The sequence below is a fragment of the Sciurus carolinensis genome, chromosome 5, assembly GCF_902686445.1.
Source record: "Sciurus carolinensis chromosome 5, mSciCar1.2, whole genome shotgun sequence".
NCBI lineage: Eukaryota > Metazoa > Chordata > Mammalia > Rodentia > Sciuridae > Sciurus > Sciurus carolinensis.
In genome coordinates, this window is record NC_062217.1 from 53,598,133 (window position 1) to 53,670,221 (window position 72,089).

A 72,089-nucleotide genomic window follows, 5' to 3' on the forward strand; every position below is an offset into this window, starting at 1 on the left:
AAGCCCAGGGTGTGGTCCCCAGAACCATCACCCCCGCTGCAACTGCCTTTGCCTGTTGAAGGACAGGTTCCTCAGAGCACTTGATCACTACTGTCCAGCTCAGTGTGTCTGAGTCATTGAATCAAGAGCAGACACTTCATCCCAGCTGCCACCAACACTGGGAAGATGAGAACTATCTTCTCATGTAAGGAATTAAAATATAGAGAAAATTATTAAAAGATGCCAAGTCACAGAATTTGACAAATACCCACTGGATATCACACTTAACTAAACGCTATGCTAGCAAGCCTTAGCTCTGCCTGGGTTTATAACATGAGACACTTCAAAAGCGGTTGTGTAAGGAAAAAATCAAGTCATCTCAATAAGCTTCTCGATTTCTTTCTTCAAGACTCTCTTTTCTATGATCTTTCTCATTGAGATCACTCTACTTAGTGTTTTATGTTTACTTATCCAATTACTACCTCACTAATTCAATATGTAATAACTGATTGCCTTCTAAATGCCAGACACTCTGCCAGGCTATGGTGACAAAAGGTGATTAAGACACAGAAATTTGTAACAGAGACACTTATTATTAAATAAAAAGTGTACTGATGTATCTGTGTGCAGACTCGGGATCATCCAAGAGATGGATGAGGAAGGATATACCCCAAGGAAAGAATGAACTCACCGTCAGAAGGGTCCATATCACTTTCCTAAGAAAATTTTGAACCTGTATATCTCCATCTCTACCCATTTATACATTTTAGTCTACTTTCTGTCCTGATGGACACCTGCATCTTAACACCTTTGAAGATATTTAGAACCAAATATTTCATTCTCACTCTTGCATTAATTCACTTGCTGATTACTTGTTTGTTTGTTTGGTTGGTTGGTTGGTTGGTTTTAGTGGGGATTGAACCCAGGGGCACTTAACCACTGGGCTACAACCCTAGTCCTTTCTTGTATTTTATTTTGAGGCATAGTCTCACTGAGTTGCTTAGGGTCTTGCTAAATTGCTGAGCATGGCTTTGAACTCTCAATTCTCCTACCTCAGCCTCCTGAGCTGCTGGGATTACAGGCATGTGCCACTGCACCTAATGTCTGTTTAGCCACACAGGCCCTAAAATTCTGAGTCCCTGTGAGGTTGTCCTTCTGCACTACTCCTGACATCTGCTTTTGCAGCAAATGCTGTTGATTCATTTTTTAAAACAAGTGACAGAAGCATGTAATAGTTAGCAGCATAAACCAGGTACAAAAAAGAAAATACAAAAGGGTCATTTAACAGGGTAGCTATAGGAAGATTATTTCTGTTTCAATTTCTTCTTCTCTAAAATGGGGTAGATGGTTCCTATACTATGGTGTTGTAGTGAAGATTCAATGAGATGATTTCCTGGAATGTATCAGCATTGAACACCTGTCATCTATAGCTGCTCATAATTTCTGTGTGATTCATTTGTACTTTTCCATTCCTATTATCTTGACCCTGACTCCACATTTAAATCATTTACACCTTTATAATCATTTTACTGAATGAGCTGAATAGTGTTAAGTTTACAAGGTCATTTGATTCTTTATTCCTACTGTCTCTTCACAGTAACTCTGTAGATCAAGTCTATCCTTATCCCTCAATGAAATCTCAGTCAAGTTAAATAGCTTTTCAGTTACTTTGATTCACAAGAACATTTAATTCTGGTAATAATAACTCCAGTTCAGACTAATGATCTACATTCCAAGTTCTTACTATGGAAATTCTCTCACACCCAGCTTCTTAGCACTTGGAGCCTGTGAACATACTGGAGTTGGTTGTAGTTGGGCAAGGTATGATGGACCTCATTGTTCTTTAGCAGGCCTGCTATTGCTGATGCCTCCAGGCCTGGGCCCAGAAGAAAGGAGACTTAGAGACTGGTACTGGGGTGGGTTAATACTTGGTCTCTCTGGCTTAGATGAGAACATTCAAAGCTGATGCCTTCTCTCCAGGTGAGCCTCTGTGGGTGTTCCAGTTTTTCTGTAGTAGATATAAATGCATCCCCTGAAAAGTCATCATCCATAACTATCTCCTTCACTTCCTGGAACTCATTCTGCTGTGTCACTTCCTCCTTTCTCTTCTGACCTTGGGTACTCTCAGGCCAGCACTGTCCTGGGGTGATCCATTGGCTCAGGGAAACTTCAACATCCTCTCCCCACATCTCTCTTTGGACATGGAGAGGGAGCTCACTTCAGACACTTCCAAATCAACCAATCAATCTCCCTCTCCCTATTTTTCTCCTTTTCCCTTTCTCAAAACTGCCCTTTTAAGTTGACAATGACAGCCTCTCACCTTTAATTACAAATAATTTTGTTTCACCCTTAAAGGAGGAATTCACCAAGGCAGGATTCTCTGTCCATTGTGTTCATAAAGCCAAAAAAGGAACCAAACACTGAGCCCTGACATCACAAGTTTATTCAAGGGCCAAAGTATAAAGAATAGAGATGCAGGAACTCTGCTCATAAATCCACTTCTCAACTCCAGGGTGTTCGGAAGTTAGGATATGGGATAGAAATAATGAGGGCAAGAGAGAAGCTAATAAAGGGAGGAATATTCAGTCTTTTCTTGGAATACTCGGAGATCTTCTAGGAACATTTTCATTCCTTCTGAGGTTTCTTCCTGTCATTGTCATGGTGATATTCAACTGTCACAGTGCTGAAGACTGTGTCATTTAACAGGCAGATGACATTATAATGGGATTTAGGGTATGTTCATGGACCTCCCTACTTCCCTGCTGGTGCCTTCAGCCTTGAGGGGGAGTAGGGAGAGAAAAACAGGCAAGTCCAGGTCAAGTTGCTTCCTCATAGTATTCCCAAAAGCTCAGTCCTTGTCCCCAATGTCAATCCATAAAGTGAACATAGTTTTAAGAAATAGGAAAAATAAGTTTTATTTATTTTCTAGTAAAGGAGAAACACAGGGGACCCCTGTCCCAGAGGCTGTGATTCTGCCCATTAGGGAGAACAGGGAGCTTTTAAAGATGTGATTCAAAGACTTCTTTCCTTATGTTCTCTGTTCAGAGTTGTAATTCACTTGTTAACTAATCATTTCTGAGATCTTCTGGTACCATTCCCAAGTCTGGATTACTTCATTCCTGTGGTGGGTGTGGGCTATCCTATGGGATAGGATAACTCTGCCTAGGATGGGGAAGAAAGGTAATCCTGTTTTCCCTGAGTAAGGAGCAGGAGAGATTAGGGAAAAGGACAGAAAGGAAAAGAAACATGTCCTTTAATAAGTCACAGTGGCAGGGGAGCAAAGGCTATATGCAAAGCATAAAATGGACTACTGCTACAATTGTTCCATAAAAAGATTTCTCAAATGATCAGCCTGTCTACATGCAGCAGCTAAGTAGAAATCTGACCCAAAGTTTGAGGCAGCAAAGGAGACAAACACAACATGAAAGCAGAGATGGCAAGCCTTTCCATCCCATTCTAGTCACCCACTGAACATCTGCAGGCTCAAGTGAAGAGCCAGCAATCTTCGCAGCCTTTAAGTCCCTGAGGAATAACCTAGGAAGCTATTATCATCATAATCCACCCATCAGAGGTGTAACGTACAGCAAAGCTAGTGGAAGGCTGATAATGTATTGCCCACTTGTATGACCCCCCCCCCCAATTAGTGATTTTCTTAAGTCAACTATGAGCAAATGATGCTGGAGTACTTATTTAGGTTTTTATCAGTAACACTCTCACCTTAAGATTTCTCAAATATATCTGAGCACATTCTTCCATATGCTTCAAACTATCTCCTCAAAACTCATCACACTGAACTTAAAGCAAAGGTGGGGAAACATGAGGGAAAAGAAAAAACCCATAATTCCAACACTGCAATCTAAAAGAGGCCTACTTGTTAACTTCATTGTCCCCTGTCCTGTGCCCCTTACCCTACTTGGCAAATTCCTGAAAAAAATGATGATTCCCACAAGATAGTTTGGAATAGTTCCTTATAATTGCTACAAAAAGTCTAGGTGGGGGTGATGGTTTCTCAGCTGCCAAACCTGCAGCTGCCAACCCGTCCTTGCCCAGAAATAGCAGCAGAGCATCAACCTGGGCAGGCTAGATCATAGGCAACAAACGTGGGGCAGGCCAGGGTAGACCTGGTGCTGTGCATGGGCCTGAAGCACAAAAAGTGAGTGCCAGGGGCAAACCAGAGGATGTCCATGTGTCATCTCACAGTGGCCCAGCCTGGTACAGAGCGGACACCCCTCCATGCAACACTGCAACTCTGGACTCCCAAACTTGCACCATCTGCTGACCACAACCTCCTAGAAAGCTGGAATTGCAGATGAGCAGTTAGAAAATGGAAGTAGGGCAGACCTGAATGGAGTTTAGACTCAAGAGTTGACCAATAGCATTAGTACTTTTAAAAATCCTAATTAGCATAAATTTGGACCAATAGCTAGTCCCCCAAGTGTTATATAAACCCCTAGATTAGCACACTCAGGTGGCAACCCCTGTCAGGTGTCTTCTTGCTCTGTGGGAATTCTGTTTCTATTCACACTTGAATAAATCCTACTCTTAAACTCATTCATCCTTATCTGTGGATCTCATTTTTGGAATTCAGGAGGCAAGATCCAGAAAGAAGAAATTGGCAATGAGCTGCTGGGGTCTGCTACCTGCCATGAAGAGCTGCAACATGTTTCTCAGCTAGAGAGGCCTACAGCTTGTGCAGACCCCACCTGCCAACAGAGGTGGAAAAACTCTGGATTCAAGGGTACTTGGCACACATTCCTCTCAGTCTTAGGGCATTATTTCCACAGTGACTCAGAAAGAGTTCCCTTTGATTATCCCATTGCACCTGTATTAGTACATTCTCCATGAAACTCATCTCTCCATCTGCAGTCTTTCCCCGCTCACCTGGAAGATCACCCTCAAGTACTGCCATATAAAGTTACCCATCCCCTTACCAACATTACCCAATGAGGAATTCTCTTACTTCTATTTGGGATAAGAATTTTTCTCCTTGGCTCATTTTTAATACTTAAAAATAGAATCTTTTCCCAAGTGGCTCTTGAATCATTACCAATACTTTTAATAACAAAGAGACAACAATCTATTAACAATTAATTAGAATAAATGAAAGGGGACTCTCCCTGCATAAATGAAAGCAAACTGTTCATGTTTAGAGAAGACTTACTGAAGTACTTTAAATGGTAAGAAAGGCAATCAACAAAAGGTGGAAATATTTTCATCAAAGTGTGACCAGAAATGATTAAGAGATTCTCTACAGATTAGATGCACAAATAAAGAGCAGCATTCATCCCTGAATAAATTAAGATAAGAGGGTACATTACTTTGTTCATAAAAAGAAATAATCTATTGTAGGATGCCTGTACTGTAATAAATAATTTTGGAGTCACTACTTTCTTATAATAAAAAAATTATTCTTTCCAATGCCAAAATGTTTTTCCAGACACCAACTTATTGTTATATCATACTCTGTGGAAAATGCCATATGAAGGATATATTTTGAATAATAGTCTGTGCAGAGAATATTTTATGAATAATTGAGAACTTAATTGAGAACTGTTTTAGCAATTAATAAGTTTCAAATTATATAAGACTATTAGAACTTCTCAAGCTTTTCAAATTCAGGCTTTGGCTGAATAGGGAAAAGGGGAAAATTTTATAGGGAAAAAAAGTGTCATATGTGATTAGTTCCAATAAACCCTGAAAATGCAAAAGGCTGAAGTTAGCTAGAAACAGATGTATTGTGATTCTTATTTTTGATGAGTCATAATGTTCAAGAGGAGGGGTGTCTGAATATAGAATGAGGTTGTTCTAATTTCTTGATATTATCCTAGAGGCCTTTTAATATATTACTTATATCTTTTTTCCACTTGAAGAAAGAAATGATCTGACCTCTAAGAGGCACATTTTCAATAAATTCCATAAAACAGCAGGAGAGAATGCAGATTGAAAATGCAGTTCCAGCATCTTGCACTTTAAAAAGCTTTTAAAGCTTGTCTCATGCATTTATCTTTTAACAAAGATGAATGCACAAGACACCTTGTATTCTACCCTGCTTGGTAAGCCAGTGATAATGTTAAATCAATAGCACAATGATCAAAAATGAGGATGGAATTGATATTCTGATCAATTGAATTGCTTTAGATATTAAAAAGTAATTATTCCAGAACAAGTCTCTATTGGCAAAAATAAGAATATGTCTGACTTGTCTAATAACTTTCACTTTAAATATTGACAAATTCAGTTCACAAATAAAATAACAAATTTTGGGGAATCGTATTGAGCACAAAGTTATAAAATGTGTCTGGTACAGATAAAAATACAATTATATTCTTTCACACATAACTCTCTAAGGGGAGATTTCCCCCCAAAATAGAAGTGAGTCTAAATTTATTATCACATTTGGTAATGAAAAGCAGGCTTGTGAGCTTTTTTTTTAAAAAAAAAAAAAAAAAGAAAAAAGAATGTAGGCAGAGGTCCTACCCTCAGCACCAGACATAAATTAGAGCTGCTAGGCAGCCATCACATTGCATCGATTTATGGCTGCAGGTGAGTGGCACCGTAGGCAGAATTAGAATTAGTCCCTGACCTTAAGGAACTTACATTCTGGTTAGAAAGCCAAACTTGAACTCATAGGAAACAATGGGGACAGACTTACAGAGCAAAATAATGCAATGAAAGCTAACTTTCATTGGCAGCTTACGATGAGCCAGATACTGTTCTAAGCACTTGGTTGCAGTGAATTCTGTTGGTGGGATGCCCAGGTTTGCTTTAGTGGCTTGTTGCCCTTCAACACCTAGTTGTCGTATGAATTTTCTATAACGTGCCCTAAGTGTACCAATTCTCAAAAAAGATCGCTTCTTTTGTATTTTAGTCAGCTTTGCGTTGCTGTGACCAAAAGACCCAACAAGAACAATTTAGAGGAGGAAAAGTTTATTTGGGGCTCACAGTTTTAGAGGTCTCAGTCCAGAGATGGACAAATTCATTGCTCTGAGCTTAAGGTGAGGCAGAACATCATGGTGGAAGATTGTGGAGGAGGAAAGCAGCTCAGCATGGCACCAGGAAACACAATTTTTCTTACCATGGACAAATTATAAACCCCAACTGCACACCCCCTAGTGACCCATTTTCTCCAGCCACACCCTACTTGCCTACAATTGCTACCCAGTTAATCCATCAAGAAGATTAATGTGCTGATTAGGTTAAGGCTATAATAACTAGATCATTTCACCTCTGAACTTTCTTTCATTGTCTCATACATGAGCTTTTGGAGGAGACTTCATATCTAAACCTTAATATCTAGAAAGGAAGTCGACTAGCCTGAGAGTTTATGTACCAACACCCCTATGGAGCCAACTGCAACCAGTGGCTGAGTGAGGTATACAAGAGATCACCCCTTGCCTAAAATAGGACTAATTCTGGTTAGTTTGTGGTTTAAACTCCCAGTGGGATTGGGCTCATGCTGGTCTCCTGCTGACATCCTCCCTTTGATTAGATTTCTCCTTCTGCCCCTTTCTTCTTTCTCTCACCTTTCTCTGAGATCCTTCTCCAATAAATCACTTACACAATAATTTCTGCCTCCAGGTGTTTCCAGGGTTCCAGAGCTAAGATACATATATAAACTCATTAAATATTTGCAGGAACTTCATAGGGAGATTGTTACTTTTATATCTATTTTATAAATGAGAAAACTAAGGCAGAGTGGTAAAATGTATGGGAAAAGTCACTTGGCTCGTAATGGTGATCTGTTCTTTGATTTAAGGCACTGCTAGCTGTAGAGATGCTCTTAACCTCTGGGTTCTGTCTCTGTTTGCCAAGGGAAGGCTTCTCTGTGGGCGGCAGGGAGAATATTGGGTTTAAAATTAGGAGATTGAATTTAATGTGAGTGCTTTAACTTTCTAGACTTGTGATTTTGAGTTAGTCACTTAATTTTATAGTACATATTTGTAAAATAGGAATAATCATATGAAGTTATTGGAGGATAAAATGAGATCAAATGTGTGAAATACCTGGCCTAGAGAAGGCCTTCAAGAACGTTAGTAAAATTTTCAATCTGAGAATACCAACATTCCCCTAAAAATGTGTAGCACTTTACAACTTATAAAACGTTTTATTTAATCATCTCTTTGAGTCCTCACAATAGCCCTGTGATAAAAATATTATTGGATATATTTTATCGATTATGAAAAAATTGAGGCTTAAGGAAACTCTCAAAGAAGCAGGACTCAAAGATATCTGAGGACCATTCAGCATTTTTATCTCTGTACCACAGCTACATAAAATAATAAAATATAATTTGAGGATACTTTGGTGATTACTAGCAAATCTTATTTTATTCCTCTCCTGCCTTCTGAAGAAGATACCAACCTCTTAAAGTGGTGAGTGTCATTAGTTCTGCAGGAATTCACATAAGAGAAAATATTGTGTGAGGGGTGGTCATGGAGGCACATTCAAGAGACTCTTCATGAAGGATGGGTATTTGAGCTCAATTCTATTTCTTTGGTGCTTTTATAAATTTATTTTTAAATGACAAATGTAAAGGTATATACACTTATTGTATATTATGTGATCTTCTGGTGTAAGTATATATTTTGAATGTTACATCATCTATAACATATCTATCACCTCATATGCTTATCATTTTTTAAAGTGAGAACATTTAAATCTACTCAGCAATTTTCAAGTATATAATGCATTATTACTAACTACAGTCACCATGCTACACAACAGAAATACAGAACTCATTCCTCCTACCTAACTGAACCTTTAAACCCTTTTACCAATATCCCCCTATTCCCTGTCCCCACCCTACCACTATTCTATTTTATTGCATAATTTTTGAATTTCCAGCACTGTGTAAAAATTCGGAAAGACAAAGATAGGCAGTGAGGAGACAATTTAAGTAAAAGCAAAGAGTCAGAAATAAAAGAGCATGTTGATGAAATAGAAATCTGGAGGAGAATAATGGAACATAAGGCTGGAAAGTTCACTTGGGACACATCTTGTATGTTTGAGTTAGGAAAACTTTGCTTAGACAGCAAACTTGAAGCTTGAACACACCATGTTTTCTATAAGATGTCAAAAAAAAACTTTCAATCAGATATTAACAAAGGAAATAGAATATCAAGGAAACCCAGGAGAAGAAAAATTGGTTATTTGAATGAGACTTTTAAAAAAATTCTAAAATTATAACACATAATATGATAAACTCTTATCTGACAGTTCCCAAGCAAATTTAAGTGTGTGGCTTGCTCTGTTAAAGTGTTATCACATTGTTATTATTTTATTTACCTGGTTTTTATGTCAAAGTTAACCTACAAAATGGCCAGTTCTCATAACCTTTTTCCTGCCCATTCCTCACTACAGAACAGGCTTCCTGAACCCTATAGTCACTATTGGCATTCTGAGTTGGAGAATTCTTTGTAATAGGCAGGGCAGGACTTCCTGTGTATCATAGCATGTTTAGCAGTGTCCCTGGCATCTACTTGCTAGCATCTCCACTGCCAAATTTGTGACAAATAAAAATATGTCCAGACATTGCCAAATGTTCCCTGGGTGATAAAATTGCTCCTGGCTTAGACTGACTGAAAATAAAAAGACAATCACTTTTCCAATATCTGCCCCAGCGTGGAGGCAAACAGGTGATCAAGGAATAACCAATGAAATGCAAGAAAAATATGATGGAACTACTCTGGGAAGTAGTCTCTCCTGCCTAAAGAAAGCCCCCTTTTCTCTGATTTGCTGAGGAGACATGTTTAGAGCTGGGGCTACCATCTTTGAAATAGAAAGCCCAAAGCATGCTTGTCATGCTGATCCTGAACCTTAATGCTGTGCAGTGTTTGCTCAAAGCCTGTGTTCAACTATGGAAGAACCTTTTGCCATGAGGGGGAGGGAGGAAAAAAAAACTTTCTGTTACTCTGCACATTTCAGCTTTTGCTCTCTTACATGCAGTCGAAGAAATTCTTTATGACTTCTTATTGTGTTTCAAACTCTGTTTTCACAGCTGCCAAGTGGGAGCAATGCTGCAACTTTCAGCAGTTTTGGAGAGGATAATGAAGACAGTGTGCATAAAGCAGGTATGTCTGCACATAGTAGATGCTCACTAAAGGGTAGCTATTATTGTCATTAGCATGGCTTCAATTGTTGAATAGGTGATACCCTATTAGTTTCTCCTAATTCTTTATGAATAATATTCCTAAATAGAGATCCATGAAATCCCCTAGACTGAATAAGGTTGTGACAAATAAGGTTGTGTCTTGAAATGACATTGGAGTGAGGGGGGTATTAACACATGCCAGGTAAGCTCTCTACACCTTAAATTCTTACAATTATTAATCAGGGTCTAAAGATAGCCACTAAAGGACTTTCAAACATCCTGTACCTGCATTCAAAAATTTAAATTGTATACCTGGATTAATTTAAGATCCAATCCATGTCTTCTAACAGTTTTTTGAAGGACCTGAAGCAAGTTGACTCAAATATGGGTTGGTGATCAGTCCTTAAAGCTTCTTGTTTGGAAGGGAGACTGTTGGTTGTTCATTCAGGCAGACTGCTTTGGAGAAAAGAAATAATGCTTTAAGAAATTAAGAGGGAAAAAATAATTTGTCTATTATGACCTCAAAACCTGGGTGGCCTGATGGAAAGAAGGCAGCCTCTGTAAAAGCAGGCCTGAACTTTTGAAATAATACCAGAAACGCCTCTTTAAGAATGTCCTCTTAAGTCCTGAGGGGAAAAGTCAAAGGAAAGCTTATTTAATGAATTTTGATTTATGATTACAATGGAAAAATTGGATGGTGAATAGAAGAATCCATTCACCCCAAAGAGCATATCTGATTCTCCCCAGAAGACAAGATATACAATTACAGTGAGAATACTTGATTCCCCCAAATAAGAAGAAATCTAATTTGAGTTGAATTTGCCAGGAAAGCATCATGCTTTCTTACCTAAATTATATATTTTTTCTGGTCTGACTCAAATCTATATTCATAATCAAAAGATTATGAGTAAGTCATTTTAACATAAAATCTTCCTTTTAAGAATTAATCATTCTTTTTAACAAATCTGGCTTGGGGAAATATACTTTTTTCAGAAGAAACAATGGAAGGAAATGATCATTATTAGAGAGTGGGAAAGAAACATAGGGATAGGACAGGACAATGAAAAAATGCTAATGATCCATCTTGGGAAATAAATTTAACCTTATGGAGTGTGAATTAGCTATTCTAGAGTAGCAACTTGTACCATGATAGGGTTAAGTTAGCTTACATGGATAAGCAGGCTAATCAAGAAAATATTTTTATCCATTAATGCTGAAATAAGTGAACTTGATTTATACCTAAGGTTAAATGCATTTACTAAATTTTTTTAAAAATATATAGGTGGAATATCAGAAATTCTCAAGTTATTCTTTGGGGTTTAATCCAGTTATCTGGACTGTACCTTTGCCGCACATTGCATTGTCTTAAACAATAGAAAAGCCTGTTTCCTGCACCATTTCCCTGAATGTGACTTGTAAAAATCCCCATAATATCACAGAAGGTCACTGTCAAGTATCAGAGATTCTAACTTTTTTTTTTAGATTTACCAGGAGAGATACCGAAGGAATATTAACCAGCTCAGCCCTTCTACAATTATCCTTATTAAATAAAATCTGTATCAGCTGAATCTTTAGCACAAAAGAAATTAGAACTGCTGTGGCAAATCTGCAGTGTAAATCCATGGCAGTAACTGATTTTCGCAAGAGAATATTAATCAAGAAAAGTTTTAACTTTATCAACTCCACTAATGAAAAGACATTTTCTGTTACATATCACACAAAGTCTGATGAGGTGAAGGAGTGCAAGCCTTAAGCCTCTAGATTTTAGCTGATGTATTATTTCTCCAAATTCACAGTGCTTTGAAGTACCTCAGATCTTAAATCAAGGAACTTAAACTACAAAGAGGATAGTCGCAGTGAAATTAACTTTTTCCTATCCTTGTACATGGTATTATTTTTCTTGTCTTTAGCACCTTAACATGAAAGATGTATAACACCAGGAGAAGCAGTCGTTTTATATAAAGACCAGAATGGCTAATTCAGTGAGCAAATAAATGGTGGCATAAATCTTCCTGTTCCTTGAGCCCATCATCAGGCAGTCTAATCGAGCTAGTCTGTTCCCAAACTAGAATCTCATTGCAGTTCAACTATTTTCTTTAATGTTGATGCTCCAAAGATGGCAGAACAACTATATTGCTAAAAATCATTTTAAAAACTGATAGAATTTCGAGACCACATAAACTCTCCTCTTTCTCTACTACTATCCCTGACTCTTAATCTCAGCAAACATCAGGTCCTTCATCTGAAAAACAGAAATCCTTAAACTTCCCACCTGGAAGGCTTAGTGTGTTTCTTAAACAGGACAGGGTGCATAAATCACTCAGCCTAACAGTGTGTGACATAGTGCAAGTGCAAAATACACATTCATTTTTATTACTGTTATTACACAGAATTTTGGGGGAAGAAAACATTATTACTTTCCAAATTTCACACCATGATTACATGGTTTTGAAAAATAAACTAATAAATGAGAAGAAGAAAAATGTTATATCTACATGTTCTACTGAAATGTGTTTTGTCTATGCTAAGATTCACTGAACATTAAATTTATGAAGTATTAAGAAGGGCAGGGGATATAGCTCAGTGATAAGTTGCTTGCCTTCATGTGTGAAGTCTGGTTCATTCTCCAGGAATGAATGAATGAATGAATAAGAGAAAAAGGAAAGAAAAAAAAAAAAAAAAAGCCAGGTACAATGGCATGTGCCTACAGCCCCAGTCACTTAGGAAGCTGAGGCAGAAGAATCACTTGAATTCAGGAGTTTGGGACCAGTCTGAGCAACACAGAGAGACCCATTTTTAAAAGAAAAAAGAGAAGAAGAAAAGGCTTAAGACACCTCTGCTTGTTCCTAATGCCCAGGATGGCAGCACAAGTTCAATGTGAAGGGTTTCTTTTCTATGCCAAGGCAAATTTTTCCTCATTGACTCCTTATCTTCTTAATCACCCACAGCTGCTGGCTAGGGAAAGATTTGGTAGGTGGTTGACACACGGAAGTTCTGCTTCTTCAGTTCTATGGGAAGTCCCCAGCACTTACTGAAATTGACATAGCAATGAATGCAACACCATAAATGGACGAAGTCAGGGCAGTCAGTGAGGGGAAAGAAAAATAAGAGGGAAAAAGGACAAAAAGTACACATGGATGCCCAGAATACAAGTCATCAGCCTATATTTAATAAACACATATGACATAGCAACTATTTCCCAGGCACGATGATATCTAGTATGGGGGACAAGTTATCAAATACAATCAAAATGCAAGCCTTATCCTTGCAAAGCTCAAAATTGACTGACATGTTAAAAAAAAAAAGTGCATGTATGTGAATCTAAGAGCACTGTGTTAAAATACAATTCATAGGTTCTAACAGAGTTCCTGTCATATATTCTAAGATATATGAAGCAAGTCACATTCCTGGAAGAGTGGAAAGGATATGAGTAAAAGGTCAAAAGCTAGATGTTTCTTTTGTTAAGTAGAGAAGGAAGGAAAGAACATCCCAGTGGGAGGAGTTAAGAGTTTCTATGGTGCGTCTGGACATGGTGTATTAGGGCATTTGGTGTTAAGTCAAAATCAAGTTAGAAAACCAAGTAGGAGTCTAGCTCTTTGAAATCTGCAAGTCGTGTCAACATAGCAGGCCTGAATCCTGTGACAGTACAGACCTAGGAGAAATGTTTTGCTCAGACATGACAAGATTGCATACTTGGTTTGGAAAGGTTACTCAGGCAATTGTGAGAAAGAATAAAAGGGAGCAACATTTGAGGGAGGGGATGACCTAGAACCAGAACATAAGGGTCCAAGAGAGAATGTGTATGCCTGGGCTGGGAAGGGCACATACCAGAGGGCTCCATGATGAAAGAAAAGTAGGGCTCGATGGAGGTCCAAACTAATAGATGGAGAAACAGCAGCTTGAACCCAATGACATGTGAATAAGGCACATATAAAGTCATTCACTGAGCCATTTCAAAAGCAGAATATTCTTTTCTTTTTTAAAGTACTTTAAAAGTGAGTACTATATGCTCTTTTTATTTCTGATTCATTTTTTTCAACAAGGGTTACTTTTCTGCTCTTAGAGTAATCTGACATGGTCATTTATTTGTAAATATTGCCCATCTTTATATGTGCCCACTGTACAGAAGGTTTTACAAATATTAATGGCTATGCCGGAGTGCCCAGACATGTGTTCAAACATTATTCTGGGTATGTGTGATAGTGTTTTTAATATGATTGACATGCCAGTTGGTAGACAGAGTAAAGCAGGTTGTCCTGCCTGATATGAGTGACCCTCATTCAGTCACCTGAAGACATGAATAGAATCAAAAGGGTGAATAAGAAGGAATAACTATTGCCTGAGGGGTTGACATGGGACATCTGTCTTGTGGCCTCAGACTGGAACCACACCCTGGGGTTTTCTGGTTTCCAGCTTGCTGACTGCTGATCTTGGAACTTGTCAGCCTCCCTAATCACACAAGCCAATTCCTTATAGTAAATTTCTTGGTTTGGTGTCTTTGGAAAAGTGTGAATATTATAGTTAATTTATTCAGTCTTTGTGAAAATCTTTTAAGAAAAGATTTATCATCCTTATTTTAAGATGAATAAAGTGAAATATAGGGAATTGAGGAACACGTTCAAGGACTCACAAGAGTGGATTTGAAATTCAAACAACTTACCAGGAGAACCAGTTTCTGCTACTAACTACTACACAATACTGTGTCCAAGGCCCTCAGGAATATGCAGTTAATAACAGGATGCAAGAGAAACAATGTTAGCTATGAAAGATGTAACTATGCAAATAATTATTTAAACTTATGACAAGAGCCACCATATAGGACCATATTAGAGTATGGGGCCCTGCTTGTTCTGAGGTGCTGGGAATGCCCCTTGAAGAAATGCAGGTTTAGCAAGAACTAAGGGGTTCACAGGACACTGCAGTTGGATGGTTGAAGACCCTGGAAGGAAAGGCCTTTGCAACTGATGTTAAATGGGAAGGGACAAGGGTGTAAGCACAGTCCGGATAAGGAGCCCAAAGGCAGAGATGCTTGATATGGAGTTTTGATTTACTGCCAATTTCAGTGTGAGGTTATTGAGGGAAATTATGGAGGGCAGGAATTGTAATAGGACTATTTGCATTTTAAAAAGCCCTCAGTTCCAGAGAGACCTGGGTCAAAGCAGGGTAAGTGGAAAGAGAAGAGGTGGTACTAGGAGGCCACAGCTGCAGCTTGAGTGAGAGATCACAGGGACTTCCACCAGCATCCTCCACATACACTGGCAATATCTGCCCAGAGTTTTGGGTGGTTTTGCTTTGTTTGGCTTTCAATTTCAGCACAGTCCAATGAGTTTTTAAAATAAAATTAAAAAGTAAAACATTTGACACATAATGATATGCTAAATGTTTCTCTGCGTTAAATTTCCATAAAAATGCCTAAATGCTTACTTTATATTTTGCTGTTTATCACCTAAGGACAATGAAAACAACAGTGAGAACAAGCTGTGGGTGATATTAGCCCATGGACCACTCTGAGTAGTAGACTAGAAAAGTTGCAGTAGAAAAGGGGAAAGGTGGATAATGAGACATATTTATATAGCAGAAGACTCCTACTGAGACAAAGGGAACTAGGTTTTTGTCATGAGCTACTGAATGGAGTTCTTTACTGAAAGAACAAACATAGTAAGGAAGGCCTGTTTGAGCCAGAAGGAGACGTATAGGGTAAAGAGAAGATATTTAGGTCAGAGGTACCAATTTTGCAATGATTCCGAAGATTTTCAGTGGGTGGTAGAATATATGAGTTTGGAACTTAAAACATTAATATTAAGAAAAAAAAAATGGTAGAAACAACAACTATCCATAGTAATAAACATTTATAAATAGCATACTAATAAAATAATTTGTGTAGTATGTGACAGGCATTATGAAATGTAGGCATTTAATTGTCACCACACCCTATGGTATGAGTACTACTATTTTTCTCATTGCATAGATAAGAAAACTGAGTCACAGACGAGATGAATAACTTATTCAAGTCACACAGCCGAAAAATAGATGTCTTTGGATATAAAAAGAGGCAATCTGAACCCTAGACACAATTTCAGCTCTAGAAAAAGTAGCTAATTAAAAGATATATAAGTTCAGGATATAAGATTGTGTTTTACAAAACTTGTAGCTCATGGACAGATGGCATAAGCTGAAACAATTTGTTGTTGTTGTTGTTGAGTTCTGGGGTTTCCAGACTTTAGAATGAAGGCTAGTTAGAAAAGAACAGAAAACCAGAGAAACAATATTCACCACTCTTTCTTTTCATGAAATAGATGGTTACAACCTTCAAACGTGTAATTTTAAAGAAAGTAAATCAGAAATAATTCTTTTTTAATTCTTAAACATCATTTTTCCTTTATGTTCTTTCTTATGAACATGCAACTAACAATACTAATGCAATAGATTTAGATTAGCCTGATCATTGTCATTCTTCTACATAATACAAGGTAGTTCTTGTTTAACGAGTAATATTTTAGTCAGCTTTTTCACCTCTGTGACCAAAAGAGTTAGAGGAAGAAATGGACAAGAAGAGTTAGAGGAGGAAAAGTGTAGTGGAGGCTCACAGTTTCAGAAGTTGAGCCTATAGATGGCCAACTCCATTACTCTGGGTCTGATGTGGAACAGAGCATCTTGGTGGAAAGGGGTATAGGAGTTGAAGTAGCTCAGGACATGGCACCAGGAACCAGAGAAAGAGAACGAGAGAGAGCAACAGCTCCTGTTGAAGCCAGAATTAAGGACAGGTAGTTAGTGTAGAAATAGGGGATCAGGTCAATCGAGGAAATGAAGCTATGAAGCCATCTGCCTCTGGAAGTTGGAGACTGCCCCTGGAAGAATGGAATGTCAAGGAGCTCCAGAGCTCATTGATAACCAAATTTACCTGCCTTTATCAAAGACTGCAAGCAAGGAGCTGCTAATTAATGCCCCCTGGGCCCTTACCTGCCTGAATCACCTTGGCCCTCACCCTGCCCTTGGCTTTTCACTTAATGCAAAACCAGGCCTAGTCACATAGGCAGGAAGGAGAGATAAGGGGGAAGAGAACTGGAGAACAAAAGAGACTTTAACCTATAAAAGACGTAGGGTGCGCTCACTTCTTGGGACTTTAGAACATCAGCCATGGTCCCCTTCTTCCTGCCAGAAGCCTGTATTATTACTTTTAAATAAAACCTGCTTAATATGTTTGCCTTGGCGTGCTTCTCTAGTGTTCAATCTTCAACATTAGAAGGAGCAGAACTCGTGACCGGTAAACAGCGGTATCACTGTCACCACAGACAAAATGTAAACTCCAAAGGCATACCCTCAATGGCCCACCTCCTCCTGTCACATCTTACCTGCCTAGAATTACCACCCAGTTAACCCTTACCAGGGAATTAATGCACTAATTAGGTTAAGACTGTCATAATCTAATCATTGCAACTCTAAACTCTCTTGCATTATCTCACACACATGAACTTTTGGGGGACCCCTAAACCATAACAAGCAGAAATGGGAATTTACAGCAATTATCAAAGAATACTGGAAACAGTAACATGTCAAAATGCAGGCTGTCAAAGTCAATGTTTTAGGCAGTAAACAGATGGGATCAGCCTAGGGGAAGGGCAAAGTACAAAGCTTCAAGTAGGTTAGTGATACAAATGAAAGTGTGAAAAAGGGGAACCTTGATTCTTGGGCCACACTATTTTGAATATAAATCTAGAAAATCAACCTGAAATTCATTCAAAGGAACAGGTCAGATGGGTTCACCACAACCTGAAGTTAGGAATTCAAGATATGATAGATCCATCCAGTTGAAACAGCATCTGAGAGATCCAAGTAGCAGGCAGTCCTACTAAGACAAAAGCAAAGTGTAAGGTAAATGTCAGGAAGTAATTTTGTGGGGAGGTGGAACTGAGTGGAACCCAGGGTATAAAGTATTTTACATGAGCTCTTTACCACCAAGTTACATCCCCAGCTCCATGAAGGTGATGACTTTAAATCACTGAAGGGAAACAGGAATCACCAACATGGACTTTGTATTCAAAGAGTCTGTGTTAAATATTAGTGGGGCCAGTATTAAACTTACCTAACTTTGGGCAACTTACCCAAGCTCTTTAAACCTGACTTTTCTCTTAATAGACTTAGTAATAAGGCAATATACACAAAGCATTTAGCACAATATCTCAGATGTGCCCAGTAATTGAGCAGCATTCTCAATTACTGCCCTGTTGAGCAGGGCAAGATGGCTACAGTTAGATTACCTGGCCAAGACTTCAAGTGAGCCATGTTTTTAGAATGTAGCCAAGGTCATGAACAGCCTGATTCCGTCTATGTACTCAAGATCATGAGCATTTGCTTTGAGCATGCACCCACTTATGTAACCTGTTGGAATGTGCCTTTCTTGTCTGTCCTGCATATAAAAAAGGCCTATCGAAGGACTTGGGGATAAAAAGGGCTGATGTTAGGGGCTGGTAAGCAGCAATTATCACCTCCAAATAAAGCATGTCTGCTATCCTAACTGTGCCTTACATCTTCTTTCACCTGTCAGGATCCCAAGTTTGTTTCCTGGGTCTGAGCCTCTCCACTGACAGAAAAATGAACATGATCACAAAGATGATATTCAGTCAGGATGGGGCAGACACACGCTTGTGAAAAATACCTACAACACTGCTAATAGATATATATATAGATATAAAATACATCCATTTTTCCTTCAGTCTGTTTGACCAGAGATTTTTAAAAAATCTTTTTAATAAAAATGAAAGTAAACTTTGACTATATGAGACTACCTTTTCAGATCAATATAGCTATGGGGATAATCCCCAGCCAAGTCTGACCAAGGCAGAGTGTGTCAAAATTTCCCACCCTGTTATTGGGTAGAGTGCAGCATAATGAACATTGAACTATGTCAGGTCTTACATCTCATGCATACTGAGTGGTTCCTGAGTTTGCAAGCCCCTGTCCTCTCACTGAAGCTGAATCCTGTCCTCAAATCCTTCTTTTTAGGTCAGTAAATACACCTGGCCTTCTATCTTATTTTCTGTTTAGCATTCCAGCATCTAGTGTTAACTCAGGCTCCTAGAAGTTATTTGCTGAGAATTGCTTCACAGCTGACACTGCAAGTCAGTGTTGCACTAGAGCTCTGGAGAGAGGGATATGGAGAAAATTCTATCAGAGTACTGAAGGCAGAGTCCTGGGATCCAGCAGGCCTGGTTCAGCAAGCTGTGCAAGTATTGCAAGTGGACCCCTAAAACAGATGAAAATGATGGAATGCTTATTTCTCACAAAAATAAATTTATGGACATTTTAGTCTATTTGTGGAAAGAGTCTGACATTTGTAAACTAATTTAGGATATGGGAGAGACAAATTAATTCCAAATCCTTCCTGGACTATAAATGAAGCTTAAGATTTACTAGTCTGCTAATTTTCACATAAAGATAATATAAAGGCAGCAAAATCTGGAAATTTTTGTCTACACATTTGAAGTATTAAAACTAGAAAAGGACAACACCAAGTGTGCTTCAATTCACTGCATACACACTCAAACACTTTCAATCATATACATATTACTGAAACACACTCACATACCCTGTCTCTCTCACATGTACACATACACACACACACATTTTCTATATAGTGAAACAATTCAGATCAATTGCGAGGTCCTTAGGTACCATCCCCAGTCTCCCTTTCAACAATCAATCCCATAGAGAAATCAAATTTCATACAGTAAATTATACCAGAATAAACATTTCTGCCAAGTTACTAGAATTGTGGTTAAAAAAAAATATGTGGTAGACATAGTACATTGCTGCTAAGTAAGGAAGTCAGCAAAAATTCTCACATAGCATCAGAACAAAGAGAGTCATAAAACTTCTGTAAAAGAAAAAAGTAAATGAATTCACAACTTGTTTAATATCATATTTAAAGAATCATAGCTACAGAGCATATCAGGTAGCTTAGGAATCTGACAGAACTAACTGGTGTATTATTTCATTTTTGCTGCAACATCAAAAAACCTGAGGTGGTGGGTTAATTTATAATAACAGAAATTTATTATTTTTAGTTGTGGAGTCTAGAAAGTCTAAGTTTGAGGCCTCAAAGGATCTGGTTTCTGGTGAGGGCCTTTTTGCTTCACCATCACATGACAAGTGGTAAAAGAGAAAAAGACACTAGGGTGCTCTCTTCAATCTGTCTTATAAGAGCTCTTAATCTGGTTCATAAAGCAAAAACTTAAACCACTCCTTCAAGGCTCCATCTTGATGCTATCTTCTTGATAATTAAGTTTCAACATAGAAATTTGAGAGGAACATATGTGTTCAAACCATAAAATATGTTATGATATTTATTAACATTATCCGTGCTTTTCACCCTGTGACCAAAGTACCCAACAAGTGCAATTTAGAGGGGAAAAATTTTACTTTGGGCATGTGGTTTCAGTGGTTCAGTCCATGGTCAGCCAACTCCATACTCTGGGCCTGAGGTGAGACAGAACATCATGGTAATCGGGTGTGGCAGAGTAAAACTGCTCAGCTCATGGCAGCCAGGAAGGAGAGAGAGAGAGAGAGAGAGAGAGAGAGAGAGAGAGAGAGAGAGAGAGAGAGAGAAGCCAGAGACACAATATAATATCCCAAAGGATGCCCCTAGTGACCTACTTCCCTAAGTGACCACTGCCACCTGCCTACAATTACCATCCATTAGTCTATTCGAATTATTCCATCAAAAAGATTAATGAACTGATGAACTTATAGCTCTTATAATCTAATCATTTCACTTCTGAACATTCCTGTGTTGCCTAACACATGAAAACTTTTCAAGATATACCTCAGATCCAAACCACAACAGGTTGACAACTTACTTAATTTCTCTATAAGCCTTTATTTCCTCAGCTTTATAATAGGCACGTAATAACAAGACCCTTCATATGGTGTTTCTGAAGAGTAAGTGAAAAGTTGATTAAAGGTCCTCAACACGGCTTTTTTTTTTTTTAAAAGAGCATTTCTTCCCTCAAATAAAGCATATCATCATGAAAGGTGAGTGCTCCCCATAGCTGCACAATTCAGAGGTCCTTTTCATGGGTTTGGTATAGAAAAGAGTCAAATATCAGATGGGTGATTGGAGGAGGGGTTTTTAAGATTCCTTACAATTCTGTAAGACTATGTGCAAAACATCAGGTAGTGGGCATTAGAAGGATCTTTTAACAGATGCCAAATATCACATCACTAGGATGAAGTGTTTTACATTTTCAATCATAATAGTAAAAAATGATTGTTAGGATTAGTTGGTTTTAGTGCTCTAGAGACATTACCCAGGACTTTTCCTCTTGCTTCATATACACACAGGGTCAACTTCATCTCAAAGTGGATTTTCTCTACAGCCCTAAAAGGGCTATCAGCAACAACTTAGGAACTATGGTTTCTGTTCTTTCCCCTAATTGTCCTATCCTTCAGGCTTCCAGGAGGTTAACAATCACCAGAGAATTTCTAGGCACAGACCAGCTTATATCAGTTAATAGGAGCAGCACTGGTAGAAACACAATATAATGAGAAGTAGGGGTCAAGACCAAAACCAAATGCATGATTTAGAAAAAGAATTTATAAATCAGAAAAGGCAGCCCAGGAGACAGGGCTCACCATAAGAAACAATTTCAAAAGCAAGAGATCGGGCAAAAGATAATCCTATGATTTGGTGATATGTAGAATAATTAGAACAAAGGAGGGAGAGAATTTCTTCAAGTTTGGGATTCAACATTGGGATATTACCCAAATGTTTAAATATTTTTTTTTCAATCCCAATGCACTTTATATAGAAGTGAAAAACTTAAAAGCTGTAAAGAAATAATGCAAATTAGTTACAGGCACATATTAGGTTCTTCATATTTTTCAGTACATATTATATAATTATAATAGGAAAACTTTTCTGAATAGTCACTTTTTCCAATAGTGCTAAATATCTTGCATACTTTTTCATAATTTGATATTTTTGATTGAATGAATACATTAATATTTAATGAGATAATACCTATACAAAGGAAATGCCACAAAATCACACCACTTTTAAGGATTTTTAAGAGGATTGGCCTCATGAAGTTATTAAAGATAAACTGTAATATGAACTTGGCTCTGGTGCAGCCAAACAGAAGTCACGGGAAATATGACTCATTATGACAGAAACATAACTTTGAACCCAAATGCAATTAGTGGTAATTTGGAGTATAAAACATAGTATTCCAAAATGTTTCATAATGCTCCCCCCATGAAAACTGCGACATCAGTTTTCTATGTTTAAAAGAACAAGAACATCCAATCAAAAGAAAAAAAATTTATTTAAATACATGAGTGCTTTCCTCCTTGGGAAAGTCATCAAGACTTTGCAGGGAACCTCAATAGTTATCAATGGCTGTGTTCCTGTTTTCTTGATTTGGATTACAATCTACTATAAAATTATATTATATTAATTAATTAATTTGTGATCTTAATTATTGTTATGCCAAGTTTGGCAAAAAGGAAAACATTAGATGAAGCCTATATGCTTCTTAGATGGAGCCCAAATAAATGAGCTTTGAAATGCATATTTTCCACTGCCACTCTCCCTGCTCTGGGGTTCTCTTGCCATTTCTTGCCAAATTATATTTGCTCTCTGTCAATGTCCACTGGCACTTTGACAAAGTGCTGAATCTGCAGAAACCAGGGCATGCTGTGCAACAGCTCTCATAGCAGATTTCTGACAGATTTTCTTCCCCTGCAGTAATAAGGTTTTTGCTACATTTTGTGCAAAGGGCATAAATTAGCTAGTATTTCTAAAGCATTTTGAAGATGAAAAGTGCCAGGCACATACTAAGTTTTACTATTAATTTCTGTTGCTGTAAGTTTTTAAATAAACACAAAAACACATTAAGCCCCACTCAGAGAAACATTAACAAACATGTTGCTAAGATTGTCAGGTTTCCTGACGAAGACAAAACCTTGCATTTGCCTTCATATTTGACAACATTTGATAAAACTGACAAATCAATGTTCTGGGGAAAAAAACAGGCATTTATTACAGTCATAATTTATTTGAATCACAGATAAAATGCTAGCAGAGATTGTGCATATGTTGACAATATTATGGATAGTCAGCTGAGAATTACACAGCACAATCCCAATTCTCAATTTCCAGTTCTTTCTCTAGAAAGGGCACCTACCTTTCTATATATTTCTGTCTGTTTCATAGATGAGAGACTTCACTTAACCAAAGTTTCCAACTGATGAGGACTTTAGATCCAATTCGAAATAAATTTCTTAATTTTATTGGGTTAAAATGACCAATTTCCTCTTGACCATATCTCAAAGGACAAATCAAAATCTTCAGGGTTGAACCAAGAACATTGATATTTTTACCAAAAACTCAACTGTTTCTGCTATTGACTTCAGTTTTGCATATAATTAATCAATTTCTACACTTCCAAGAGTTTCTTCTTTCTGAACCCATATTTCTTTTACTCTTAAATAAGAAGTTAGGTTGGTTAACTTGTTCCCTAAGGTTTTGGTTAAATTGGTTCAAATTGTGTGAAATCTAAAATTTTTGGAATTTATTTTTCTTCTTCTCATCTCTGATTTTCTAACTTTTGTATAAAATATCTATTCTTTGTGTCTTTGGCCATTTCTCTATTTGTATACTTGTGTGCCACAAAAATTTTGGTGATAGCAATATAGGAACTTACATGTACAGTTTTTAGCACAAGCATACTCTCTGTGATTACTACAAGAACCCTCTATCTTGCTCTGATAGTGTCCCAACTTCTTGCTTTAAACAATTTTAAATTCAGACAAAAGGCTTAACTTTGGTCTTTGAGGATATTCTGCCTGTTCGATTGAATTTTGTATTTTTATTTTGTCTACTTTTACTGTTTCATCTCATTTTCCTTTAAAGTATTACCTGTTAATGTATCTTTGTTTTATTTATTTTCATTTACCTTTTTATTCTTTCCTTTTCAAACATGAAACAAGAGGTACAGGCATCAGATGGACAGTCAGCATATGCCAGGTCAGTATAACCTACCCCAGTCCCAGCCTAGATTCCTGTTGGGACAAGTGTCACCTCATTTCCAGAATGATTCAGAGGTATCATGATAGAGGTAAAAGATCATGAGATCTAGGATGAGAAAGTCAATACTTAATTCTTGTTTAGTCATATTAACTGTGACCTCAACAAGAAATTGACTGCCAATGTTGTCAAATGAAGGCGATGGTATCAGCTCTACCCACTTCAGAAGATGATGTCAGGAACAGATAATATTATGGATCTGAAGTGTCTTGAAGACTTCAAGTAACTGTTAACTCATATGAGAAAGTGAGTGCATTAAAAAGCAATGACTGCAACATAAAAATTCTGAAAATTGACTGGTTCTTCCATCTTTCTCTGGATAACGAAAGGCTAAAGAAGGACAACACCTCAGTGCAGAAGAAGCAGAACTGTGAGGACTGAGCTGAGGCTAACGAGTGGAAAGATGGAGCTGCTGAATTGGGCGTGGACAGACTAACATTAGTCATTCCACAGGACCTTCCAGTTAAGTAAGCACATAGCGTTCTTTGTTTAAATGCTTGTTTTAGTTGTATAATTTATCACAACACAAGAAATCATATCAGTAAAATATCGCTGTTAGTTACGGTACTAAGTAAAGCACCATGCTAGGGTCTAGAATTTTAAAAAGATGGATCCAAATAATTTGACTTGAGAAGATTGTCTTTGCTGAAAGTATATTCAAAATTTCAAATATGTTCACACACTTCAACTTGGAAAAGAAGAACAAGGACCTCCCTGGGGAGGATTATACTTTGGAATGTAGCAGAAGTGGGTCCCTCAACAAAATATCCTTTATGAGAGAAATGCGGGTCTCAGGTAAAGCTAGCCCATTGTTGACCATTGCTAAACATCTACCCTATTTTTTACTTGCCTTTTGTGGAAAATTTTCACCATACTGAGAAAATATTTGAGAACAATGCAAGCCTTTGTCAGCAGTATTGATCTACATTTAGCCTTTGATTCTATAGACAGGAATCACTATAGGCTGAGCTATGTGATCTCAGCACAGATCTCAGGCTATGAAGTTTCGTTCAAAGTCTGAAGCATAATACCACTGTGAGAATCAGAGCAGGTAGCCAGTGGACTCTCAACACTAAATTCCAATCAAGATCCAAGAAAGAGACTTGTGTCCTAGCTCTACCTCTTTTTAATTTATTTCAAAATAATTTGATACATTTCAAATGATCTGATAGAATACCCTCCTGCCACAGAAAAAAAGGAAGACAAGCACCTACTTCTCCGTTGATAACATAGAATTCTCATTAGGTTCCAGAAGCTGCCTTAATAAGCTACTAAGCCTGCTGGCTAAACACTGTCAGTTTAATATCTGCTATGCCAAAACCAAAATTATTTTAGACAGATATTCTGAAATGCAGATAGATGATATGAATGAAGCCTATTCAACAAGATTATTAATTTAGCTATCTGGGTTAGTGGTAGAGTAGTACAACTTGCAGTTAGCAACCCAAGAAACCACAGATATCCATTTGTTGTACACATTTTTTACTTTATAAAAAATTTTCCAGTGCCAGAGTCTGTATTCAGTATGCTTACTGATTAAGATTCATTCCTGTAAGAAGCTTATATTTTAAGGTGGAATTCCAGGATTATGTAAATTCTAAAAGAGTCATACTTTGATATAAGAAGAAAGTCAAGTTGTCGAACACTTACTTTGATCAAATAATGAGTAATAACACATTATGTGCTGAGTTTATTGGAATACAAAAGTTTAATGAGTATCCTTAACTAGCATGGATTTTACCCTTTACTTTAACAATCCTTATGTATTTCTCATTTAAAGGACCTTCAAGTCTTTTTGATGTTGTTTTAATTATTTTAAAGAATGGATAACATTTTAATTTCTGCTTAACAGTTTAACTTGCATGAGATCATCCCTTGCACAACTTGTACTCTATTCAATAAAAATTAAAGAAGAAAACTTGTTATATTACCAGGGAAGAGGGGGAAAGTACCTCTCAGTCCATGAATAGAGAGGACTCGGCATCAGGCTTTGCTCTGAATCCTTGCAAAGGCGGCACTTGTCAGACTCGCATGATATTCCTTTGGAAGGTAGAGGAATGTTACAGCAGAACCTGAGGAAGCTCATCCATCACTGAACAGAATGGACTCCTGGCTCATGCTCACTGCAGAAACTAAACTCTAGCAATGTATCTTCAAAGGTGTTCTTCGTCTGCACAAGGTTTTTAATCAAGAATCAGATGAAGAATCAGAATTTGTATCTAGCATATTCTGGGGATGCAATCCGAGAATCTGGCTAAATTTCTGGACAGAAAATATATGGTGTTTAAAGTTTTCATTTAAATTTCACATACCGCTGTTTTGCTCAACCATAGATATAAAGTTCAACCTGGAGGAGTCTGTAATTGATTGCAGTTTGGGTAAAAATGTAAACAGTTTAGGTAAATAAGAAAGCACTATGAGCTGAATGTTAACTCTGTTATTCCAAAAATTATAACAAGGCTGTGGGGTGATCCTTCTATAGCTTTAGCTCAAGAGTTAAGCCCAACAGTATGCTGGAGTGGTGTTGGGTCACCAAAACTATACCCATGGAAATGTTGAGGGAATGTGAAATATTTAGCAAGGAGACAGAGAAGGATGCTTGACTGAAATCTGCAAATATGTGAAAATGGGGAGTAAACTTACTCTAAAAATTTTCAGAGGACAAAACTAGGATCAATGACTAAAAGCTAGAGAAAGCAGATTACATCTCTTTTCAAGGACCACATTTTAAATTATATGGAATGGATTTCAATAAAAGAAGTGAGAACTGGGGAAACAGTAAAATATTTAATCATCATTTATCAGGGATGTTATAGAAAATTCCTTAATTGTGAAAGGAATAGAATGGCATGATGCCTAAGTTCTTTCTTATCACTAAGGGTCTATGACTTCGTATTTTGTCTTGTTTTTGATATTATAATGGGCCTTATATGAGTTCTGCTACTCCCTTTATTATCTTAAACACAAATGAGCATGCGACTCTTTTTTCTCAGCTCTTACATTCCTGTTCTGTTACTACTTGGTATTTGAATTTATTCCCCAGGGAGGGAGAGGCTGAACATACTACCAACACAAGACATTAAGAACATTTTAGCAGCTGATATAATCCCTGTGTTACCAAAGGCTACACAATTAAAAAAGAGAGAGAAAACAAAGTTGGAGTTAGATGTTTTATGTAATTTGAATAATAGTTTTCTTGAGACTGAGAGAATATCCTTTTCCTGAATTGACAGAAAAGTCTAGGGTATGTTAGCTTTTTATTCTAATAATCTAATAATCTCTTTGATATTTGCCCTAGCCAAAATCTGTGTTGACAATGTCCATATCCAATAAATTTAAATGAAACAACCCATGTCCTTGGTTTTTTTTTTAACTAATAACCTTGTCATCCTAAAGAAGAATATTTGTTTCTCAATGTTTTGTGAGATTTTATTACTTTCAAACTCTGCATTCCACATTCTATCATACTCTTTCCACTTTGTGCTCCATTCAATAGGCCCCTACTTCTCTTTCAATATCTTACTCCGTTTCCCTATCTCCTGTGGAGTTTTACCAGCTGCCCTAGGTAGAAACACTTACTCCAGCTTCTAACCAATAGCTTCCTTATTTACACATTACTTTCCCCATCTAGAATAAGAACACATTTTTGAGTAAAATTTCATTTTGTTCATCAATTGCTCTCTTCACAACTAAACACTAATACACGTGAAACACTACAGCCATTAAACAAAAATAGGAGAGATGACTGATGAAATGCATACAATGAATGAGCAGATGTGCATATTAAGTAAGAAAAACTGCTTATAATGATTTTGAACTCAATAGCAAAAATGTCATTACATAGGATAAAAATATATCTAAAGGAAATATGATGTTATAGTTTGGGTCTGGAAGGTCCCCCATAACACATAGGTGTTAATGATTTGGTCCTCAGCTTGGTGCTACTGGGAAGTAGAGGAACCTTTAGTAGATGGGGCCCATTTGAAGGAAATTAGGTCTCCAGGTGTGTGTACTTGAAGGAACCCCAACCTCTTCCTCCCTCACTGTGAAAACAAATGCTTAGTTCAGTGCCCTGGTATTATCTTCTGTCATTCATAGTAATAGACAATTAGAGGTAAATATTATCACTTAACCTTACTGATTCTTACCAGCCAATAAAATCTCGGGATAATATTCAGCTGTGAGGATTGTATCGATAGAATTTTACTCGTTTTATGTGTCAATTTTCCATTCTTTTCTGAAAAGGAAATGACAAACAAAATTGAATTTTTAAATACTTCAGCACAAAAAATACTTAGTGCACTTGTTAACTATTTTATATTTTGTGAGAGGTTTTCTTTCTTCTATATTTAGTTATCACTTCTATTAAAATTGTTTTCCATAACTCCTGCTTTCAAATTACTACCTTTATAAATTGGGTAAACAATATACTTAGAATTGTATATATAATAAAAATTATTCAAGTTTTGAATTATACTCTTCATTTTATCAGAGTTAGAGCTTTATTTGGATTTTACTTAATGATAGTAGCATCACTTATTTTTTAGTTCTTGCTACTTCTCTTTTGTTTCATATTTTTCAAATTCTGATCTCCAAATTACTAAGGCATGAATGTTTTCAAATATCTATTGCTGTCAAGTACAAAAATGAGAGAGTATTGTTATTGTAATTCTTGAACAGACTTTTGATTTTTTTACAAGTATGGTATGACTAGAAAGTTTAAATCCTTATATGTAAATTTGGAAAAAAATTTTATTTATTCTGAATAAATATTAATATGTCTGAGAATCTATAGCTTCAATGGAAAAACAAAGGTATCCATACCAGCCAATAAAATCATTGTGACATAATTGATTAAAATATTACTGCAACCACATCCATGTTTATAGCAGCTCAATTCACAATAGCTAGATTGTGGGACCAGCCTAGATGCCCTTCAACAGATGAATGGATAAAGAAACTGTGGTGTACATATACACAATGGAATATTATTCAGTCATAAAGAAGAATAATATTATGGCATTTGCAGATAAATGGATGGAATTAGAGAATATCATGCTAAATGAGATAAGGCAATTCCAAAAAACCAAGTCCAAATGTTTTTCCTGATAAGTGGATGAAGACATATAATGGGATTGTGGGGTGGAGGGTGAGAGAAGAATGGAGGAACTTTAGATTATGTAAAGGGAAATGAGAGGGAAGAGGGGCGGGGGTATGAAAGATGTTGGAATGAAACAGACATCATTACCCTATGTGCATATATATTACACGAATGGTATGAATCAACATCGTGCACAACCATAGAAATGAAAAGTTGTACCCCATTCATGTACAATGAATCAAAATGCAGTCTGTAAAGCTAAAAAAAAAAATTTACTGCAAGCATGGGCAATATTATGTGATGGGGATATTATCCATGGAGCTAAGCTGTGAGTATGTATTTTGCTGTTGTTCTCAATAAGAACATCACCTACGTTACATTACTTAGCAATATAATGCTATTATTTGAAATGTAAATAGTAAGTGCTGTATGAAGAGACTTGTTGAATTGGACACCATCAGATTCAAGAGCATTTTAATCAGTGAAATTTATGCAGCAGCAGCAGCATAGCGCCCTTATGATCCCGATGGATTCTGTGTCATTCAGGCTGTGGTAGTGTTGTATGCTTGCTGATTACTAAAGTGGGTGGTATGCCACTCATTACATGCTACTTTCTCAGTAGCTAAAGAACACTCTAAATGTTACAGCAGAGATGAAATACTGTCTCTTGAGCAAACCACATGACTCTCACTTTCCTAACACTTACAACACATGTCACAAATGGATTTCAACTATATCTCACACGAGATACACTTTATAATTTTGTTTATACATTCAAGCCATAAGGTGTTATAAAACAAGTTAAAGGAACTGTTCTTACTACGATTACAGAGATAGTTTCTAGGTAAAAGAAAATTTACATGAGCCAAACAAAGAACTTGTCTCTATTCCATTCTGTTTCTAAGTTTGGTATCTAAGAATGAAGGCTTACTTGAAACCATCTATATTTTAATATTTTGATATATGTTTTTATTCCTATGTGTTTTGCACTATGTTTAAGGATCCCGTACTTAGACATGAGACCCTATATGTCAGCGATTCTTTTATAATTTCTTGGACAATAAAGTTCAAGGTAGCAAAATTGATAACACAATCAACAATAAGAGGTATATTCTTAACTGAGTAAATTTAGATAGGCACATCCTTTCTTTGCCTTTTTTAACTACAGAATTCTCACAAAATTTCATAGATTGTGCAAAGATTGGACCAGGAATGCTCTCTTCTCTGTCACAAGGTTTTGATCTCTGCCCAAGGCTATGCCTGAGAATAATATAACAAAGATGTGTGAAAGAGCATTCCACTCTAATGCCACTTAATATCAGTTTAAAGAATAATATATTAATATCCCTAATTATTACATGTAACTTTAAACACAAAATGATTGTTTGTTCCACACTTATTGATGGAGAAATAAGTGAAAGGAAACACAATCAAAGTTAATCCTGGGCCTATAACCATCTTGAAACAATACTTGGACTAACTTTAAGGTCTTTTGAAAGCTTTAACAATGATCAAATGACACTCCACAACCAAATTGGCAGTACTTTTTGTGGATCATCTTGTTAGTGTGCTCTTGAAGGGCATCGTGACCTATGTTGCTTCAAGTGTCCAAAAAGCATCAATTTTCTACCTTGATTTTCACTGATTATTGACAATTTTCTCTGCTAGGGACTGTTTAGATGATGAGATATGATTCAATGTGATTGGCCAAGGTAGAAAAGTGAGAACATTCCAGTCCATCAGCATGCACCTCATTAGAATTGCTTTCTCTTGTAATTCATGAAAAGGTATCTTGAAATATACAAAATAATTTTTTACACAATAGAAAACATTTTCTTATTTATTCTCACCCACACTGAGTCTTGTAGCATATGATTTTATGATAAAAATCTATAAGTTTCTTCTAAAAGACCTCTTTCTCTGACTCCACTGCTAAGTTCCTCTCTAATGCTTTGTTTTATTTTTTCCGACTTAGAGGTGTTGGTTTTATTTCATCAGCCAAAATAGTATAACTATTCAATATTTAAATCTCTTTTGGTTATAAATTACTTATCTACTGCAAAACGAGCAGCCATAAAAATCTTGGAAAGAAAATTCCAAAGGCATAGCCTTTGAATTTATTTTAGGATATAATTACTTATTAATCAAAAAACTAAAAAGCTATATTTATAATTTGAGGTAACAACCAGGAAATACTATCATTTTGATAACAGCGAGGAGTATTTATTTCATTATAAATTTTCTAGCTTTGGCAGGAAGCTTTGGTCTTAATATAGTATTGAGATTTGGAAAATGGCCAAGGATGTATCTTAAAACCATAGAAAATATAACATCTAAAAACAGATAATAAAGCTTAATGTAGACTAATGCTTGACTGTATATCCAAATGAGTAAACTGCATCTGAAATAAAATGCCATTATTCATGAAATGGTTGCATAAATAGGCTCAGAGTAGAGATAGATAGATGGTACTATATAAATTCTTTAAAACCACTGAATTTTCTGTTGATGAAAATTATTCTGACTACAAAAGGAAAGAATTGAAAAATGGCATGCTATGGATTGTCACCAGGGTCACCGATTTTTCTTGAGAAAAATTGCAAATCAATTGTCAATACTCATTCTGTTGCATATGGATTTCCAATTCTCCCAGCACCATTTGTTGAAGAGGCTATCTTTTCTCCATTGCATATTTTTGGCCCCTTTGTCTAGTATGAGAAAATTGTATTTATTTGGCTTTGTGTTCATGTCCTCTATTCTGTACCATTGATCCACTTTTCTATTTTGGTACCAATACCGTGCCGTTTTTGTTACTATTGCTTTGTAGTAGAGTTGAAGATCTGATATTGCGATACCCCCTGCTTCACTCTTTCTGCCAAGGATTGCTTTAGTTATTCTGGATTTTTTATTCTTCCAGATGAATTTCATAATTGCTTGCTCTATTTCTGTAAGGTACATCATTGGGATTTTAATTGGAATTGCATTGAATCTGTATAGCACTTTTGGTAGTATAGCCATTCTGACAATATTAATTCTTCCTATCCAAGAACATGGGAGATCTTTCCATCTTCTAAGGTTTTCTTGAATTTCTTTCTTTAGTGTTCTGTAGTTCTCATTGTAGAGGTCTTTCACCTCTTTTGTGAGATTGATTCCCAAGTATTTTTTTTTTTCGATGCTATTGTGAATGGGGTAGTTTTCCTAATTTCTCTTTCTGAAGATTCATCACTTATGTATAAAAATGCCTTAGATTTATGTGCATTGATTTTATATCCCACTACTTTACTGAATTCACTTATGAGATCTAAAAGTTTTCTGGTGGAATTTCTTGGTTCCTCTAAGTATATAATCATATCATCAGCAAATAGGGATAGTTTGAGTTCTTCTTTTCCTATTCATATCCCTTTAATTTCTTTGGTCTAATTGCTCTGGCTAGAGTTTCAAGGAAAATATTGAAAAGAAGTGGTGAAAGAGGGCATCCCTGCCTTGTTCCAGTTTTTAGGGGGAATGCTTTCAGCTTTTCACCATTTAGAATGATATTAGCCATGGGCTTAGCATAGATGGTCTTTACAATGTTAAGGAATGTTCCCACTATCCCTGTTTTTACTAGTGTTTTGAGCATGAAGGGGTGCTGTATTTTATCAAATGCTTTTTCTGCATCTATTGAAATAATCATGTGATGCTTGACTTTAAGTCTATTGATATGGTGAATGACATTTATTGATTTCCTAATGTTGAACCAACCTTGCATCCCTGGGATGAAATCCACTTGATCATGGTGCACTATCTTTTTAATATGTTTTTGTATGTGGCGATTATAAAGAATACAAACAACAACAGGTGTTGGCGAGGATGTTGGGAGAAAGGTACACTCATACATTGCTGGTGGGGCTGCAAATTAGTGCAGCCACTCTGGAAAGCCGTGTGGAGACTCCTTAGAAAACTTGGAATGGAACCACCATTTGACCCAGCTGTCCCACTCCTTGGCCTATACCCAAAGGACTTAAAATCAGTATATTACAGAGATACAGTCACATCAATGTTCATAGCTGCTCAGTTCACAATAGCCAGATTGTGGAACAACCTAGATGTCCTTCAATTGATGAATGGATAAAGAAACTGTGGTATATATATACAATGGAATATTACTCAGCCATAAAGAATGATAAAATTATGGCATTTGCAGGCAAATGGATGAAATTGGAGAATATCATGCTAAGTGAGATAAGCCAATCTCAAAAAAACAAAGGACGAATGATATCGCTAATAAGTGGATGATGACACATAATGGGGGGTGGGAGGGGTTAGTGTTAGGGTTAGAGTTAGGGTTAGGGACTGGGGTAAGAATGGAGGAAGGAAGGACTGTATAGAATGAAAAGAGGGGTTGGAAGGGTGGGGGGGAAGGAAAAAATAACAGAATGAATCAAACAACATTACCCTATGTAAATTTATGATTACACAAATGGTATGCCTTTACGCCATGTACAAACAGAGAAACAACATATATCCCATTTGTTTATGATAAAAAAAAAATTGTCAATACTCACCAAAAATATCTACATACCTTGCTTAGTTTTACCTATTCACATGATACCAAAAATGATCCAAGGAATTTTAAGTATTTGTAAAGAAATGAAATATTGTCAATAGAGGTCTTCAGAAGAAATAAACAAGAAAACATTGTTTAAATAATGTTTCGATTTCCTGATTGTTTCCAAAACATTCATGGGAAACTTTCTGCTCTCCAATGTAAAGTCAGTCCATTATATTAAATACTGAAAAAAGAATTAGAATATCTATATTTTATCATAGTTATCTACAATATTTATTTTAGATGACTTCAATTCCCGTCAAGTTACACACAAAATGGTGTTGATGATATTTGTGAAATTTGTTTTAATGTCCTAATTTATGAGATCATGATGCAAATTTGAAGTCATGTAAGTAGATAAAGTTGATATTTTTGTTTGACTATATCAATTTTGGAAGCAATATTTCAGAGGTGGTAAATTTAATTTTAGGATATCTCAAGCAATAAAAAAATAAACATTAGCAGCTTTCTGGCATTAAAACATGAATGGAAAGCAGTTTGAAAGTTATTAGAAAATAGTGACAAATAACAGTGACATTCGAGTTGATTGAAGGGATCTTGTATATGTCACTGGGACTGATGTTAGGTCCAGTTAGGCTCTTTAACAGCTTCATCAATGATTAGGAGGAAAGAAGAGATAGCATGTTAATTAAATCCCCAGAGTCATTAGGTCCAAGTATCAATCTATAAAAAGTGTCAGCCCAGATTATTTAGCTCAAATATGGTTCAGAAATAAACTTTAATACAGAAGACTAATAAGGAATTTGATTTTCAACCCAAGTGTCATGGAATAATGTTTTAAAAAGTATATATCAAAGACACTATTTTCTAAAGTATCAAGAAAATTGGACAAAGGTGACTTTTTACTTAAATGTCCTCAATATTCTTACATATTTTTATTTGCCCATGCAGATGAAAAGCACAAATTTTATAAGACAAACAAAGCAATGACAAACAAATAATCAAATATTGCCTTAAACCATGAAAAATCATTTGCCCTGGACCATGTGCCTTTTTTTACAGCTAAGCATTTTGAACCCTTATTATAGAGTAAGTTGTGCTTCAGTCTTCATAGAATTCTGATTATAGCTCACTGACTCAAAAAAACTCTGTCCAAGTCTCTAGCACAAGATCCACAGTCCAGACACATCCCTGCTACTCTGAGATTAGCCTTACATTTCACTTGCATAACTGAGCCTCCACTATCTTCTTGAAAGCCCTATCCACTTCCCCAAGTATGATTCTGTTTAGTTGTTCCATTATTCTGTGTTCTGGCTCCTTGCTTATTGGAATACCCTATTCTCTAATCTTCCTAATAGCAACAGTTTGCTGCCACAAATGATGAGTAATATATCCATAGCTGTAATTAATTAACAAAATCACAAAGAAATAAAATGCTTCCCTAATTTTAATACAAAGATTGCAATGTGAAGTTTATTTCACAATTATCATTAATAGTACATATGAATTTAAAATAGAATATTCCACATTAAAGAAAAACAATTCTAAATGAATGTAGCATATTTATTTGCTATTAGACCAATCTCATTTACTAATTTCATTAAGGGAATAAATTTGTTGCTTTTTGCTGTTTAATCAGAACTGATCCTCACATACTCTAATTTTTTATGTTTGAGACAATTTTCCATTACATTCAGGTTGGGGTTTTGTTTTGTTGTTGAGTAGTAATTGGAATTTTCTACTCATTAGAATGATGTGTATTGGTGCTATTTTAAAGTGATGATCTAATTGGTGAATTGATCCCAATTCAATTCACCATTGTTAACTTTAACTTGTCTCTTGCTTCGTAAGCCATTCATTGTATCTCTTTTTATCTCTTTCTTTACTTAGCACTGTTACAAAGTAAGGCAGAGGAAATATCACATTGCTGGCTAGTTTATGTCCACTTAGTAACTCTTGGGTACCTGCCATGTTATTCTAATACTTCAATCATGTGCATCTATCTGAAGGTACCATCTCTTGTGTGGGGCCTGAAGTATATAAGAAATCTTCAGCTCTCTATTAAGCTCTCCTTTGCCTATTGCTCAAATGTTTTATGAGGCCATTTCTTTTCTTTTCAAGACATATATCTTCATTCTTGAACTTTTGTTCTCATATCTCACTGTCTAAGGAAACCCTGCTCTCTGACTTCCAGAGTCCTGAATTTTGTATGCAGTGATGTGCTTGCAAATATTTAACAAGCAGCTCTCCTAGGGGAGCAAAAGCCATGACTTATGCCATTTACCAGTTTTAATGACAGAAATGTTACCACAGTTAAATTCATGATACCAAAGTGACTTCACTAATGTGGAATCAGGATGTGCATGTTATTTACTGCTGCATAACAAATTAGTCTAGAACTTAACTGCTTAAAAAAAAGGCTTGCTTTTTTGTTGTTGTTGTTTGTTTGTTTGTTTGTTTTTTGTGGTGCTGGGGATCGAACCTGGGGCCTTGTGCTTGCAAGGCAAGCACTCTACCGACTGAGCTATCTCCCCGGCCCAAAAAAAGATTTGTTGATTGTCATAGTTTCTGGTGGTCAGGCATCTGAGCTGGGGTCTCTCAAAAACTGGAGACAAGACGTCAGCTGGGGTTTTGGTCTCAAATGAAGGCTCAACTGAGCAAATGTATACCTTTGAATTCACTCCTGTGGTTGTTGGAAGAATTCTGCCTTCTTAAAGTCATTATTTTTATCTGATCATTCCTGACCTGATGAGTCCTCTTCTCTGGAACCATGGAGTCAGATTGATCAGGACTGGCTTATCCAACTGGTTCTCAGTATTAAGACTTAATCTGAATAAGATGATGAGACCAAACAGCAGTACAGAATTCCAACCTTCAGAACAAAACTTTTCATCAGAAGACAAACATGATATGTTTATGTTTTCAGAATATGAAAACATAAAGATATCTTGGATCCCCCCTTTTAAATTGTTCATTTCTTTAATGGTGATGATGCTCCCAATGCAATGCACCATTATTAACTTTTACTTGTCCCTTGCTTCATAAGATATTCATTGTATCTCTTTCTTTTTAAACATTGCTTGACCTCTTTTAACTCTGCTCTCTGGGTTTCTGTGATTCAACACTTTTACAGAGCATCCTACATCTTTCTGTCATTCTTTCTCAATTTCCTTCAGGGCTTCATCTCCCTCAGCTGCCTTTGAGAGAAGTGAATTTTCTAAGGATTTTTTTTTTTTTTTTTTTTTTTTGCCCTCAACTCATGTCACTCTGCATGTACTTTATAGGTCTGGCACTCCCCACAAGCTTACAGATCTTGCAGTATCAATCAGCACAGATTTCTTTTCTGAAGTCAGGCCTGTTCATGAATGTTGATAGCATCTGTAGTCATATTCACCAAAAGATGGAAACAACACAGATATTTATCAAGCAGGTCTCAAAAACATTATAATAAGAGGAAGTGACAAAAGACAAAAAGCTAGACAGTATGGTTCTATTGATGTGACCTTCTGGAAAAACAAAAGTTTAGGGACAACAAAATAGTTTTCCAGGTGCTGCAGGTAAGTATAGAGGATTGATGAGAAAATGACATCAAGAAACATGGGAGGTGACTGATGTATTCTGTATTTTGATTCCAGTAATGGTTTTATGACTACAGATATTTGTAAAGGCTCATAGCACTGAACCTTTGGAAATAATTCATTTTATTGAATGTAAATTGTACCTTAATAAGCCTGATGGTAAAAAAATCTACATATTGAATATTGAATTCATTATATGCCTTTCCCCAATATTCTAAATGTCAATTCATGACAATTACCCAGTCACAAAAGGAGATATAAAGTCATTTTTTATTCTTTCTTCTTCCTAACATTCTATACCTAATCCATCGCCAACCTCTGCCAATAAACCTCTGAATTATGTCTTCTAATTCCTCCTCTCCTTATAGCAATTGACCAAGTAGAACCTTCATCTTTTCATGCTTAAATAAGACAAAGATTTATTGATGGCAACTCTGAAATACCTAGACTTCCCAGTTATTCTTTTATCTCTAAGATTCACCTTACACTGCTTAAATTTGAAATAATTCATCAACTTCCCATTTCCTGACCAAAAAAACTTTTTTTTTAATCTGTATTCATTAGTATTATCCTAAATGCACAGAAGGCAGAAATGATGATTATTAATCAATTAACAACAAACGACAAATGTGTACTTCTCTTGTATTCCTACTCTTAAAACTGGAGAAAAATGTTGAAATTTCCATGTCATCCCATACCTAGGATATCAATATTGTAGGTGAAGAACAAAAATTTTTAGAACACAAATAAATTGAAACATTTATAGGAATATATATTATATATAAATATATATATATTTGCCTCTTCTAAGAAAGTTTCCTTAGACATATAATGGAAAGTGTTTGTGTTCTAACCCTTTGGATTAGAGTATATAGCCCAGTGATCGCTCCACAGTTTTGTCTCACTTCCTCTTAAAATATACATACATGCCTCTGGAAAGGTAAATATCTCTGAATAACCTTTCACTATCCACTCTAGGATAATTCAAATTCCAAATTTGCCTTAGAGCCCAGGATCCAAGTTTGGAAGATTTACTCAGACCTATCTGTGTAGGAACATAAAAATCATTGTGGTTTAGATAAGCGGTGCCCCCCAAAAGCTCATGTGTGAGAAAATAAAAGGATATTCAGTGGAGAATTGATTAGATTGTGAGAGTTATAAACTAACCAATGGATCAATCTGGGTGGGTGGTGGTTATCTGAGTGGTAGCTATAGGAAAGTAGGGTGTGCCTAGAGGAAGTTGGTAACTGGTGGTGGTACTTCAGGGTTTATATTTTGTCTCTCCTGAGCAGAGTTCTCTCTGCTTCCTGGCAGTTATGTTCTGAGCTGTTTTCCTCCACTATGCCCTTCTGCCATGATTGTTGTGCCTTACTTCAGGCTTAGAGCAATGGAGTTGACTGATCATAGACTCCACCTCTGAAACTGTGAGCCAAAATATAAACTTTTCCTTCTCTGTGTTGTTTTAGTGTTTTGATCACAGCAATTAAAAAAGTCAACTAAAACAGAAATATCTTCTGTACAACTTTTGTTACTCTGGAACACTCATTGAGGGATTAGCAAATTCCTCTGAATCCACACTCTCTTCTCCAAATAATTCCTTCACTTCCTTGCCTTAACTCACTCTAATCTGGATATTCTTGGAGGTCACTGATTTCTCAGTCCCAGATATAAGAATACTTAGACATTCCAGTTCAACTTGTGGAGGGAGGCTGCATCACAGCTATCTAAAATGCTTTCTTCAAGTGGGTGTCCCTAGCCCACCTTGCCCCACCTCATAGCCAGATTAACTTAATCTCTAGGGATAAAGGTAGAGAGTGGATGAGTACTTTGAAAAACTCTCTCAGTACTTCTGTATTGCTCTTGACCCACACAGATGAAACCATAATGGATATTCATATGTAGGAATAAGGTCAAAAATTTTTAAAAATCATTTTACATCAAAAGTTGAATGTGTTAATTACTTTTATCAGGACAGCTACATTTTTCTTCCAAAATTCATTTACCTTAAGTGACAGCCCCTCTGCTTTTCATCATCTTCCAAGATTAATTTATTAATTATATAAATATGTATAAGAGTGTCTGCAATGTGAAGGCCATTATGTTATGTTATGGTGATAGAAGTAATGAGAAAAAGTCCACAGTCTATATTCTCAGCAAATTAAAAGCCTAGTCAGGGAGTCATATATTAATCAAATAATCACAGTGATGATACATAATTATCAATTGAGATAGGTGTACTGAGGGAAATAATCATGGTTCTGTGAGGGAAAATATCACATATAACAGATTTATACTGGAATCAAGGAAAGCTTCTTAAAAAGCACCTGAGCTGTGACATTAAGGAAGAATGAATGAACACAGAGAGAGGAAGGAGTCAGGACATATTCATGACAGAGAAAAGCGTGCACATCAACCCCCATGGTGGAAATAAGCAGGAAGATTCAGGTCCTCAAAGTCAATGTAAAGAAAAGCAGAGACCAAGGGGGAAGCCAGATACTTCATGAGAAAGCAGCTAGACAAACTGGACCTTACTGGCCATTTTGTGTATTTTTGCCTTTACTTTTTTCTAAAGTCAGTGATATCTTACTGAGAAGGCAGGCCATAGGAAACCTGTTAGTGGGCAGTTGTGTATTCTAGGCAAAAAATAAGGGTAACTTGAAGTATCATGGTGATGATGAAGATAAAGGGAAGTGGATCAATTCATGAAACATTTAAAAAAGAGAAAAGATACCTGATAAATTTGATATACTTTGTAGTCAACTACTATGTTAAGAATTGAGCACTTGGGTCTTAAGCATAGGGAAGAGTAGTGAACTGGAGATAGGTGGGAATCATTACATTACATGTGGTTACTAAGGTCATTGAGAGGATAAAATTACCTAAGGAAAGAATACAGAGTAAGTATAAGAGAAATCCTAGAAAAGTTTTACGGAACTCCAGTATTCAATATAACCAGGTAGAGCTGTGTAAGCCTGATAAGAAGAAAGAGGAGAAAGCACAGAGGCAGGAAGAAATCCAGGAGCACATGATGTTGAAAAGGTCAAGGGAGGAGAGAATTTTAAGAAAGATATGGTCAACATGGTTAGCGATGCTGGAAGGTCCAATGAGAATATAAGTGAAAACCCACTAAGCATAGAAACATGGAGGTCTTTACTAATGTAGTCATAAAGAGCTCTTTGGTGGATTCAAGAGATAGAAGTTAATAAGAAGTAACTCAGGAGTGGAAAGTAAACAAAGTCAGACAACAAGCCTAGATGATTCTTCCAGAAAACTTAGTAGTAAAGAGATAAAGAAAATGGGCAGGAGCTTAAAGAGTTACATAGTGAGGAAAGTACTTTAGTTTTTATTATTTGTTTTGGGGAGACATATATACACACACACACACATGTAGAAGGTTTATACATATAGGGCACAGAGATGGGGAGGAGGGTTGGGAAGGGAAAGGAAGGACATCATTGATGTGAAAGGTTCCTAAGAGAACATTAAGATGAGACAAGAGCACAGCTGGAGGTACTGGTCTGAGGCATTCAGGGAGTTTCTCTATGTTAAAAGAAGTAAAATTAAGAGGTTGGGAATACATGTAGGCATGTTGTTATGTTTACTACAAGGGCATTTATAGGTGACTTCAAAATTTTTCATAAAGTGGGAAAAGATATCTGCAAGGTATGATGAGAGTAGAGAAAGATACTGAAGTATCTTTTGTTGAGATTAGAATTTAAAGACATTTTGATGGTTAATGAATTTCTGGGTAGGATTAAGAACCAAACTGAGATTGTAGACAAGAATTTATGGTGATAAGTACCTTCCTTCAGGTACTCCTTCCTCCTGGATCCAGAAACGTAGGTCAGCATGTAAAAGATGATGGAGTTTGTCCTAATTGTCAATACCAATGTAGACTAGTGATTAGCAGAGTTGGGAAGGGTGGGGAGCAGTGAAATTGGGGATAACGGTGACCAAAGCACAATTAGAATAAGTTCTAGAGTTCCACAGCACAGTGGGGCAACAGTAGCAGTTGCAGATTTTATGAGAAATTAGAAGAGAGGAGCTCATAGGGTACACACAAGAGTAATGGAAATACTAATTACTCAGATTTGATCAGAATATCTTATATATAGGCCCTGAAATATCACACTGTTCCTCAAAAATGTGAACCATTATTATGTATTAAAAAAAATAAATGTTTAAGGAGATAGAAATGGCAATTATTTTTATGTGATCATTACATATTAACATACATGGGTCAATGATCATGCTGAATCCCATAAACATGTAATATTAAAATAATACTACTAAAGGAAAATTTTTTAAAAAGAAGAGGTGATTGTAAATATGGAGATTCAGTCAATGATTTTAGAAGTGGGGTCATTTTGGATGATGACAAGTTCCAGGCTGTGACTGGGAACATGTGCCTGAGGTAAATTAAATGTTCATGGCCTTGGAGACAGGGAGGTCAGGAAAAGAGCCCTGTGATGTTGGATAGATTCTCTACGTGAATGAAGAAATTATTTAATGGTAGAACTTGAGATAAGGCGAAGACCATGGGGAAAAAAGTTCATCAAAGTGTCTCCCTAAGAGAGAGTAGTTGAGACTCTTGAATCACGGAGCCATTGCAAGGAAGAAGTCTAGGTGGTATGAACATAGGAAGGGCAGTGCTTTCTAGAAAATGTTAGAGAAGTAAACGTATTGACACAACCATAAGGAAAGACACTAATCTTATGGCTGACTCTTGGCTTTAAATTTTGAAAGTATAAATAACCACCACGTAAACAGTTCCAGAGGAGAGAGTGTCATAGCTCTGTTTTCTGTTAAGAAAAGGAGGCAGATAAATGCCTGGAGAAGATGATGCAGGAATAGGAAAAAAACAACAACAGAACAGCATTTCCAGGAGTTAGAATGGAAAAATCTAAAAGGAACTTAATATCTGACGCATTTGGAGATGCTAGTGAGAAGAATAGCTTACAATTATGGAGACTTAAAAATGAAAATTTTCACAAAAACAATGATGATTTCAGTTTTAAAAAATAAATATGTTGAGATAGGTATAGATCCTGAATCTAAAGGCCAGAGTGACTAAATCTATTAACTCCAAGTGATTTCAGTAGCAGTGGTTGCTGATGGTACAGCCAGAGACAAAAGCACAAATTTTATAAGATGAGCAAAGCAATAGCAAGCAAATGATTAAATATAAGCTCAGACCATGAAGCTTATTTGTCCTGAACCCTCTGCTCTTCTATATAGCTAAGCACAATGAACACTAAGTTTTGCTTCAGTCTTCACAGAACAACCATGACTGTCAATTTTGGAAGTTAAGGCAAATCCTTGTGGCTCCAAACAAACCTCATTCTCTATACTTACAGATTGCAGAGGGGAGAGTTGTCCTGGGTTGGCCAATGAGATAGATATGGTTTTAAATGATGAAAGACAGAAGGGTAGAAAGGCAAAAATGAAATGAAGAGAAGTGCTTTTGCTTTGTTTTTTAAGAGGAAACAATTAAGATGCAGTAAATATTCATCTTAAGTATTACACTTTTAAGAAAAAATATAGCATATATCTTCAGTTTTCAAAGAAACCTAATTTTACATTTTTCCCTTTTGAAAACTTGTGTATGACTTAAGAAACACACCTTTTCTCCCTACAATGTTGTCATTGCTCTATTACCTATTACTTAATGATATAGGGGGTAAAATAAAACCTGATTCTTTGGAAGAATTTTGTTTGACTTTCAAGAAATAGAACATTGCTTTGAAGCTATTTAAAAGCTACCAAGCTATATGAATACATGGATAAACTCTCTAAATAACTAAATTGCATACACCAGCTTAGCGAAAGACTGAAGATAACTATCTCTATTGGAATTCATAACATCAATGCAAAGAGTTTTAAGTGCATTAACATTATTTTCTGACAGTCATAAATACATCATTTTATGTATTTATCATTTCAAATGAGACCATTTCTAATAGAAACAGAAAAAGAGGGAGAAATACTAGTAATCCTATTTTATAAACATTTTATCCACTATTTCCAAATATCAGTAGATAAAATTACATACAATCATTCAAGACAATTGTTATTTGTTGTTTAGAAACAAATCCCAAGTTCAAATGTAAGGTTTTGGAGAAACATTTTAACAACATGAATTTGCTTAAGAAACTAAAAAGAAACATTGAAACATAATGAAAAACATTCCTTGAATTTAAGGGTAAATTATGGCAAGAAATATAGCCTTTATTTTGAACAGTGGCTTGTGATAATTACTTCATTTTTGTGGCTTAGAGGATTTGTTGACCCTGTCAGATCTTCAATATATTCAAATATACATGTATATATACATATACATTTCTTAAATCAAGTATAATATATAATCTATACTTTATTGTATATTATAATATCTAATCTATAATTTAAATATATATATATATATAATTTAAGAAGTTGTAATTATGCCAAATCTGCACTCAACAATATTCTCTAACATGGGAAATAATAGCTAAATGGAATTTTATTTTTTTCCTTCCTAGATGAACTACAAAGCTGTAATTCCCCTTTATAAGGGGAAAACAATTCTAAAAATGTAACAGTGACATTAAACTTAACCAATTCTCTTCCTAAATATCTACTACAATTCAAGCAAAATAATATTGAAGGGATTCAAAATATTTATTTCCAAAATGTTGTTTTAATCTGACACTGATTGCATGGCATCCAAAAGTTGCAATGCAACCAGTTCTATATGTGTATAATTAGGAAATACCTTGCGGTCTGATCCTGATTCATAAGTGCTTTGACTTCTAGTTCTCTGATGACTGTCCCCATGCTATTGTTGATTATCTAGAAAATACCATAAAGTGTATAATCACCTTCAGGTAAAAGTAGGGATTTCATTCACTCATATATATAATATATAATATATTCACTCATATTTTAGGTCCATATGTTTTAAGACCTCCAGTAGATGACCCCATGAATAAATAGTATATATACAGCATTCATTATATAGTATGCTATATATATTCTATATATACCTATCTATACTATATATTTTTTTCTCTACTACATATATTGCTATATATAGGATTTTTTTCTATACATATATACCTATGAAAGCCTATATTTATAAATTTGGCATAGTAGATTAATAATCACTACTTAAGTAGATCTTTTCACCTCAGAACACATTTTTTTCCTTTTCTTAAGAAAAACTTCTACCTTTTAACGTATAAGAAGAATTTCATAGATCCTTTAGTATATTTAAATTGCCAGCATCAATAATTTTGTGTTATGGGACCATTATTAAGTAAAATAAGGGTCGCTTAAACTCAAGCACTGTAATACCATAAGAGATGCCAGGTGACCAATGGGTGGGTAGCATATAGAGTGTGTATCCTCCAGACAAAGCCATGATTCATATTCTGGGCAGTACAGAACAGTATAGCTCATGCTTCTCAGAATGCAGGAAATTTAAAATACATGAATTGTTTATTTCTGGAATTTTCCATTTTATATTTTCAGACTGCTGTTGACCTTTGATAAATCAAACCTTAGAAGGCAAAACTGTAGATAAGAGGTGACTACAGTATATTGTTCATTATTCCAAAACCAGTTTGCTAAATACTCAGAGCTTGATGACCTAGGACCAATCCCCCAATGATTTAAGCACTTCTATAATCCCCTTCTCTTGAGTGTGGATGGTACATATACAATTTGCTTCTAAACAATAGAATCTGACAAAGATGATAAGATGTTTCTTTCCTGATTATGTCATATTATATAGTTATAATATGGATCCAGGGAGAGACTGCTTTATTGACCTTGAAGATAATCAGCTGTTACCATGTAAATTGCCTATGGTGAAAGCTACGTGAGCTGAGTCACAGTCCTGGCATTGTAAGAAACTTAATTCTGTCAGTAATCACCAGAGTTCCAACTCCGAAGGAGACTATAGCCATGTCTGACAGCTTGATTGCAGCCTAGTGAGACATGACTCAGCTGAAGCTAGTCTTCTGACCCACAGAAATCTCAAGTAGTAAATGAATATTATTTAATCTCTAACTTGTTGTGCTATAGTGGAAAGAGATTTGGTTTTTTTTTGTTTTGTTTTATTTCATGTGTCACTTGGAACAACATGAATGAAACCAGAGGATATTATGCTAAGTGAAACACCACACGATTTCACTTCTGTGTGGAATCTAAAAGTTGATGTGGAAAGTACAATGGTGGTTTTCAGGACTTGGGGTGGGGCAGAGTGGGACTGGAGAGTTGTTTGGTTAAAGGATACAAAGTTTCAGTTTCATAGGAAGAGTAAGTTTAAGAAATCTTTGGTACAATGTGGTGATTTTAGTTAGTCACAACGTGCTATTCATCAATGGTTAGAGTAAGATTTTGTTTGGAAGTAATGTGTATGTTAATTAGCTCAACAGTCATTCCATAAATCGTACATCTTCAAAACATCTTGTACATCTTAAATATTTAAGGTTTTATTTATTAAAAATATGAATGAAATAGATGATTTTCTAGGAAAATAAATATAATTCAAAAGAATGTTTTAAAAGTCTAACTAGGCATGGTGGTGCATGCCTGTAAACCTAGTGACTCTGAAGGCTTAGGTAGAAGGATCACAAGTTCAAAGTCAGCCTCAGCAATTTATCGAGATCCTACAACTTAACAATACCCTGTCTCAAAATAAAATAAATAAAAAGGGCTGGGGAAGTGGTTCAGTGGTTAAGCATCTCTGGGTTCAACACTGGTACCAATTAATTAATTAAAAATAAAATCCTCCTTAGAAAACTTGGAAAGGAACCACCATTTGACCCAGCTATCCCACTCCTCGGCCTATACCCAAAAGACTTAACATCAGCATACTACAGAGATGCACCCACATCAATGTTCATAGCTGCTCAATTCACAATAGCCAGATTGTGGAACCAACCTAGATGCCCTTCAATTGATGAATGGATAAAGAAACTGTGATATATATATATATATATATATATATATATATATATATACACACAATGGGATATTACTCAGCCATAAAGAATATAAAACTATGGCATTTGCAGGCAAATGGATGAAATTGGAGAATATCATGTTAAGTGAGATAAGCCAATCTCAAAAAACCAAAGGATGAATGATCTAGCTGATAAGCAGATGATGACAGTGGCAGGTGGGAGGGAGGTAAGAATGGAGGAAAGAAGGACTGTATAGAGGGAAAAGATGGGTGGGAGGGGTGGAGGGGAAGGAAAAAATAACAGAATGAATCAAACACTATTATCCTATGTAGTATGACTACACAAATGGTATGCCTCTACTTCATGAGCAAACAGAGAAACAGTATGTATCCCATTTTTGTACAATAAAAATGAATAAAAAAATAAAAGCCTAAATGTATTAACTATTTAAAAAAACTGGAAAGTCCCAAGAGAACTGCCCTTCAAAATAAAACATCTCATTGAAAGAAAGTTACAGTGAATTGATAAAGAATTAATAATAAAAATTATTACCATTTAAAATATTTTGGAGCACATAGAAATAAAAGGTTTTCCTAATTTTTGTAAAAAGACAGCTTAGGCTGTCTTTTTTTTTTGCAATAAAACAGGAAAAAGAAGAGGAAGAAAAGGAAGAAGGGAAGAAGGAAGGAAAGGAGAAGAAGAAAAATCCAGTGACCAATAAAACAGTTAAAAAATAAATAGATCAGTATCGAATATTACTGTGGAATCTACACATAGATTAAGAAATAGATGGAAAAAATAATAGATGACCAAGAATATCACAAATACATATGAGAATCAAATATATGTGCACTAACATTTTATATCCTTCACATCAATAAATGGTTAAATAAGTGGATGAACTTCTATATCATACCCACCATAAAAATATTCTAGATGTATTAAACATATAAGTATATCAAAATTATTGCAAAAATACCAGAAAATAAACTTAGTTTGGCATATATTCATTTTTCAAGTGGCAGATTACTCTAGAAAGTGAACAAAACCATAATAGATGAAAGAACTTAGATATTACTACAATAAAACAAAAATAAAATTACTGCATGACAGCAAATGCCATAAAGTTGAACTGCAATTAATGATCTGAGAATAAATACCAAAATTCTTAGCATAATGCCTAGCACCAAGCACTCGATAAATATTTGCTAAACAAGTGCCTACATTTGACAAATAGTTATTATTACTTTTCTACAAAGTACATTTGTAAATCTGTAGGTAGTATATGAATATTCCCATAGAGATACAAAAAAGATTATGAACTAGAAATTTACAGAAAGAAAGGATAAACAACCAGTGTGAATAATATTCTATCAGAAAAATGCAAACTAAAACAATAGCAATATAGTATTTCCAGCCATCATTTTGTCCAATATTAGAGAGACTGGGGCAAATAAATCCTAATGATTCTAAGAGTGAGGTAACTGGCACAGTCAGACACTATTGTTTGGAAAACAGGTGAAGAAAAAGTTCCGGTAGTGATATTGGTTGACATATAACAAAAATTTAAATATGCCTCTCCTCTTCAGCCTCTACTAATTTGTCTTTAGGATGCAGGAGAATCATTGTGCAAAGATTATCCAGGCTAGAAAGAAGATTGATTACTGGTGAGCTAGATGCATACATATATACACAAACATATGAATTTTGATGTGGATATGGCAATTTCAAATAAAATTAAGATACTTATTATTATATATTGAATTGAAAGTATTTCTGGAAAACAAAATGTCAGGACCACTACCACATCATCCTTAGTAAAGGCATGAGTGAGTTTTGACATCAGGAGACCCATGGCTGCATGGGAGACCAGCCCTCCTGTAGTTCAGGTAGTCTTTAGCTCTCCGCAGCATCACAGAACCTGAGTTGAGTGTGCTCAGTGTTCAGGAAGTGGAATTCTTAAGTTGTGCACGCTCAGTGATTCTGCCTAATTCTGAGCAGCTTCTCTGTGAACTGGCTGTAGGATCTGCATCCCAAGACTTGCAAAGATATACTACAGTTTCCTGGTTTTCCCTGGGCTTTACCTATAACTTGCTCCATCTGTCCCCACTTTGATTTCTTCCATAGCCTTCCTATAAAAGGAGGAATTTTATCAGGCTCCTAAAGGCCTTCCCATTTTTCTAGAAGGTCAATTATTTGTATGTCTTAGTCTAATCCTAGACTCTGCACCATTTGTGCAGGTACTCACAATACCACCGGGTCAGAGCCTTTTTTGAAGGTCTTCATGACATCAGAATACTCATAACAAGATCTGGATGGTACTGGCCACTCTCATAAAGGAAGAACCTTTTACTTACTTCTCCAATTTTCATCCTTCCTAAATACTGCAACTCTATTTACCAGCTCACATTTGGGATTTAAGTGTGCACCCCTCTAATGCCACACTATATTGATGTTTTTACATTTTAATTTTCTAATTAGGTGATAACACCTTAAGATATTTTTCATTGTTTATCTTGCTATCTCAATACATGCTTACTTAAGACAGTACCATGTGCAGGTTTGATGCTTCATAAAATATTTGTTTGAGTAAGTACATGTTCATTTATAGATAATACAGAAAACATGAAAGGTTTCCTAGGTTTTAGATCTCAAAGTCCAATTCCTAGATTTTATCCCCTGACATAGAAAAATCTTAAATTTTGTATATGATTCCAGTATGCCAAATATCTGAATACACACACAAGATGTTTCTTGTCTGCCATAGATATATTTGAAATAGTTATGCCATAGAGTTGCCTGCCTGAAAGTTCTTTTTCAACTCTTTCTGGGAATTGTCTCTAAAGCAATAGTATTTTTATATCAGATATACACTTTCTAACCCACTGAAAATAAGAGCACGTCACACAGTAAATTAAATGTCATTTTGAACATGCGGATATAAACCCTTTTAAATTTTAGCATTGGAATTAAAGAATCTCATACTTGACCCAGAAGGGTTACTACACTGGTAAACAGAAGACTGTCCTTGATTATAAACCAAGCAGTTAATGGACCTTGTTCTTAAAAAGACTTGCCTTAGAGACAGTGAAGTGAGCTGCTATTTTGAATTTCAAAATGAGACCCTGATTTCCTGTTGTGGTGGATCTTGCTGACACGTCCCCGGGTTCCACAGCTATGCCTCGCTGCTTGAGTTTTGCTTCACTGTGTCCTTCTGCCCACACACTTGAAGCCTGTGTCCTCCATTTGCCTTCGAGCAGCTGCTTAAGGATCCAACTGTCATCCATCTTTCACACATACCCCCCACCCAAAGGAGTCCCTCCTGCAAAACACCAGCAGTGCTTCTGTGCCCGGGAATTGTCTGCATTGAAAACCCAACAGAAAATCACAAGTTCAAGGAGAGACATTAAGAATCTGTGACTGACTTGACATATTGGGATAACTGAAAATGGAAATAAGTAAACTGCAGAAGTAAAACCAGCTGAGTGCAGAATGACTACTTATATACACCAAATATATCAATACCCAAAGAAAAGAGACAACAAAATGGGGTGGTAACACAATGCCAAAAGGTTTTGGAGGAATGAATAAAAGGAAAACAAGGTTAATTTAAAAAGAGAGTGAGCAGTTCAACTACTGTATACAGACACAGCCCCAGTGCCATGGATTAAAACAAAGAAATAAAAGTATGAAATGATAAACTCATTTTACAAAAATGTACCTGATTCAATCATTACTCATTGTAATGCAGACAGTTGAAAAAATGGATCTGAGTTTATGCTTCTGTGTAAAGATTATATAGATCCCCCCACCCCTCCCACCCCTCTTTTCCCTCTATACAGTCCTTCTTTCCTTTTAACTTGAAGGAAATTTGCTAATGGAACCTGGAAACTCTCTTCCCCTGGTCTCCCAAGTTTCTATATCCATTGCTATCAACAACATCTCATGAAAGGGAGAGAGGCTCATTTGATACAGTGTTTATCCCCTTGATATTTAAAGGAACTGGCAGAAGTGAATTTCTACAAAGAAGGACAAAGAGAATAAAATAAAAAAGCAAGGCTATTAGTCAAAAAGAATGAAAAAAAAAAAAAAAGAAAGAAAGCTAAGTTCTTCAAGGAAAAGTGATTAAAAGCATGACAGTGAAAGGTCCAAAGGGAATAAATGATTTAAACCAGGCTGGAGTGTTAAAATATACATCTAGGAGGAAGTGACACCTAAATTTCTAAAGGGCCTGAATGATTTTCAGCAGACCTCAGGCTAAAAATTTGTAATGAGAACTTCTCAGAAGCAAATACCAAGGGGAAAGAGTCAGCTGCTAATAAGAAGGAATTTGTATTTGATTTTCATTACTTCACATTTGTTTAATTTTCCTAAAAGAAAAGTAGGGCTTTAAGCAAAAACAATAAGGAAAATAATTCCTTGTATATACTAAATAAAATATTTCCTATAATTTTGCAAACACTGGTGTTTAGAATTTCTTTACAGTCAGTGACATTCAAGAAATATCACAGGAAAATGACAAACCAAGCAATAAGGAGAAAGCAAGACTGTCTGCCCACAGAATAATAGGAAACAGCCTCTGAATAGCCAGGATTTGAAAGCTACAGAGATAGCGGGAATTAGAGAAGTCCTTACAGGTGGAGTTAGCCCACCTGGACAAAATCAGAGGACAGGCAAAAGCACCTTCCCCAAACTGTTCTCCAACAGTTACAATGTCTGAAATTCACCCAGCATTATTTCTCTCTTTTTTTTTTCCTTAGTTAAAGATGTTTTGACTTTATTAGTCATTTATTTCCAAAAATTCTGAAGACAACAATTAACAACAAGATGTCCCATAAGAACCTTGACCTATAGCGCTTGTCCATTTGAGCATCTAGGAAAATGGGGGCATCAGAAAGCAGAGAAAGATGAAGTAGAGGGAGACAAGGGGCCAAAGACAAGCGTTGAATACTTCTCAATCTTGCAAGGTTGGCACCGTCCTAAAGTGTATGACATCTGTTAAAGCATTGAGGACAAAAGTTAACTAGGTGCCTATTGAATTGAGAAAGCTAAATTTGTTCCATAACTTTTCCCTGTACTTTATTGAAGACACCCTTAGAATTATAGTATTTGTAATCTAGTAAGGGTCTTTTGAGATCTTGTAAAATTCTCAGCATTATATGAATGGGAAATAGGTAAACCGTGACTTACTAAGTTCATAAGCCAGTTTAAGTTGTAGACTAAAACAAGCAGCTCATTTTCCTGAGCGTGGTACATTCACAGTATATCTAATTATCTGTTTTTCTCTCAATTTTTCTCTATTTAGTGTACCTATTGATGTACGTGATGTCACAATTAGAGCATATCATCATATTGTATCCACACTATTAACCTGGTATCTAATGATGCACTATGAATCAGTGTATCAGAGTGGAAAGTGAGTTGCCCATTTCATGAAAATACTCTCTTAAAATGATGATACTTTCCATTTTATTTCCAATATAATGGATATCATCGTACCTATTTTCAGCGGGGTTTTACTTTCAAATTTGCACTCATTTTATTTTCTAAAGGATTGTGCATACCATCAAAAGTTCTAGTGGTAAAATATCAGAATACTAGTACATAAATGGAATCTCTGAATTGCAGGTTGTTGTAATGTCTATCACACATTCACCACTTGACTTCATTGTGACTGGAATAGTTATTTTCTGGTCTGTTGTTTGTTTTTCCCTTGTTAAAGTTGATATCAGAAATAACAAGACAGATGATCTGGATGAACCAAAATGTTTCATGCCTGGCTCTGCTACATATTTCTCCTGGAGGTTCCCAGAACTCTGTTGTCATGAGCTTTAGGGTTACATTGGGGGTATAAGGGACAACCATAGACAATTTTCCTGTTCTTTTTGAGAAAAAGTTTGGTGTTTTGAAAATGATAAGAAATGTAGTCACATTTTAGTATACTGACCACTGAGTTACATCTTGAAACATTAAAGATTTTGCCTTCTACCAAAATGTAAACAATATCCAACGTGATTGAAATTTATTCATTTACAACACATTTATGCATTCAATTTATCATAAAGTTCCACAGACATGTACTATCATGACATCCCTACTTCATCCCACCTTTACCACATTTAAATGATTAACTTTTCAAAACAAAACCATATTAAGAGACTTTGCTTAAATAAGTAACAGATTACCTAGATTACATCTCCACAGACTCCTGAGAATGCATATCAACAGTGAATGGTTGGGTGCCCTGGGTCTCCAAATTCATTTACTACATTGATAACAAGTGACAATATTTTCTGCTACCTAGAAACAATGGAGGTCTTGGGTGTGTTCAGTTTTCCAGAACTTTCTAGGCCTCCACTTCAAAAACATGTATCCAGTAGTTTCCTTCAACTCCCATGTCAAAATTTATTTCTCCTCTTGGCTCTTTGTGGCCATTCAGGTTGCTGCCTGATGCATGGTTTTTGGAAGCTACATGACTCAAAGTGAGTTCGTGTTTTGGAAAAACCTGGTATATGAGACCCAGTCATCATAGACAAAAGATGCCAAGAGGATGCAAAAGAGTCAAATGAATCAAGGTTTCACGAAGTGCAATTTATTAGGGAACTGTTGACAGAAGTGTGCCTTGGGTTTCAGCAAGACAGCAGGTTATCCAACCCCCAAGGGGCTTATATGTTAAGCTAAGAAAAGAAAGGTCACAGACAACTGGAATATACCTGGGTTTGCACGAAAACTGTGAATATGTCAAGCATCATTTAAGAGTCAGTCTAGATTCAGTGCCGTGCATGAAACACTCAGTTGACCATCTTAAAAGCTATGTTTGTCCCATAGGGTTTGGAATGCATGCCAGGCTCACCTGGCAGGTAAGACAGTGGTTACAACCAAGATGGCTTTAGTAATGTCCAGCTCGGTTCTTACAATTTGTTTATTTTACTCTTGTAAGGGACACATACTGCAAAATAGTCTCTGTACTGATGACTGCAGATGGAAATCTGTGTCTAGTTCTACTTTCTCTAACATTTATGGCTACTCTTACCAGAGTCCTGATAGTTTCCTCTCCCTGTTCTCTGATACGCATCTATACTTCTTTTATCAAACTTTTATTTCACATTCATTTATTAAACAAATATTCAAAACACTACCATGTGCCACATATTACTGTAGATTCCTCAGAAACAGACTTTGAAAGAATTAACTCCCTTCCCAAGGAATTTACAAACATCAGGGATCTCAATTTCAATAGTAATATTAAAACCAGGAGACCGAATATACTCCTTGACAGAAATTTCTACATTTTTATCTGAAAAGTCATTCACTGTTCTTAGAAAATAGCATCATTTACTATAGTGTTGATAGTCTGGTAAGGAAAAGAGACTGATGGATATAAAATTAGACCATCCCACTTCAAATTCCATTCCTTCTCTTTCCTGGCTATGTGACTTCAACACATCCCCGGTCAGTGTTTACTCCCTAATCATGAGTGTTCTTATCTTTAAAACTGTCATAACAACGTCCCATTTACAGAGTCATATGAAGACCACTTGAAATACCACACAGGAAAACCAGCATAGTTTCTGGTACATGGCAAGCACATAATAAAAGCTATTTTAATCAAATAAACTCTCATCGAAATAGTCTACTAAGTGCCAATCATGTGATAACTCTTTATTTTGAAATAATTTAATGCATAAACTGCAAAATCAGTTAAATCATCTTACAGCAGTAACTCTGACTCCTAAAATTATATTATATATAGTATTCTAATATAGATAATATTTCATAATAAAATTTTTATGAAATGCCTGAATGTAAGTTACAGATAATGTCCCTTCTCTGCTACATATTTTAGCATGTATTACTGAAGAACAATAACATTCTATTATACAAGCAGTACAAAATTATCAAAATCAGAAATGAACATTAGTACAATATGGTAACATAAACTATAAAACTGATTCAAATTTCCTCAATTGTCCCACTAACATCCTTACCCTTCATAACAAAAGGAAAAAAATATTTTCTACTCCAAAATCCAATCCAGGATCAAACATTTCATTTATACAAATCACATTGCTTTATTCTCATTTAATCTGGAAAAATGTCTACATTTCCTTGTCTTTCTTTGACATTTAAAGAACACAGGCTAGTGATTTAGTAGATTGTTCCTCTACTTTTGTTTGTTCAATGTTTCCTCATGATTAGATTCAGTTTATGCTCTTTCAGCAAAAATAACACAAGAGTGATGTTTTGTCCTCTGTGTATCAGAGCAAGAGGCACATGAAGTTATTAATAGTGATGTTAACTGATCACTAGATTAAAGGGGGTTCCAAGTAGCTCCTCTGGAGAGTGACTTATTTTCTTTTTGTATATATTTTGCAAGGAGATCTTTTGAAACTAAGAAATGTCCTATTGCTCATTATAATTTCATCCACTCATTTTTATAATGTAATGATGATTTTTACCTAAAATGATTATTCCCCACCACCACCATCCTGGTCCTAGTAACTACTGTTTTACTTTATACCTCTATATATTGAGGAAAATATATAGATTAAGGGTTACAAAATAGCAAATGTGTAGGATGAATAAGTCAAAAGATCTAAAGTACAATGGGAGGGTCATGGTTAATAATAGTGTATTATGTTCAGGAGGTTTGCAAATGATCATAGCTGTTCTTGCCACAGAGGGTAAAAGGGTAATTTAGTGAGATGTTGCATATTTAATTTGTTCCACTTTACTAACCATTTCACTATATAAGTATCTTATAATGTTTTATAACTTAAATATGTTATAAAATTTATTTTTATAAAGAACAATTATTATTATGGTAATGGCCACAGTAATATGATAATTTTCTCATCCCTACATTTTATTAGATGTAATCATATAACACTTATTGTGAAAAATAAATAAGCTAATATCTAGTTGATTTATCTAACAACTGATGTTAAGAAAAACTACCATGTAATCATCAGAGGAAAATATTTGTGTCTGTTACATCTTTTGGTAAGCTCAATACAGGATCTCCTTAAAACATATTTTTAGAACTGCATTAAAACCTTAGCACAAAAAAACTCTGTCTTGTCCAAACTAACTTTTCGTAAGAAGAAACAGGATGCTGGAACCCACCAATAACAATATTAATCAAATAGCCTTGTCTGGGTGCACCTGAGAAGTAAGAGAAGGAAACCTGGGTATCCTTATTCACTCACATGTTTTATGCTTCTTCTTTTGTTTATTTATTTATTTAATTTTTTGGACCAGGAATTGAACCCAGGAGCACTTAACCACTGAGCCACATGCCCAGTCCTTTTGATGTTTTATTTAGAAACAGGGTCTTCCTAATTTACTTGGGACCTCACTAAGTTACTGAGACTGGCTTTGAACTTGAGATCCTACAGCCTCAGCCTCTCAAGCCTCTGGGATTACAGGCATGTACCACCATGCCCAACCTTTTTCTATCTTTTTAATTCACCCTAAGAATGAAGAAATCAATGAGCCTATCTTCATGGTGAAACTCCAAAGAAAACTGAAGAAATCACTTTACATATATATATACAAGTAGATTTATTATTGGCACATTACAGTGGAGAATTCAGACATGAAAGCTCCTCTTTGGAAAATATGTGGAGAAATTTATTCAAAAGGCTTTTTACAAGTTTGGAACTTCAGATTTTTTTTTTTCAAAACTTGTAATTTACACTTTTGTTCCTTAAGGAAGGCCCTTTATTTTGGTTTTTATGATTCTATTTTACTTCTAATTCCCAGCACAAAATTTCTGGCCAGCATAATGGAGGAGGTCAGTAAGGAATAATAAAATTTGAAAATTTTACTATTTTATGATATTGGGAAGTTTACTTACCTCTTTATTGGATGACAGCATTTTACCCTGATAGATCAAATAAGAAATTAGTGAAAAGTCTTAATTACATATTAATTATTGATAAATTAAATTTTTTGCTTTCAAATATTTATAGAAAACCAAACTAATTGGTCCTGCTAGATGCATTTTGCTGTTTATTTAGATTAGAGATGATTTGGATAAGTAGATTAAGTAAAGCAGGAGTAATCCAATAGTCAAGAGACCCAGTGTCCTGATTCAGCTCAATACTAATTAGTTTGTGATCTTGGGTGAGTTACATAACCATCTCTCACCCTGATTATTTAGCTGTAAAAGGAGAAGGCAGGGTAATACAATCTCATGGTTTCTTTGAACCTAAAATTCCAATGTTTTAAAGTGAAATACTTCTGGCCCTATTTTGAAAATTGTGATTATAGTTCTAGTTAGCACATTTTATCCAAATAATGTGTAACTCCTGTTCAATTCCTTCTCAGAGTACCATTAATTCTTCATTAGTCAGGATAAAAAATAAAATATCACCAATTTAAAACATCAGCATCCAAACCAGGAGATTTTGTCAAAAAGTCTGCATGTATTTCCTTTATATTAGTAAACATTAGCATTATTCAACTAAATTTTTCTCCCCTCTGATTATAATTTGGCTTTCATAAAAATTTTTTAATGGAGGAACTTTAGATTATGTAGAGGGAAATGAGAGAGAGGAGGTATGAAAAATGGTGTAATGAAACAGACATCATTACCCTATGTACATGTATGATTACACGAATGGTATGAAGCTACATGGTGTACAACCATAGAAACAAAAAGATGTACCCCATTTGTTTTTTTATTTATTTTGCAATAAATCAAAATACAGTCTGCAAAAATAAATAAATAAATAAATTAGATTATCTGTCTAAAGTGTTACTATATTTAAATAAACACTTGAATGAGTCAGAAAAAAAATTTTTTTTCATACATTTCAGCCTTGTTAGGCACTGTCTTTGCCTGAGTCTTCATAACACTAAGATGCATTCTGGTGAATACTTCATTCTTATGTGAGTTTGGTTAATATGAAATCCCTTCTGTTATGAATGTGTCTAGAAAACTGACCAAAATCAAGTGTCTGTAATACTGAGTCAGCAAAACTTCTGGGCTCTGGTAAATTTACCAAGATATTGAGGTCTGATAATTCAGATAGAAAACCTTGCTCCAGCAAAAATCTCACCTTGCCATAAGCTTCTCTGAGACTATATAAATTCCTACTTCCATATAAGGTGTTTCTGCAAGTCTGTCTGGTAGAAAGATCTCTAATAACTTCAGACTGAATCTAATTATGAGAGATATACTTGATAGAAAAACAGTGTTAGATATCTCTGCCATTTAAATGGTAGGAAAATGTGAGAAAGATGCACTCATAAAGGCAAACACCCAAAGTGATGATTCTAGGGCCTGAAGTATTAAAGTGATTGACAGAATGACTCCAACAAAAATCTTTAAGTTCTATGCAACATACTGGTTTATCTAACAACTTTTATTTCTAACACCAGAATCAAGCCTCTCATCCTGAGCATATATCCTGAATAAAAACATTTAACCTCAAATGCTGAATATTTTTTCACTCAGAGAAACCATACATCTAATTTTCAGTGAGCTCTGTCAAAGTAAGTAGGCATCCTCATCCTTGACCAGACTTTTTTTCCATACTACTTTCAGCACCAGTTTATGAGTCTACTCTATAGTCTGTACAGGTGCACCCAGAAATACCAGTTATTAATCTGATGGCCGGATCCTATTGTGTATTACTGGAGAGTCTAGGACTGTGTTAATGATCAGGCCATTACTGTCTCTCATCCAGGTGCAGTCATATTTGTTCCTTATGGTTTTTTGATTATTTACCTCTCAGGATGACAGCAGTCTTCCACATGAAACCTTTGAGGATGGTTTCAATCTCTTTCTGGCAGTTCTGCTTCTATTTTAAGAATGGCACACACTTATGGACACATGCCAAGTATATGCCCAAGTGTCATAACACATGATAGATAGATAGATCCTCTTATTTACATTGTCTGTATGTTTCTCCTTCATGCCTAAGCCCTTTTGTCTTCCCAAATAGCTTAAGACCTAACTTCTAGCAAAATCTAAATCCTGGGGATTCTTACCCTTAGCTTTAACAGCGAGATCTTCTAAAAAGTATAAATCATATAACTCTCTTATCCTACTGGAAGTTAGCCTGGTTAAACCTTGGACTTCAGAATTTTTCCAACTCCTTTTTCTGATTCTCTGATTTCTGTACTCCACTTCCTATTGCCACCAATAGCAGGATATAGGGCAGACATTTAATGCCAAATTCATTATAATCTCATCTCACATATTACTAAAAAGTATTCTAGGAAGAAAATGTTAGCCATATTTTATATACAGAGATGTTACTGATGAAGAAAGAATGGTAGACATCCAATGCATCATAGCTAATCATTGGTAGATATTTTTTCCATATTCTTTTTTAAATTTTTTTTATTCTTAGTAAATACACATCAGTTTCATTTGAACATGTAGATTTTGATCTGTGTGACTCAAATGTCTATATCCTTTCATTATAACAAATTTTCTCATAATAATACCTCCTACATGTTTTAAGTTTATCTGTGGAATCTAGTATAAGAGAGACCAGAGAGACACATAAGTTTCCAAGATATCACTTCGTCAGTTTTGAATTTAATTATTTTCAATGCTGTGTGTATTGCAGTCAAATAATAATTCTGTGTGTGTATATTTGTGTACATGCATCTGTGCATATGTGCAAAAAACCAAGCCCTGAATTTTTAAGATGTCAATTTAAATTATTATTGATTTAACTTTTGTAAGCTTGTCATAGAAGAGGTTTGACTGAGTGTAGCTGAATTTATTATGTGCCAATCGAATTAACGCAGTACACAAGGAACTTTGTGCTTCGGGATGACTCTGGGAATCTCCTTTTGATTTGGGGATTGCCATTTACCCATGCCTAGAAGGAAAGAATGATGGCTGAGGTGGTTGTGGGTAGACAATGACCTCATTAATCATTGTGATGTAGATATGGATTGTTCCTTGCAGTGACTCATTACAGAGTGCATCAAATAATAAACACTGACAGCTAGCTAGTAGTGAGTGAAGACTGACAGATGGTCAATAAATTCAGAACTGGCATATTTTTGTAAATTGATTGTAGGTTTGAAGGCTTGCAGTGCTTTTCACCACAACTTTAAATCACCAAAGTTGTCTTCCAGATTAAGCAATTAAAATTTAAATATGGAAAGTTCTAATCATTCAAGAATGGGATATTTCCTACTATCTTATGCCACTGAAATTTGCCCAATTATTTTTTACTAGAAAAAAAGTCATTTTTAGGGTTTATGCAAAAAAAAAAAAAAAAACTGTGGCTAAACTGCAGGCGCTTTTCTATGAGTGTCATAAAATATCTATGTATATGAATCTGTGGGACTTTTATCCTGGAAGATATTATTACCTCCAATCTAAATACACAAAGCTAAAAAGGAAACAACTGTGATATTTCAATAATGTGTGATACTTTCTAGAACATATTTTACAAGTGTAGATCTTCTGCCATGTACAATATAGTTGCCATAGTGGATGTAGTTCCCTCTCTCATAACATCCAAAATTGCATGAGTCTTATTTTAGTGGTTTGGGGAGATTTATAAAAAAAAAAAAAAAAAAAAAAAAAAAAAAAAAAAAAAAAAAAAACACTGATTCCAAAGCCTAGAGCAGTACATTCAATAAAGACAACAAACCTGTCTTTGGTGTCTATCTTGTTCAGACAGCCTTTACCAGTTCCTCTCCTTAATAGTTCTGCTACAAAACATAGACTATAAAAGAAATCCGTCTTCGAGGATGACAAGAAATTGCTCATTTAGTTCATTTTAGTAGTGGCAAATTTATGTTGAATATCAGCCATGAAATAAATACCCTAAATATTTTTTTCTTCCTGTCGGGTTCTATGTTGGATCTTTTCTATTTGTCCCTCCAGACATACTGTTTCCCATCTATTAGGGATTTAATTATCCCCCTCAAATGATATATTCAAGTACTAAGCCCCAGTACCTATATATGTAACTTTATTTGGGAACAGAATCTTTGCAGGTGTAATCAAGTTTAAAACAAGTTCATACTACATTCAGGTTTGCCCTAATTCAATATGACTGGTGTCCTTATAAAAAAAAGGAGACAGAGACATAGACCTCTGAGGGAAAAGCCTCATGTGGTGACAGAGTCAGGAACTGATGCCTCAGCAAAATAAGGAACATCAAAGAATGCCAGCAAATTCCCAGAATCAAGAAGAAGACAAGGGGGCTGGGGAGATAGCTCAGCTGGTAGAGTGCAAGCACAAGGCCCTGAGTTCGATCCCCAGTACTGCAAAAAAAAAAGGAGACAAGGAGCCTGCACTCCAGACTTCAGAAGAAGCATAGTTCTGCCGAAAACTTGGTATCAAACTTCTAACACACAGTTTCATGGAGCTAGGACACCCCCATGTCATTCTTCATTACGACAACCCTAAGAAATGGATATACTGTCCATAATGCTTTGTACCCAGGACTTTGATTCACTAAGGCTGTAACTGAGATCTTCTTTCTCTTATGTGATTCAGTTAAGCTAAAATAAAACTTTGGCAGAAAATTAAGTTGCAGCAGGAGAAGAGGCCAGGGGTTCTTCTCTTGACGAGTCACTTTGTCTGGTTTGTTCTTCTCCAAAAGCCTAAATCTCCTGCCAGATATCCCTCTTCAGACTTTCTGAACCACCTTATCCCCTTTACTTATTGGACCTGTGGGTAGTAGTGGCTCCCAACACTGATCATCTATATTAAGTATCAATTGCTGCATAATAAATTACCATGAACCTAGTGACTTAAATTAACACATCCTTATTAACCCAAAGTTTCTATGGATCAGGAACCAGGCATGGCTTAGATGGATCCTCCAATTCCTCTCAGGAAATAGCAGTCAAGGAATTGACCAAGGTTGGAGTGCATCTGAAGGTTTAACTGAGGAAGGATCTACTTCAAGTTCACTTCAAGTTCACTTAGGTGGCTGTTATCTATATTTAGTTCCTTTGGATTGTTGGACTGAGTTTTGTTGGACTTGGTTCTGTTCAGATCAGTTGACCAGACAGAATCCTTAATTCCTGTCATGTGGTCCTCTCCAAAATGACAACTTGCTTCACCAAAGCCGTCAAGCCAGACAGAAGCCAACATCTGCTGGCCAGACAGAAATCAACATCTTTTGTCATTTGGTCATAGAAGTGGCATGCCATTGATTATAAACAACAGAATCAAAAGGATGTTACGTAAAGCCAGGAACACCACAAGTTGAGGATCATTGGGACCGTCGTAGAAGTTGCTTACCATTCCATCTCTTGTTAGAGTACGTACACCCTACCCACCTATTGAGTGGTCCCCTCTTTGTGCTTTCTTCTTCCTTCTTTGAGATGCTATCTGATACACAGGGTGAGAAACAGATTTTAATCACTCTTTTAGATGCACTGCAATGAATTATTGTTTACACTGAATAATATGCTGGTTTCTAAGATTCACTAAACCTAATGGAAGCTACTATTATTGAGCATTCTCAACATATCTCTGAGGCATCCAGACCAACAAGGTCTATAAATTTAAAAACCATCTAAGCCATGGAATAAAACATTCTTCTGAAATAATTTACTTGTATAACTGATCAGATCAAAAAAGAATTAGTTCATGACAAATAGTGTGGGTTTTCAAGGGACTGAGTAGATACCACGATCATGGGACTAGAACAACGAAGTAGTTAGTCAGTCATCAAGATCAATATTAATTTGGATCATGGAGAGCAGACGGAAGTCACAGGTGAAGTGGCAACTTGTGTTGGCACATCCAAGAGATAAAAACTAAAAACCAGTATACAAATCAAGAAAGGAGGATAAGACAACATACAGAGAAGCCTGGGAATTGTGAAGCCTGGCAAGAGTATAGGATAGGGCTATTGGTACAACAGGGAGAGAAGTTCTTCTGCCTTTAGAACCAGAGAATGGTAAGGAATTTCTATGCTGGTCCCAATGATCCCAAACTTGTGGTGAAGGATGCTCTCATGTACATAGAAACCCCTTTACAGGAGAAGCAGATGTATTAGTAAATCTCATAATAAGAAAATAAGTAAATGTGGTCTGATTTGTACTTTTTTATTTTTTATTTCCCAAGTAATAAAATATTATAAACATAATTTTAAAGAAAATGCTACCATGCCAGAAGTAGAATTGGGGAAATACAATTCTTCTTAGCCTCAACACAAATGTCAATGTATCATGTGATACAGAACAACTCGCTTCATAATTTTAATTTCTCCATCAACAATACAGAATATTCTGCATTATGGGGTGTTGTGAAACCACATAAGACAATGAATCTAAAAGTACTTTGAAAAATAATAAATATCAAGTAAATATTATTAAAAATATTTTTGAAAATTCAATCATGTGATATATATTTATGACAGTTATAGGTCTCAGTAAAGTACAGTTTAATAGGCATCTACAAATGTCATTAAAATTTCAAAAGTATAAAATTTTCTTTACTTGGCTTATAATTGGGTCATTTTAGTAACTATCAAACTAAAACATATGTAAAAATATATCAACTTAATGGCATTAGAATTTTTTCTAAGATATGATTCAATGATTCCTGTCAGTTCAATATTGTGAAAAAATAGATATTTTCTAATACTTTCTGACATAGTTTCCTTCCCCATAATTACATTCCTCCCTAGAAAATGGCATTTTAGAAGGAGAAAGGTGACAGAAGAATGTCCCTGAAGATGAACAAACTAACAAAAGATATAGAAGCTTTTTCTAAGAGTAGAAGACAAAAGGAGAGATGTGAATATTATTTTCTGCCATCCTAGCTTATGTCATTAGAAAGGCTGTTTGGTAAAAAGACACTAGATACTTCAGGAGGAAGATAATCTAAAGATTTAGATCTTTCGGCAGGGGCAGGAATAGAAAAGACAGTGAAATTCTGACATAAATTTCCCATGTACATCTATGAATACAGCACAGTGAATCTTACCATCTTGTACATCCACAAGACTGGGGTCCTAATTAGAATAAGATATATTCCATGCATGTATAAATGTATCAAAATAAATTTCACTGTCATGTATAGCAAAAAAGAACAAAGAAAATTTAAAAAGAGAGAGTTTAGATCTCTGTTGAGGGTCTTATTCCCTGCAAAGAAGAGACTACCCAGAATGCTTCCTGCCTCCATGAAATAGCCACAGCACAAAAGTGTTGGTATGATGTCTTCACAAAAGGGACGTTCTGGGATTAGTGCCACTAAAGTACCTGCCTTCCCTTGGGGGTGGTATTCCCCAGGGGAGATATTGGAAGTAACTGAGAGGCAAGAGCTAGCCTGCCTAGCACGGGGCATGGTGGCAAAAGATCATGGTGCACCTTTGATGAAAAGCCTAAGCCAAGCAAACCTAGAACTTGGCCCCGACTCAGAGCATTCACAGAAATAAGGCAAGCCTAGGAGAGGCCTACTCAGCCCAGGAAGTACACCAAGCGCCACCAGCTAGCAGGAAAAACGACAGGATGTCCTATGAGCAGCTGAAACAAAACATCTGTCACAGATGCCAGCAAGGAAGTAAAAGGTCCAGAAAGGCCGCACGTGAGTCTGAGCTCTCCACCCACACACTGAGAGAGGACACAAAGAGGTTCCCGTTGGACTCACGTGACATCTTGAGAGTTAACAGACCAAAGAAGAAACATCTCAGAACAGAGTTAAGCTAGGTAATGCCTCCCTACTTATCCAAAGGAAGCAGAGCTTAAGCTAGAAGAGACTAAAATACATTTACCTAGTAAGTTTACATTTTATCTAACACCCTGTAGGTCGAGGTTATGAGGAACTTTAAATGAGTTACAGAGAAAATTTTGTACATCTGAGTATGGTGTATAAATGTTCAACCTTGTCACGTTCCCAAACCTGTTTCATGTATATATTTTAAAAGAAGTACCACATTAAAGACGCACAAAGAACTTAACCATTCAACAGCAGCAAACATAATTTGCATAAATTTCTGTCTTACTGTGGAATAACAGATTCTGTAATGAAGTTAAACATGGAAGGTACATTATATGTAACATACTTGTTACAATGTATGGCCCAAGAGAAGCATCTTCAGGCCAGAATGCCTTCTTTGAAATTGGGCAGTAGAAATGCAGTCCCTATGACTTATTCTCTAGTTCATAGATTTTTTGAATACAGTAAGATAGAAATTTTGAACTAGAATGCCACATCAGCTTTGAGAAGTACCCATTAGAATAATATAAATAGGAAATAACTTAAAACATAGCTGCTTTTTTTTCCAGCAGTTTTTTTTTTTTTTTGTATTGGTTCTTTTAAGATATACATGACAGTAGAATACATTTTGATAAAATTATACATGTATGAAATATCTCTTATTTTAATTAGGGGTCCAATCTAGTGGATGTGCAAGATGGTAAGATGTACTTTAGTATATTCACATATGTATAATAGAATAGTTATGTCAGATTCTTTCCACTGCCTTTCCTATTCTCATCCTCCCTCCTTTCCCTTCATTCCCCTTTGTCTAATCCTCTGAACCTCTATTCTACCCCCAAAACACACATGCTTATAGTTGGTCAGCTTCCACATATTAGAGAAAACATTTACCCTTTGGTTTTTTTGGGGATTGGTTTATTTCACTTAGCATGATAGTCTCCAGATCCACCCACTTACCAGCAAATGTCATAAAGTCATTCTTCTTTATAACTGAGTAATATTCCATTGTATATAAAACCACAATATCTTTATCCATTCATCTGGTTATAGGCACCTAAGTTGATGCCATAGCTTAGCATAACTTCTTATTTTTACTCCATTTCAGATAATTCTTTATGAAACATATCAATATCAGAAACATTTGGAACATTTGGCAGATTTTAAAAAATGAATCAGAGACCATTTCTGGAAATGAGAAAAAATGCCCAATTTTCTGGCATCAGAAAATATTGGTAATCATATTATTCGATACTTACAGTCTAAAGCATTTTATCTTCAGAAATCAATATGAAAATAAAGATGGAAATAAAGGAAAAAAATATTTGTATTCAAAATTTTTTAAAATATTACTTTAGGCTGGATGTGATGGTACAAGTCTGTAATCCCAATAAGTAGGGAGGCTGAAGTAGGAGGATCACAAATTTGAGGATGGCCTCAGCAACTTAGTGATATATTACTTTAGAAGCCCACCTAGAATGTGTACCTCTGCAGGCAATATCAATAACAGTACAAACCAAGTACAAAAAAAAGTTTCAACTTTCTCTTTGATCAATGATCTCTGCACACAGGACCAATAATTGCTTTGGCTGATCTTTTTTTAATGAACAATTTAAACAAGTTCAAACAGTATTATTGATATTTTTCACAAAATCTATCAGTTTATTCAACAAAAAGCAAGACATGAAATATTCTGGCAATAGTAACCACCTGTATGTTCCCTCAAGTGGCTTCATGTTTTCCCAAGGACCAAAGGTAATTACTGGATTTTCAACAGTGAACTAGTAGGAATGAATCTTAGATATGACAAGCTAAAAATCTCTACAAAAGGATCCAATTTTTGATTTCTAAAATATCTGTGCATTTCCATTTCCTAGAGCAAAAGATGGATTACAGCTTAATACCCAACCAACAAGGCTACACACAAACCCCATGCAATAAACACAAAATAAAAATCACTTGATCCATCTATTTACCCGCTGAGAGTTTCTGAAGCATCTAACATCTACCTTTTGGGTAGTCTCTCCAAAATCAATGACATAATTGGTTTCTTGATTTTCAGTTCCAAAAGCTAGATATTAAATTAGGTGGAGTTTTAGTTGACAGTATTATATTTTGGCAGATGTTGTATATTTGAAGAAATTGCTAATAATTTCTAACATAAGTTTTAAAAGTCATTCTTTTTATATATATACATATATGTGTGTGTGTGTGTGAGAGAGATATTGGAAAAGCAAGAGAGTTAAACTTTTGCCTGTGTCTTCAGCAACAGGACATGACTACTTTTGTAACTGGTACTAGCCGTGAACAAATTTTATAGAGTTAGTGTACAAGTTGGTGGAGAACATGTGGTTTAACTGGATAGAAAAGGTTGATTCAAAAACAAATAGACATTCTTGCTTTATATATTTGCTTTTACTCTTGCAACTACTTCTGTCTTCTATCTTACCCCTCCAGTTGCTTCAGAAGTAAACAGAACATATTGGAAATAAATTTTCAGCAGCTTTGGGATAAGCTGTATCCTGACTGGTTACTTTAAATATTTTAATTTTTCTGAAAATTCATGTATGGTAAGTCACATTCACACCCAAAAATTTATAGTCCCTGAATAGCAATAATTCCTGCTTCTGCCACTGACTTACAGCTTGATTTTTTTTAATATCATGAAATTTAACACTGCTGCTTCTGGCAGGAAGGTAATCCCCTCGCTTATTTTCTCTTCCACGCTTAGTATTCACCAACTAGACTGATTAAAGAATTACTATGGCTGTGACTTATCACACATAGTACTGCTAACTAGCAAAGAAACTATTTAACTACAGAATAACAGCAATGTGATTACATAGAGAAGACAAATGAGACCATACTTGTTGATCCTCTTGAATGTCAAATTCAGCTGTGCAATATTAACAGGAAAGTACAGACAAGATATCTCTGGAGGGTCACTCCACTATATTTTGTTTAATCCAGAAGGGCTCTTTTCTGATAAAGAACAGCCATCTTTTATCGTAGTCATTTCCAACAAGAGCTCAGTTATTTTTATGGAGTGAAACAAACAAACAAAAAAAAAAAAAACAGGAGAAGAGTAGATTATAGTTTTGCTTTAGTATTATCAGCCAGGATACTTAATAACTGATATTTTAGAAGGAAATTTGTCCATGTTTCAAAAAGTACTCCTTTTTAATTTGAACTTTATCAGCGAGATTTTTTGAGCAATGTCTTAGTATGGTAAAAATGACAGTGTATCAGGAACCCTATTTTGTATAGTCGTGGTCATAACCATTGGGACATGGTGGAGTACAGATAGACTGGTTACAATCAGACATTTCTTTCTTATAATAAATTTCTTATACCCCTGAGGAAATTCCTTTTTTTTTAATTCTGTTCTCTCTAGTTATTAAATATTTATAAAAATAACCATCACTTTCAATAGGATGTGCTATGTATTTTAATAGGTTTATGCAAAGCCATTTTAAGATTTCATCTTAGGAAGTTCTAGGGAAGTATCAAGTATGACAACTCATTTGCCAATCCAAAGTTACAACGCTGCATCTTCTATTGTATTTCCATCACTGTTTAAAAACAGAGGTCTAAAGCAATGGTTCTCAAATTTGAATGAGCAACAAAATTGCATAAGAAGCATCTCAGCAACAGAATTCTGGGCCCCTTCTTAGGGTTTCTGATTCACTAGGGCAGGCATTCAATAATTTGCATTTCTAACAAATTCCTAGGTGATACTGACGCTTCTGCAGGTACCACACTTAAAAAACTACTGTGATAAAAGATAGCTTTGTTCTGTGAATACACATAAAAATAGAAGCCATAAAAATACATAAAGGTGGCTATAGAATAAGATAAACTTACTTTTCTATATCTCTGCTTGTTTCAATGTCAACATTTGAAAGCTTTGCTAAAAAGTGATTTGGACCACAGCAAAAAGTCATAGAGCCTGGGTTGCTTAGATGAATTACATGCTTAGCAAGAGAGATGTTTGGCAAGATATCAACATTAGATCATTGTACCATAAACTGTATTTTCTCTAACACACAACAGATAGTAGTCCAGCTAACTCAATAGAAACAATATTAACGCTGTTACATTACCAGACAATCACATTCCCATTAGCATCAACCTCTGTGAAAGGTATTCCCAAGTTGGAATTTAGCCAAACTCCTTCAGACAATCTCAACTTACAGCACAATGCAATTTGGAAATGTCCATATGGCAATAAATGTGGCTACAGAATATTGCACAAGCCTTTGCTCTTCTTCCTCGTGTGACAGAGAGAACTGAGCATCTGAGAATGACTCAATGGTAATATTCATATATACATATGTGTATGTATGCATGTGTGTATACATGTATGCATATACATATATATATATCAATACATATATATGGAACATATTATCATAATCTTTGGCCCTATAGTCACAGAAAAACAAGGATTCTTTCTTCTGAAATTGAATACAGAAGCATTTTATCACTCTAGTCACTTATAATAATTCTTGCCTGTGCTTGGGCAGATATACGAGGTAGGAAAAGGGAGAAGATTACAGGAAGTGTTTCTCATATTGTGTAACTGGACACATTTTTTTTCCCACAAAGAGATTGCTTACACCATTTTCTTCTATTTGGTGAAATGAAAGAACTAACGCTGACTACATTAAAGCAGAAATATTTAAAACCTGATAGATTCTACAGTGAAGTCTGTTCTCATTTTTCCTCTGCTGTGTACATCAGTTAGAAGACTATAGTGGACTTCTCATAAGAATCAGCTTTTCCCTTTCTCTTGCCTTTTAGCATTATCCTTCAAGTACAGCCACCTGCTCAGACAATCAACATGACTTTCTATGACTTCTCAGTAAATGAAGTTCACTCCACTAACCCAAGGGTACTGTCAATCTAAAATATCGATATGAAAGCTTGAATTGCACATTTTATGATCAGCCAACTGTACTTAGGCAGTAGCCATATTTAGAAGAGAGCCATTTTCTCATCTTTTAATATCATATTCGACTATGCCCTCTCACCAGTATTAGAAACCTATCATTTTGCATATTAAATGCAACATTACTGAAAATGTAGCAGAATAAATTGGCGACTCTTTTTCTACCCAAAGGAATTTCAGTTGTTATTTCTTTCAGACAGAAATTTCCAGAAAACAGCCTAATGATTTTTAAAGTGTCTCCATAGAAATGTGACTAAAAAACATGAAATTAGCAAGCATATATCCCATGCCACTGGTTCTGTGATAATTCTGCCAAATGTCTCTCTTTTTAAAAAACACTTCCTCTCCTGATATGTTTATTGCAGAGATGGTTTACTTTGGTGAGGAGAGAAGAAATTTCTCCCAACTCTTTTCAGCCTTTGGTAAAAGGCTTGGAAGATTTTACTACATATTCTACCATTAACCTGCCATTTGTCAACATGAGAGGTTGTGAGATAGTTCCCTAAAGACAGAGCATTCCTATTCAATAAAGTAGGACAGCATTAAGTCAGATGGTGGTATTTTAATTTGTGTTTTGCCCTTTACCTAAGTCAAGGTTTTAAATATCCACCCCACTACAAGAAGTGCAGCTTAAACAGAAGCTAAATCATATGCAAAATGGACTGCATTTTGGCAAATACTGTGTTTTCCACTATTTAAATGTGAAGTGGTCCTGTTCTGACTCTATCCTTTAAAAAAATATCAACTCAAAATCACCTTATGCAATGCTATTGACCCACTGTAACTCAGGTATTTCTTGCCTGTCATAATACTGAACTTAGGAAGTCTCTCTTTGGTCTAATGAAAGTACAGCAGAGAATTTTTCAACAAAGTCATAAGCACAACATATGCATGAGATAGTAGATGAAATTAGCCATATTTGGTCAAAGCAATTCTGATATGATTTTAAATCAATATCAATCTTGGAATCAAAAGAGCTGACTTTGTCATGAAGATCCATTCCTTGCTATTTATGGAAGGCTCATTATTTCTCTGATCTTCAGTTCCAATCATGAAAAGGGTGAGCATAATTGTGCCTACTTCTAACATTCATATGGTCATCAAAAAAGATAATGTGCCGGGAGCAATGGCACATGTCTGGGTTCCCAGCGGCTCCAGAGGCTGAGGCAGGATCACAAGTTCAAAACCATCCTGGGCAACAGCGAGGTGCTAAGCAACTCAGTGAGACTCTAAGTGAAATACAAAATAGGGTCGGGAATGTGGCTCAGTGGTTGAGTAACCCTGAGTTCAATTCCCGGTACCCAAAACAAAACAAAACAAAAGAATACTTATAAGATCACTCCAAAAAGGTTGAAATTCTTCTGTCCCTTTCTATCTCATTTTTCCCCTGCTGTCACAGAGGTACAGACCTCTGGACAATTTCAACAATGACTCATGGCTTTAACCACCACCCAGCTCCCATGATCCCATTTTCCATTTAAAATCCTATCCCAGCCCATGCCAACGGGGTACCGCCTAGGTCCACTCTTCAGTCATCCTCAGGCTCCTCAAACTCTACCGGTCAAAATTGGAATCGATTCCCACTTCCTCTAAAAATCTTCCAGTTTTCTTGCATTCCCTTCCCTTTAACTACAAGTACCATCCATTACTATCCAATACTCCCTTACTCCACCATCTATATCTCCGGCCTTGCTAGTTCTGTCACTGATACTGCCCAGTTATTTTTGTCTGGATCACTATTGTCACGGTGGAGGTTTCAGTTCTTGCTTCTTCTCTCCTATATTAAGAGAAAGTGTTATCAACATAGCTCCTTAATCTCAGTCCACCCATTCCATGTCATCCTTGACACTGCTGCCAAAATGCTTGCATTAAGCACACAGCCCATTAGGCCATACCTTGTTTAAAATCCTATCACCTTGAGGTAAAATACTAATTCCTCCATGCAGACTTGCCCACATCTGGCCTACTTATGGAGCAAACTCTCCCCTCTAGAACTCCTCAAAAGCACCTCAGAGTTCCACTAAGCCTTTTGCTTCCGTCAGTCTCTCTTTTCCATCAGTCTCACTCTTTTTTGTTTTTATTATTATTATTATTATGATTATTTTATTTATTGTACATAAATGGGATACGACTTTCATTTCTCTGGTTGTACACAAAGTAGAGTCACACCATTTGTGTAATCACACATGTACATAGGGTAATGTTTGTCTCATTCCATTATCTTTCCTTCCTCCCCCACCCCATTTCCCTCTATGCAATCCACTTTCCTCCATTCCTCCCTTGCTCCCTCTCCACCTTATGTATCACCATCTTTTTATCAGAGAAAACATTCGGCCTTTGGTTTTTCGGGATTGGCTTATCTCACTTAGCATGATATTCTCCAACTCCATCCATTTACCTGCAAGTGCCATCATTTTATTCTTCTTTAAAACTGAATAGTATTCCATTGTGCAGATATTCCACACTCTTAAAGAAATATAATGTAGATACTCTTCCAAGAAGCTTTGCCTCAGACTGAGATCAGGGTGTCCCTCTATGTTGCCGGTTCAGCCTCCTTACCCCCTTATTATGCATAACATAGTCTTTTAATTCTTGTTTATTTTTCTCTCTCCATATGTGAATATTATCTTTTCTTTCAGTATCTAATTTATTAGTATCAGTTATGTTGCCAAAATATTATATATATTCCTTAAGTGATTGCTGAGTAAATAAATAAAATTTTACTAGTCCTTTGTCTTTCTTATTCTTTGGGTTTTGTTAAAAAATAATTAAAAAGTTTTGAACAACTTTATTAATGATACCTATCTACTAGCATACACATTCCAAAGCAAAATTTCATAGATAAAAATCTCAAAGAGTTAGAAATCCCAATGCTAAGGTAGTAAGTTAATTCTTGTCTGATTTGATCATAATGATTTCAGCAATAGAAACACTGGTTTTCATAACACTGAAATAAAGATTAACAGTAATCTTGCCCCATTCCCAAATACACTGCACGTTAAGAAGTCTTTTCTTTGGTAAAAAAATTACTTGATGCTCTAAAATTGAAGTTGACATTGGATATTTCTTTTATACTTAAGATCACATTCTTATCTAGTGATTTTCACAAGTTTGAATGATAATAAATTTTAAATGTGAT